We start from the raw sequence: 51,269 nt of genomic DNA, 5'->3' as shown, positions 1-51,269 counted from the left end.
ATGAATCCTATTTACTTTGGTAATCCCCAGAATTTTCTTCTAACGCCCCCGTGAGGATCACATTTGTGGTTCAGAATAAAATATGTCAAAAACTCTTGGATGTGTTGCCAAAAAAAATGTTACAGATATTCATTCCCACCTCAAAATTGTACTATTTTCTGATATAGATGGTTAATCAAGAAAATAATTGACAGATTCATTGAAAATAAGAATTATCTTTGGTTGTAGCCCTAAATGACAGAAGTATTACTAAACTTTTGGAACACACAAAAGATAGTGATATCATATCACTATCTTTTGTGTGTTCCTTTTCCAAAACTGCTGTAATAAGAGCCCTTTTCTTGGTGTTTTAGCACCATCAACATTGTGAGGACACCCAGTTTCTTACTCAAATCTAGTGATGCAACTCTTATAAAAGCTCAAAAGATATAATACATTCATGCTTCTGTCCTTGAACCTTTTAACCGTTGTGCACACATAAAACCAAGCCCCAGCCATCAAACTGCCTCTTGAATGTCCCCAATTTGCAAAAACATCTTCAATTTTGAGAATCTAAATCAGTGCTCATAAAGAGAGTACACTAACACACAAACACACACACATGCACAGTCAGGACTGCTAATAACGTGTGCACTTAAACAGCGATTTATTCAATTCCCCGATGTTATGATTATACATTTGGGTTAGTTTTGAAATGTATCTTGATTAAATATTGAGAAGGACCACTCTGGCGTTGCATGTCCTTAATGTTTCACTCTTCCTCTGAGGGTTGTGATAGTCACTCTCTGATAAGTGTGTATGTGCACGCTGTGGCAGAAATTATTTTATTTATCAAGAGGCATTGGTCTATTTTTCACTGTCATTTGCTACTTTGCTCATCATGAACACTATATTAAAACTACATTGCACTGAATAACCTCAGCTCAACTAAAGGGAATGAAGGGTGATGTATTGATAAACAAGGATTTTTCTTGAGTAAATGTCTTTTTATTCAGTTTTCTCCTTGTAATATTAAATGGCTGAACTATGAATCATGAATGATGATCACCTCTTATTGATGCAAAATGGCATGGACAAATTATTAGAAATACCCCTCATTATAATGCATAACCCCTCTTTTGTTTTATTAATTTCTCTTGATGATTGGAGTTTGCATTATTACACTCACAACTGTAAAGATATGATGATTCTGGGGCTATGAACACAACAATGTTGTGACTAATGAAGTAAACCGTTGACAATAAAGCTCTTAAACTGACGTTTGAGTTCATGTTAAAGGGGATCGCCATCAGTTTGATACATACAGTAAAGGTTAGTCATGAAGACTACTACTCAGCCTCTACAGTAGTGTTACCAGTTGTATTACGTCCTTTGAAGGATTTTGTCAAGTTTGACACAATTATCTCAACTTGAACTTGGAGATTCCAGACTTCCAAGAGAAAGCATGGTCCATAAACTGAAGGTGTAAAGTTTTAAAAGAAATGGAAATTTGCGACGCCGGGAAGATTTAATGAAAAGTTGCTATTGGTTGCATTAGGGGAAATGTAGGATTTAGGGTTGTTGGAACTTGAGTCATACTGTGGGCCAAAAAAATATCAGAGCATCTGCTGCTTTGATTTTTAACCATTTCTAAAAAGAATATCTGTCCCTTGTAATTGCCCAGTTTTATGAAAGAGTGTTAGTTATGTATCAGCATTGACCAAAACCATTGGAGCTTTTACTAACGATTATTTTTTTATCATTAATAATTTAATAATTATTTCCCAATCGATACTCATCTGATGATGTCAGAAGACACAGGAACATGCTCATCACAAATTCCAATAGTCAAAGGTGACATCTTCAAATCTTGACGAACAGTCCAGGCCTTATTTTTTGTTCACTGTCCCATAGAATGAAGACAAAGGTTCCCAGAACAGCTGGAAATACAGATGTTTGGCAATTTTGATTAATAAATACCTTTAACAAACAATCTACTATCAAAATGGTATGATCGATTAATAGTTAGAGCTCTAAACGCCAGTATTGCTTTAAAAAATGCTGGTACAGATGTTGGTGATTGTGTACAAAAAAACTTGCACAAGTTTGATACCCAACGAGTACGTGCTTTCAATTGGTGGAGTTCGATGTCACCACAAAGGCGAGAGTACAACTCCGCAAAACAATTAAAAAACCCCACAGTTTATGTGTTGTTGTCCTCCTCCTGTGTGTGTTTATATGTTTACAGTGTTTATCGTGTTACATGGAGGTGGACAGTGGTGTCTCTCCGCTGTCCGACAGTAACATCCTCACTGGCACACAGACCTGACCTAGAATTGCTACTTAGAATTCGGGCTAAACCATCACGCTGCAGCGGGGAGGGGGGGGGCAACGACAGGAAATCTTGACTGGGATGCAATGGAGTAGGACCACTGGAAAGCTCGGGCGAAAAGGGGGGAGACATATTTCTATTTTATAATGGTACCGTGATAATGTTGTGATTTAATAAGTGTGCGGTATTTATCCGTCGTCGGAGGAAAACGGAGATTAAGCTAACATTCCAGGTGAGCGTTCATTCGTCCAAAATCCAGGTGAAAAGTGTCGGTAGCACAGCTCGCCTCCTGGCAACGGGCACACGCGGGTCCTCCTCCCGGGGACATCTCACTCCGGTATCCGTTCTTCTCTGCCTCTGTCCCCGAAGGCTGGCTAGCAAACCCACCGTCGTGTCTGGCCTGGCAGACAGTGAGCACCCTTTCAACCGGCAATGCCGATTTTTCCAGCGCAACAGAAGCGGATTATTCACGATGTTTTCGGCGTGGTGTAAAACCCGCGGAGAAATATTGCTTTTTACCCCATTATACTGGAGGACCGCCCGTGCTTCGTGAAAATGAAAAAGGGATACAATGCAGCATGCATGTTCTGCATTCTTCAGGAGTACCACACCGTTGGTATTGTATTTTCTTAATTAAAAATGTGTTTGATATGAATTATAAGCGCGCAGCGAGATTATAGGCCTCGGCTGCTGATTGTGTCGGCCAGCCCTATCATCTGCCGAGCGATTTAATTGTTACATTGTTAACGGAGCTAGCACAACTTGAAAATGAACGTTTGCTTAAGGAGTGCCGAAATTGTTTTGTTAGCAGACTAAGCCCTTGAAATGAGGCTCATTTTGTACGTGTTTTGTGTGTGTGTATGTGTGTGTATGTGCTTGTGGCCGACGTCGTTGTTCTCGCTCTCGCCGCCGTCCAGTGCCTCCCTCTTCGGGGAAGACTTTGTTTGCGCTGGCCGAGGCTCCATGAATGCAAGTGCTGAAAGTCCTCCCTTCCCCCCCAGTTCTCTGGCGAAACAGGAACAACTTCTTTTAGGAAAAAGAAAAAAAAAGTTCCTGGAGTTTCAAGCGCCATGGAATTACTTTGTCCGCCAAGAGTTGTCCAGTGAGGCGCTGAGATTTCAGGGGGGGAGTCTAAGTCTCTGTAAATGTTGTGTGCTTTAAGTTTATTTGTGGAGTTTAAGGTTTGTAGATGTCTGTGTATTTTAGGACGACTTCCTCGAGTAGGCCCGTTGTGAGAAACTTGTGTGGCATTGTGCTGTGTTACCTTGGCAAGACCAGAGAGCTAAACATGGCAAAGAATGTGTTCAGTCTTTCTATTTTTACCAATTTTTTTTGTTAAACGTGTGAAGGGAAAATATCCACAGGTCGTATAGTGAAACAATGTTGGAGCAAATAACATCTTATACTTGCAGTTTTTTGGGATTTTGTGAATCCCCTCCCCTGATAGTCATTTTGGTCCCCTCTCGGGTTAATTAAGCATTTATTTTCCTTTTTATAACCTTTTGTTAGGACATTCAAATTCCCAATAATGGTGTAGATGCTAAAAATGTGTCTTAATGCTGTGTTTTCTCATAATTATAAAGAGAAAATCTCAGCAGCTTTTGTGCTTTGCTGCAGTTTAAATTTGTGTCCTTAAACTGATGCTGTGATTCAGAGTGACTCCTGAGTTTGCAGGTAGGGGGTCAGTGTCTTATCCAAGGACAGTTTCAAAGCATGCATGCCAGTCGCTTCTTGTTACAGGACTCTGGTCTCCTCAATTGCCAAGCAACACTGCTGTCCGCCATTAACATGTATCTGTTGCATCTGTTCATATTTATCCTTTCTACACTCGCTACATCTGCTCTGTTTTCTTCATTGTTGAGGTCCAACATTTTTTTCTAATTTTTGCTCCCACAAGTGTATATTTGGAGGAAGGAGGAAGTCCTCTACGATGCAAAGAAGCGAGGACACTCTTGATAGAGTATCATGCAGTGTCTTGTAGTCCCTTATGTGCACACCGGTCGATAACCAAAGTATAAATGAGTGTCTGGGTTAAAAAGGCGAGTATACACAGTGAGTGTAGCCCCTAATGACCCGAGCTTTGTGCTGCTTATGTGTTTGCTACATGTTGGCCATGTCAACATGAGTGTCTGAGTGCTTTTCCTTGCCGTTTGCTTGTTTGCGTGTCATCCGATGAGCAAAGTTCTCCTCTGTTCCAGGTGTGAATGACTTGTGGCTGTAGGGTGTCGTGAGTGGGCAAGGTTCCTGCACAGCCTCCGTGGCTGACTGGGAGGAGTCGAGTGGAGAGCAGACATCAGTGCCCAGGGGACGTGAGGCCTGGTTCTCCATATGAGGCCCGGCTGAAAGGGCAGGGGGGCTTCTGAGGTAAGCCAGCTCAACTCTCTCTCTCCTTTTTTTTGTTAGGTTTGTTTCGCACTTTGTCATACATTTTCTGTCATGCACATCTCCCTCATCTTCTTTAAAAGATACATCCAAGAGAGACTGCTATCCGCATTTCTTTCCTTGCTCCAACTCTCCATAAAAAATACCTGCAGAAATGCACAGAAGTGACACATTGGCTGTCTGAAATCACTTCCTATTTACCATATAATGCCTGATATTTATTGTCCGCCATTTTATTTAAGATTTGAGTGTCCAATTTCTGAGCGTGAAATTTATACACTCCATAGTGCCCTCAAAAAATGGTTAAGCTGACAATCCCGCAATTCAATGAGTCACATTTAATATATGCAAATACAATCAGTGATCTGACACTATTCCTGTAAATGATGACACAAAATGATGATGATTGAAGTGTCTGAAATAACAATACACTGCTCATACAGTAGAGTACAGAGTTTCTGATATCAGTAACAGTAAATGTGTGAACAAGGGAGTACATTACTTCAGACAGCCATAGTGCTGAAGTAATGTACGTATATACATATATGTATGTATGTATGGTTTTCACCGTATTTAGGAATAAGTAAAGCAGAGTGAAAAAGAATGCAACATGCTTGTTTTGCAGCTTTTCTTCATTATAATGTTGTCTGCTTTTAAACCTAATAACTTGTTGCTTTATCAAGCATGGCAGCACACGTCTTTCTTGCCCTCAAAGACTAACTGGTGCCATAACTTCATAGCTGAACACTGCTGTAAGTCAGGCTCAGGTTCTTCCTATTATCTTTCAATGTCTCTTTGACATTTATCTATGAATGTGCCTACATTGATAGTTATATTCTGATTAGAGACGCCTTGAGTCGTAGAGCAGCGATCACGTACAACCATTCTTGACGCTAAGGGAAGCGGCTTGAGGAAAAGGAGCTCAGAGCTGTGCTGCTTTGGACTATCAGTGCGATGTTTGGTCTTATTCTCTGATGTGCACATGAGGGGGACACAACACGGTCAGGCTGCTCTTCTTGAGAAGGCTGTCCACACAGTTTATTTATCCGTTATCTAATCCAACGCGTGTTAACCAAAAACCACAGTGAGGTGAAGGACACAGGGAAATGGATATTGATGGAAAGCAGCTACGGGTTTATTTTCTCTTCTGTGTATTGGCTTCTCATGTTTCCGTGCATTTGTTTGCTTCATGGGTTTTCTAATTAAAACATAGAAGGTTTTTGTGTTGTGTATGACATGGAGGGATGTGTTGGAGGGGTGATTTGTCTGACTGCCTGTGTAGTGGGTGGCAGGGGACTCCCCTACCTTTTTTTAAAATAGTAGATTAGATCCTAGTGTGTCGGTTTTTCTATTGCCTGAAATGTTATTCTCATTCTTTAGGCTCAGTCTGATCTTTTTCTGTAACAGTTAGCTACTCAAAGTAGTATTCCCCTTAAGTGAAACATTCATCAGTTTCCCATTTACCTGCTGTTTTAAGACATTCAGTCACAATTAATTAAGGGATTTAGTTAATCTGCAGAATGACTACAATAGTCAGGCCACCACAGTATTGTAATTATTCCCCAGGGAGCAGGGGGAAAAAACAATTTAGTATTTAATGTGTATTTGTACAGATTATTTTTGCCTTAATGTACCATCACAGGTCTAAAAAAGATGTTTAGAGTGCATTATGTCATACTGGGACCTTCAAGGAAATTAAAATACTTTAAAATGCAATTATGTACAGTCTATTTGGACATTTCTCAGAGCATGAAAATGTAATAGTGAAATACACTAAACATCATTAACAAATTGTATCTATAAAGACAAGTTTGCTCTTTTTTTGCAAAAATGTGCATTTGTTTCCAAATTATGGCTTGATTGAAGCTTTAGCATTCTGCTATTTGTAGCTTGAAAGTTGATGCTAGATGAGGGTTAAAATAAACGTTCGATTTCTGTGTCTATTAATATTTTTTGATAGCTGCAAATAATGCCCATTTTCTCCTTTAGCTTTCATAATCAGCTGTTATCATTTCTTCCTCGTCAGTAGAAAATAAGCACTGATCCGATATGTTTGATCAGCACGAATGTTGGTATCAACTTTATCAAACGAATCAGCCAGAGGCAAATGATCCACATTAAATACTGTGTCTGTCACTGTCTGTATTAATTGCCACAACTAAGTTTTATTAACTATCCAAACGCCCTATTGTTAAATTTGCACAAGCCTAAAAAGAATGCTGTTATACGAATGTCATTATCTACGGTTTTGAGGTGATGTGTGGTTACATCCTAATGACACTTTAGACAATCATATACACTCTATTTAAAGCTGACAAAGAAAAAATAACTAGTATTTGATTATTATTATTGTTCTGAACTGGCGAATACCCGGAATTTAGGTATGCAACTCAGTGCTGACAGAGGAAAATTGGAATCAGTTTGTCTGTAAAAATAATAACCTTTGATTTGTATATCAGTGTAGAAGTCTTGAGGTACAAAGTGTTTTACAGAAGAAAGGTAACACCAGCAAAAAATAAAGCCAAGAAAACATAACATTTGTATGTGTTTAATAATTAAGGGCTGTTGTTTTAGAAGAACCAATCCCATTCAAAAATAAAAGTAGTGTTAAGTACTTTAAGCCGATTAGTTGACAGAACTATCAATTATTTAGTCAATCATGCCACATGGTACAAAAACAAGAGCATCAGTTGCATTTTATTTATTTATTCATTTGATGAAATTCTATGCTGACCATTATGGAGCAGTCATCAGTTAAAAACACAAAGTTACATTTACATTTTTATTAATAAAGGAAATTTGTTCTCTGTGGACTGGCTCCTAGTAGTTAAGTCTTTACAGCTTAGTGTGCCTTTCCAAACAGTTAGGGTTATAAATATGAATGTGTTTCTCTAATAGCTGCACTTCATACCCTTTTAAGCGTAGGAGGTCTCTGTCTCATATTTGTGGATGGGTAGGTGGGATTGTTGGCCATGCAGGATCCTCAGGGATGTGTCTGACTGAGTCAGAATGTACCCATCAAACCTGCTTTCATGTTTCCCTGCTGTGATTGACAGTTATGACACAGACGGTCTTGTCCACCTGCCCCGAGTGGAGGGGTCCTCTCAAACAGAGCTGCTCTCAGGTGGAACCTGGGGTTTTAGGGGCCTGCATTCACTTCAGCCTATTGATGCAAAAAACTGCCAACCAGGCGGAGATCTTCTCCAGCTACCAGATTGACTGTTGTCACTTGTAAATGTGTCACAGTGACAATTTTAGTCCGGTTAAATCAAACTCTGGTTCTTTTTTCCCCTTGGTGCTATTCAAGTGGGCAGGTGTGATCAAGACCACCACAGGAGGTGGTCTTAGTCTGGTCCCAAATGAGTTTTGGAGTGGTTCATCTGTGGGGGGAATGCGATCTGACCGGAATACTAGGTGTCTACACAATTAAACGAAACGGCTCTTGTAGCCAGATGTGCTTAGCATGGTGAGATGTGGATGAGCAAATGTAACAGTTCCTGAAAGCCAGACAGTGAATCAAGGTGGAACCTGGACTAGCGCAAAGTAGTATGTTGCATTTCCTTCAGCACCTTCTTGTGCTTATGATCTTGCTCCCGCCCCAGACACATCTGACCAATGAGTGAAGGGAACACTCAAGTTGCTTATAGTGATGCATTTTGGCTCATCTATATTTTTCTCAGCTCGAAATGAAACTGAACTAAGGACAAAATGCTTAAAATTCACCAACTCCTCAACTGATTTGGACCAGACCAAACAAACAATAGGTGTGAAAATGCTTTAAGCTAGCCAGCGCAGGTGTGATAATAAAAAAGAAACCACATTGTAAAATCTGGTTTTCACACGCCTCACTACTTTATAATCCGTATGTATCCAGGAGTTAAAGTTGAGATTTTAGCCACTAAACCTCCTTCTTTTAGTGTATTTGGTCTATGTGGTGGTTAAACAGGAAGTGGATCAGATTTCTGATTTGTCAGTTTGCCACACGACATGCTGCGTATGACAAAAAGCTTGGTTTTCATTTGAAATGAGTTTGCTAAGCAGTGATAAGCATCCATCAACTGTGTCAAATGTTCATTATCAAGTTGTTTGATGACTAAACTTTCAGCCTTAATGAGAGGAAGCTATTGGTATGTTAAATCCTTTCTGTGCTTTGGTTGAGCTCCTGATTATTGAGGGTGTGTATGTGTCAGATTTGTAGAAACTGTTCGGTAATCCTTGACATAATTGACAAAAAAAGGTGAATATTGTCTGAATTAATCAAACGGTTTAGCATGGACTTAAAAAAACCCCAACAACAACAAAATACTGGAGCTCACCAACATCTTTGGAACTTTTAAACGTGAATGTGGTACTGATTAGTCCAAGAGATGTTCAGTTTTAAACTTTGGAAAAAGGTCTTTGGGTTTAATGCTGAAATCACCCAGTGTCAACAAATTGGAGGCATGGAAGAACCTCACATTATTCATTATTCCGAGATGGCTCCATTGCTAGTCTTGTTGTATATTAAAAGTCAAAATGAGCCATTTTTTGTTGTGTTACAAATTTGTAGTGGTTTGTTAACAAGAGAAACCAGCTACAAACTGTATACGAACCTTTTCAATTGGCTGAATCGAAAGAAATTTAGTAAATATTGGGTTTTATTTAGATAGGACTGCCAATGATGCTGGCTTTGCAGCCATTTTGTTGGTATTTCTGTGGTTGTTTTTGCCAAGTATGCAAGTGTAGATTGTTTTTCCCATCCTGCTGCTCATAATTATGGTCAGAATGATGTTACTTGAACACAACACAGATCACAAATAGTCTGTTTCGTGATATCAGTCCATCAATACAGGAGGGATTTGACAGGGACAGAAAAAGGAGTATTTGATTTGATTTCTTGAAGTGCCAATGTGACATTTCCTGGGAGTATTGCAATTCTGTAATGTTAATATTTTATTTAGATGTTTTCTGGTTGCTTTAATCCTGGATTTCAATGTCCGGTTGACGTTTCAGTGTTTTTTTCATATTAAAAAATAGATGTTAATGGTTAGATGAATATAGGCATTGTGTCTTTAAAGGTTTATAAGTACAGAACTGGCATGTGTCTGGAGTCTGTTGGACAGGCAAATCAACAGGCTCCCCCTTTCTACTTCTACTGTACTTCTGGATGGTGTCAACATGATGCACCCACATGTTGGTTGTTTTAAACTCTTCTGCTATTATCCAGAATAATGTAATTGTTTAAATTGTAGCATCTAAAATAGTGCCACACCTCAGATTAAAATTGTTTGCATTTGTTGTTGTATTTGTTTTTACCCCATTTTCTCATGCTCATAAACAACAAAAGTGATTTTTTTAACCAATTTGAACACAATGAAAAAAACGTTTGTGCATAAGATATACAGTAAAAATGTAATTTCTAGAGTAATAATGTAAATATAACAACTGTCATATAAAAATTACGAATATTAGAGGTTTTGGAGGTGGAGGTTTTGAGATTAGTAACTAGCATCATGTAACCGTGCTGGTTAGTGACAATGAGAATAGAGTGTGTAAATTGGTATCAGGTTTAATTGGCAGATTGAGTATTTAATACAGATGTTATTTAATACAGTACATTATAGGAAATAAACAGTATATCTTCGACACATTAGCCTGTGGGTAGTTAGAGAGGAACCCTAAAGGCGGCTTTGAGAGAGTAGCATACAAATAAGCACTCTGACTCACAACAGTTGACGCTTGTAATGCAGTTTTCAGTGTGTCTCAGAAATTATTAGGACAACTAAGTAATGCCGCATGTGGGTGTTTTTATGTGTAATGGATGTGAGTATGCATGTGTATATTGCTCTGTGCCTGTATATTTAATTGGGCAAGTCTTGTGTTTAAAATTCCAGGAGAGTGACACTGGTGCAGACCGGGGTAACTGTAATCTAGGGACACAGACTGGCTCATAAGCCTTGTTCACACCTGGCATTAAAATACATGGATGATCCGATCACAAGGTGACAGCTCTTAGTACAGTGTGAACGCACACAAGATGCACCGAGGACGTGCTGAGGACGCATTGACATCTGATTGCTCAGACTACATTTGAAAGTGGTCTAAGCTAAGGACCGCCTACTCAACTGATGTCTTCTGCGTAAGTGAAAGCACGTACTCGTATGTTTCAATGGCGTCGTATAAAAGTTTGAAACAAGAAGAAGCTACAACAACAGGCAAAATCGATTCTCGTGGATGGAGTACACACGAAACATGTAGACACATGTTAATGCCAGGTGTGAACTGGGTGAGTCTCTCTAAAGTGCTAATTTTGCTGCAGCAAATGTATTGTATTAGTGGAGTATGTCTTGTTTATTATCTGTTTGGAAACTTCTTTTGTGTCTATGGCAGTTGTCAGACAAATGAAATGACAACAAAGGGACATCACAATAAAAGACAGACATCAAACAGCATAGTGCCCCACCACCATAGCATCAGCAATCAAAAATCAAGAACAACAAAATGAATTATTTATTTAATGGAGCAACACTGGAAGGCCTGAAAGATAGGGAAAGGTCTGGTCTGGGGTACCGATGTATATGTTTTCAGTAAAATGTGATTTTTGCTTGTTTGTTGTCATGCCAGGTCAGTAGAGATGCCTGAACTGCGTCACATGTTCTGAAGGGTAGAGAAGTCATTTTTAATGTACAGAAAAAAGCTTTAGAAAACATTTAGTGGGCATCTCGACTTAGAACATACAAAATTGAATTCCCTCTCTGCTCAGTGCTCGTAGCGCTACAGTTTTCGGTCTTGCATAGTGTGGGTTTTACTGATTGCTGCTTCAAATGCTGATATTTGATGTTTCTATACTATTTGTTGTACGGTTCAGTATAGAAACATTGATGACACTCATGTACTTGTGGGTAAAAAAAAAAAAAAGAGTCTTTTGACCAATTGAGGAATGTAAGTCTAGTTACAGTTTACCTCAACGGTCTGCACGGCTTCTGCAGCGCCTGGCTGTTGGGATTTCCCACAATGTTTTTAGCCACAGGGAGACGTCCTCTCAGCATGAGCAGGGGAGGAATGTGGCCAGAGTGTGGGAGCGATTGTCGGGATGGAGGGGAGGGAGTCACGGACCAGAGAGCATGGTCAAGGGAAGAGAGGAAAGAAGGGGTCTGCAGAGATGGCAAATGGAGTTTCTGTTTGAATTATCATTTGAGCTACAAATAGTTTCTGTTTGAATTATCATTTGAGCTACAAATGCCCTTCATGAGAGAAACTTACTGCTGGGAATGTTGGTGAATTTGCATATGTGCTTTGTTGCCATGGCTCGCTACGCTAACGTTGACTACTGAGGTGTGAGCAGGTTGTGGGTGCGGAGGTGGGACATTAAGCAAGAGAGAACATGATTTTTATGAATGACAAAGAAATCTGGCTGCCTCCAAAATTGCGCAAATTGTGTAGGTGTTTTATCTCACTGGTCAGCTTCAGCTCTGCTTGAACATCCCCAACTGACGAAGGAAAATGAAACCAAAAATATGTTTGTTGCATTTTCTGTACTGGTTACTGCCCAAAAGATATATGAAGATGTTTAAGCATGAATGGATGTGTACAATGTAAAGGACATTTTTATAACCCATGTTTTTTATACATACAATTTGCTGTTTTTAAGTATCCTAGAAAATTTGCAACATTTTAAATGGGGATGCAATGTCCATTAATTTTAATGGTACAATTTTAGTCGGAGGAAACATCATAGATGGACTATAGATGGATGAAATTAGGTCAGTATTTTTAATTTGAGGTTTTATGTATTTTTCCCCCCATTTTTAAAAAAGAGTTGCTTATGATTAATATAAGATGAACTTTATTGATCCCTCAGGGGAAAATATTACAATGTATGTTTGGGTGACAGTATATCAACTGTCCATGCCTGAATTGTTTAACTTTCATTTTCCTAATTAGTATAATTTTACATGTTGCCTAATAAAATCCTGTCTGTGGCATTTCTTTTTTTTGTTGCAGTTTCAGTAAAAATGCAAGAAGGAAATGGAGAACATCTTTCGCAGGTGCTATTAATCACTGAATACAGTTAATTAGATCCCTTGCTACAGTGCTGTAAGATCTACAGGATCCTAATGTTAAGTTAGTGTTTTTCACCTGGCATATTTACCTACCATACCCAGTGTTTACTCAACACAGATGGGAGGAACAGGATGTAAATGATCGCACTGAAGCCCTTGAGGGGATTACATGCCGTTTTGGTGAGTGTTAATTTATAAACGGTGCAATGCTTCTTTTCCTGCTTTGTGGCTGTCGGTTTACGTTGCACTGAAAGCCCAACTCTTAACTCACTGCTCTTTGTTGATTGTAAGTGACACTTTTCTATTTAACTCCCTACCAACTCAGTGTTTCGTTAAGTAACTTGCCACTAAAGTAATTGTTTTTTTAAATTTGGCTATTACTTAGTGTATTAACTTCACTTGAGCATGTATAGCTGGATGATGATCCTGAAGATGTTGCATTAAGTCAGTTGTTGGATCCTTTAGCGGTGACTTTTCTTTGGTATCGTTTTACAAATTGGAGATGTGTTTGCTTGAAAAACCCCCTGGCCATTCTTTACGTATCCAAAAAAATACTCCCACACTGATGATTTAAGGTGTTCTGGTGAATACAACGCTACAATGTTGGGTCACTCAGCCATTGGCAGAACACTTGTCCTCTCCTTTAGCTAGTGAAGCCCCTCCAAGATAAATAAGAGGGAGTCACTCTCGTGACAGAATGTGGAAATGTGTACCTGAGCTTGTTGCAGCATGGTTTTTTAACTTGGTGAACCAGGTTCCTCCTGCAGTCTGCTGTTTTACACAATTATATGTTTTTGTTTAATTTTCCTCACAGTACCAGTTGTTCATAGAAAAGTAAGGTACTATAATGTCCCTTTTTTGAGGAGTGAGAACAGAAACACTGTGAAGCTGAGCCTTTACAGTTACGAGACTGACGTTTAAAGCGTGGTTAATAGTCAAATCAGTTATTCACTGCATCCCTAGCATTGAGCTAATAATAGTATTTCAGGAAAGTGTGATGAATACCCTGATAATACTGTTTCTCTTTTTCACTTAATATTGTTTATATTGACTCTTTTGGTCATAATAATATAAAAATGTGATGCCTCTAATTTTCACCCATGCCTGGTATCAGCACCAGTTAACCAGTTCTTTGTCTTGTATTGAGTAGAAAGGTGAACATGTGTAAGTTAGACACACCCACTCAGCCATAGATGCAGAGGCAGAAACAGAGGGCAGATGGGCAGAGATGGAGGTGCAGGGTGAAGTGTGTGAGACGGAGATCAGAGCAGGCCGTAGTGCCGAGTGCCAGTCCTACTGCTGGAGCTGGCCGCCACACATGGCACCGTGCCCAGGCTACGCCAGCAGATGTGTCACTAGTGAGTCAGCTGTGTGTGTGTGTGTGTGCGTGTGCATGTCTGAGATCCAGACACCCACTCGGGCTCTCTGTGAAGAGAATGACTTGTGTAATAACCCCTCTCCTCCTAAGGGTAAATTAGTATCACACCCCTTTCCCATCCTCCCGTTTTCATTGCCGCTTCCATCATTGTGATGGACGTGCCAAGGCTTCTGTCACGATGATATGATATGACGAAATGTGACATTACACACATGTCGCCTCCCTGGAGATGGAAGGACATCGGCTGCCAACCAGAGGAAGGGAGAAACAGAGGATTGGGGCTTGATTTGTTGTACAGATGCCGGACAGGCAAACTAAGACAGAGACAGATGAGACTGAGACAACATAATGAGTGTTAGGAAAAGAAAACACAGAGGTGAGCGGAAAAGAGGTCCTCGGTGAAAAGGGATGGAAATATGTAACCATTTTACTCAGGGAGCAGTTCAGAGTTTGGAGAATGTGTACAAGTTTTAAAGGTCATTGTAAATATTTTGCCGGCTTCATTTCATGAGAAACAGGAGCGCAGTCATACTTGTGTGAGCGCTGCTCATGTATGAGCGTCCTTGTTCCTGTCACGGCAGATGTATTATGTCAGATGTTACATCAGTGGCGTCACAGATCTATCTTTAGTGACACTCCGCATTCCTGACATTCTGTGTGTGCCACGCGTGAGCCATGAATCCAGTCTGCAGGGTGTGGCATGTTGTGGGATAGTTGTCTCAGGGAGTCACCTCAACAGGTGAACTCCCAGGTGTTTCCTCAGCCAGTGATGTCCAGAGATATCTTTGTTAGAAAGTATTGCTCTTTATACTTTAAGTAGAGTTAATGCTGTTTGTTTCACTAGCAGCCTGGCAGGTACTGTATGTGTTGGAAGGAAGCTGGTTGTGTACAAGGATGTTTTTACTTATTTTTAGATAACAGGATAAATACCTCATTGATATCTTCACATTAGCCTTTCACTAATCTTTTTTAGTCAAATATAAGAAATTGTTCCACATTCTAAGGTTTCACTAATGGTTTAATGGTTATTCATTTAATGCTAGCCTTTGTAACGTCTGAAATAAATCACCGTTTCATAAAAATAAAGTTTAATTTGTAGTCATTGAAACACACCCAATTAAAGTTTTTTGCTTCGGTCTTTGAGTTCTTTGAGTTTGATTACAAGTTTGCTAACTTGAGCTTAATGTTGCTGTGTAACTGATATTATTGAGTTTGTCTACTGACTCTCTGCTTTCTGCCTGTCTGTGCTGCAGATAAACATTTCAATGGTTTATTATAACAAGAGTAACAAATACTACAAAGGTTTGGCACACCAGAAAGATTTATAGACAGATGTAGATGCATAGTGTTGATCACTTGTACTCACATTATTCACAATGTTTGGTCCTTGGACCTTCACCAGGCCGACTAAACGGAGAAGTTGCTTCCTGTATGTTTTCCATGACTCTTTCCCAATGAAAAAGAGTGTGGAAATATGAAAGGTTCAATAAAAGACTCTGGTGTCTGAGCTTAACAAAGCCATGTATTTTGCAGAACAGGATAGAACCGGCCACCAGAACCCACCATAAGCTGCTTTTCAATAACACTTTAAGATTTGCATTTAGTCAGACATATCAGATACTAAAATTGTCTTTCAGGCTTTTATTTTAGTCTTCATACATGGTCATTTGATTTGAATTAATATTGGTTACTTACTAGTTTTGTGCCCTTTTTGTAAGGACATGGAAAGGCTTTTCTGTTTGAGACAGCTGGCTGCTGCTTTAGACTACCTCACTGATGGCTTTGAGTCATCGTATATTCTTGCAGAAAACTGTGAGGAGAGGTGGAAATAATGTTTTTGATATTGCCCTAAACAAATAATGGGCTAAAGAAATTCTTGAGATGGAGGCCGAGCAGACGGAGAGCAGGTTGGGGAGCTGGAGAGCGAGAAAGAGAGCAATACTCCATTGTGACTGAACTGCAAAATGGGATTTGCATAAATAAGGCTGAAACATCAGCAGGCCCTTTTGAGAGAGAGAGAGAGAGAGAGAGAGAGAGGAGAGAGAGAGAGAGAGAGAGAGAGAGAGAGAGAGAGAGAGAGAGAGAGAGAGAGAGAGAGAGAGAGAGAGAGAGAGAGGAGAGAGAGAGAGAGAGAGAGAGAGAGAGAGAGAGAGAGAGAGAGAGAGAGAGAGAGAGAGAGAGAGAGAGAGAGAGAGAGAGAGAGAGAGAGAGAGAGAGAGAGAGAGAGAGAGAGAGAGAGAGAGAGAGAGAGAGAGAGAGAGAGAGAGAGAGAGAGAGAGAGAGAGACTCTGGTATAAAGCCTCCCATCTCCCCTTCAGAGGAATTTGGGTGACGTAGCTGGGAAGGGTCTACTCTCTACACTGTGCTCAGCCAGCTTACGATGACTGTTACATAAGCATGAAATTAAATGCCCCCTTTTAGTGCCACCTGCATAGGAAAACCCCAATCTAATTGAATTGAACTATTTTCTGCCCTCTTTTCATGTGGATCCTCCTATTTATATCATAGGCAAAAAGCTCATTTTTAGAGCCTCATTATACTGTTTTCCCCATTAACTTGCGCGCACTGCAGCTCCTTGTGTGTGCTATGATAGACAGTTCAGCGTCTTTGCTGGAGATATAGGAAGGGAAATGTCTGTGATTACCTCTCTGCTGCTTTATTGTGTGTGTGTGCGCGCGTGCGGCTGGCTGGCTACAGCGTGCATGCTTGCATGTGTGTGTCAGTGCATTCATTATGACAGTCATGTCAGTAAGCTCCCCAATTAGTGTCTTGTTAGCGTGGGATTGGAGGTAACGTGTGATTGACAGGTCCTGCTGTTGGTGTCTGCGTGCATGTGCGTACCAACATTACACATGTTTGTGTATGATTGGGGTTTAGGTTTGGATAACACCCCTCGAGGGCGTGCATGCTAGTTAGGGCTGAATGAGGTAGGAAGCTGGTTTTGATAGAAATAAGTTAGATCTCCTTCATCAGACTGAATTTGGAAGAGATTCTGTCCAGATGATTGGCTGCCCGTCACTCTCTAGGCTCATGTGGTCACTCATATCAATCCAGGCTCCTCTCTGTCCTCGTCCCACAGTGAAGAAATGAAGTCTTCACTGAAGTCAGGGTTTGAATAAACATTTTCCACTGTCAGTCACAGCCAGGGACCCACCTTTTCAGACAAAGTGCTTGTCAGAAGGTCAAACTGTCATAAACTCCCTCATCCGACAATTTCTGTAACTTTATTAAATAGTCAATCTGACAGTGAGGCCCACTTCATTCAGTGATTGACCAGATGTGCAGAGATGAGACTTCCCTCTTAAGCTCTTTTAATTTTGTCATTTGAACAAACTAATACAAAACCGCATTCAAACAATAACTGTCTGGAAGAGTTTTTGTTGTATTGTGTCTCGCCCCTCCCTATGACGGCAAGTGTTTCACCCCATCTTCGAGCCTGCCAGCTTTGAACAGCTATGAACACTTTTGCCCTCAGTGTGGATGACATGTTTGTTTAAAGTATTAACAAACACTTAACACTAAGGCTGCAATAATTAGTCAGTTAATTCAGTAGTTGCCAACTATTACATTTATCCCCAACAAGTTTTGATAATTGATAAATCATCTGTAGTTTTTTCTTTAAGGAAAAAAATATTGAAACTCTCTTTTTCCAGCTCCTCACATGTGAACATTTTCTTGCGTCTTGTCCACCCTTGCACATTGTCTTCCCTCCATTAATCCAGACTCTGCACTAACAAACCTCAAACCTAGAAAAACAACACAAAGGGTGTAACTGGTAGAGAATTAACTCTGAATATCTGTAATTATTTAGACGCAAAATTTCAGCTGTGAACGTTTCTATCCAATTCATAGTTTTAGCAGAAGCGCTTGTGGGAAATTTCAGTTCATATCTGTGTGCTGCATATCAGGGCTGCACTATCATTCATATATAATTGTGTGTTGAAGTCTTGTTTCCACAGTTTTCTATCAAAGCATGTTGTGTCGCATCATAGAAACCTGTAATTTAATTTAAAATGGATTTCTTTCATACACTTCTGTTGATCACTAGTTCAGCAATCAATAATGAGCCCACTACTTCTCTGAGGAGCCTCCACTCCTGTGTCACATGGTGTAGTTTTATATTGAAAGGTCAGTCTAATCAGTATAATTTGGATACACAAGGCTCCTCTGTCCCTGTGGAGAATCCAGCTTCTGCTCATCTACAGTTGTGATCTGTAGGCCTGATAGTAGTAAATCACTTCTCCTGTAAAGCTGGGAGAGATGAGTGTTGCTGCTGTAGCAGGAGTTTGTGTTTTTCTGGTTCCCAGTGACACCCTCCCCCATCACCCCCCACCCGCCTGCCAAACCCCACAAACACCCCACCTCCTTCTCCCCAGGGGAACTCTGGAGCCAGTTACAATGTTGAGTGTTTTGGAAGAGCTCCTAAATATTTTCACGATGACAATGTAATCTGCCTGACTGACTGGGCCGCTCTCTCAAACCGGATTCTCATGCAATTCTCTTGCTCACTCACTCACCAGCGCACACACACACACACACACACACAAAGGTTGGTTCGGACCGCAATAATACCTCTCCTCCTCCACCAAAACACATCCCTGTCTACCAGAGTTATAATGTTGTGCTGGTACTTATTCAGTTCAAGTAATACCTCACACAAAATCTTTATAGTATCAAAAACTGCCCTGACTGATATTTGTTTTCAGATGATACCAGTACTGATATTTGAGAGGTTAAAAATCTGATTTGTAGCCAAAAAGTGTTTAACGTGACTTAACATAAGTCCATTACATGTTTTTGATTAGGATCCCTCATTTTATTTTTCTTTTTTAAAGAATTGCAAGTGAATGGGGCCTTTTGTGCTTGAAAAATAAACATGAGAGTGCTCTCTGCTGGAAAAACTATACAATGTTGACAGCGTTTCTAGTGGATTTCAAACATTATCTTTGTCTTTTGCAGTAAGCTGTAATATCAATTATCAGTAGAGCTCGATCAAATATGGACTGTGTAATTGAAAGGTCGCTGTTGGAAGTTCATATCTTTGCCAAAATATAGTTCAATACACTGCTTCAGTTTGTAGTTCATGCCATTAGCTGTTGATGTAGGTCACTTGTTGCATACTGAGCACAGAGATGAACAGTGTGGGATGTTGGGTTATGCTTCAGGGAATTTCTGTGAACATCTTGATAGTTTATAAAGACAATGAAAACTTGTCACTATACACTTTTTCTCTGTCCTCTGCAAAACAGACATGACCACAGCCACTGTGAAAGAGTAAATGACTGATTTCAACAGCCACGTCTCAAGCCCACAGGGGGAGATTGATTGATTGATTGATTGCAAAAGATTTTGATACAGTTAGAGTTTCACTTTAATTTGGTGCGACTGTGGTCCCCTTTTCCACTTTCGCTAACAGCCTTTCTTCCTCTCTTCTCTCTCAACAGTGTGCCCAAGGGCCGTTGAAAGCCCCCTTGGGGGAGTTTCATAAATACACGGAACAAGAAAACACTACTGGACTATTGTTATTGTTTTTACACACTTTCTCTCTCTCTCACACACACACACACACACACACACACACACATACATACATACATACATACATACATACATACATACATACATACATACATACATACATACATACATACATACATACATACATACATACATACATACATACATACATACACACAGACACACAGACAAGGACATAGAGAGAAATGTTGGAGGTCCAAGAGGAGAGGCCAGCAGCGGCAGGTACAGCAGCGACACATTTTAACAAGAAGGAGCGAGGGAAGAAAGAGCGAGACGAGGCCAAGGACGGTCGGGGAAACCTCTCGAACATTGGGAATCCCGTTCCAGGCTCTAGGAACGTGCGTGCAAAAGCGCCACTCACGCACACAGGCAGTCCTCACCAGCTCATCACTTCACCCTGTTCTGTAGTCCTGGGAGCTCCTTCAATGCACTCCAATAGGCTGAAGAACTCCCCGTCCACCAACACACAGAGGTGAGTGGACTCGCATCCTGAGTGTGCCCTCTAGTTGATCTTTTCTTATATACGTATTATTTTATATTGTCTGATTTTCTTTTGCACTGTTTTAGATTGGGAGGAACAGCATTTCTTTTTATGCATGTAGTATACAAAAAAAGGATAACATTTTACTCAGTTTTATGTTTAATCTTCTATCCAGTTTATTTGTTTCTTTTTATACAAGGGGAGGAAGGGGCACAGTGGGAACACTTCACTGCCATTATCCTGATGTGTATCTGATGTGTATAAGTAAACCTTGAACTTTAAAAGTTTAGTGCGTTGATATATACTTTTACAATGTGGTAATGATGATAATAAGCAAACACTGGTGTTCATTTGTCTGTGAGATTTTGATGATGTTAACAGTCAGCCAAACACTGATCTGACTGTTGATTAAAATCATGCATCTCATTCAGAAATTATGAACAACAGCACAGCAAGTCAAACTGCACATCATGCAGAGGAACTAAAATTTCAGTTGCCTAATATTAAACAGATTGTCCTTGGTATATGACACTAAATCAAGTTTTTAGTCTGGGAAATTGTTATGTACTGAAAAAAAAGCTGATTATTGAAGTACTTAGTTACGTCTTACCACATCAGTAGCGTATTGGCTGATATGATTTGTTGCTGAATAATCAGTGTCTCCCTCATACCAGTGTTTGTTATGTTGTGAAACTCATATTTTAGCAGTTGTGAGGTGCATTATGTGCTGAGTTTTGAAAGTTTTTGAAAAAAACGGATGATATTTTTTTTCTTAAGCCTTATTTGACATTTTTTTCTGTTATATTTTATTAATCCGCGTGTGGAAATTTGACCCATGCCAACTATTTAACGTTTAGTGAGCAACTATTTCTAAGAGCAGAGGCTTGTTCAGTGGCAGAAAGCTTCATAATACTTAACATATAAATCTTTTTAACATGACAGGAAATCAGATGACCTGGAGGACAATGTGCAGTCTCTACAGAAAAAAGGGCCATGGCTGAAACCTCCATGTTTTAGGAAGCCTGTATTTAACATAGAGCCATCATGCTGCCATGGCAGTTCATTATGAAGTGTGTGTACATTGCTCATGATCAAGAGTGGAATTGAATCCAGTCCGCGGGCACAGACCTAAGCACGTTGCAGGAAGGAAGTGTAGGTTAAGTGTAAAAGCAGATCTAAGATCAGCCTCTCTGCTCCAGCCTTTAAGCTGAAAGGTCTTCATGTGTGATCCGGAGCTGTCCTGAGGTCAGGGAGTACACTTTGCTTGGAAGTTTCCCTGCTGACTCATGGTTGTGGAGCCTCTGGAAACGGTTGTCTGGACTGCCAAAATTCTGGCTTTGCCCTCTTTTTCTACTAGCTGTTAGTCTGTGTACATACAGTGTGCAAGGCTGCGGCTGTGCTTTTTGGACATGTTGGCATTTGTTTCATACTACTTGTACAAGTGTGTGTGTGTGTGAGAGAGAGAGAGAGAGACAGGGAGAAAGAGATTAGGGTGTGGTAAGGGAGTTCTCTGCCAGTTGGATGTATCCTGCTTGCCTGTACTGAGCTGCTCTCATAACTAGTAAGCAGCATTTATTTCTAGATGGCCGATGTCTTTGCTGTATGTTCTTTGAGGTTAAACCGTGTGCATTGGATTGCCAGCACCAGTAACCTCATCTTGTGTTCATACCGTACTTTGATGTCATAATGACATTGTGTTAAGCATCTGCAAATGGAAAAAACGAGGGCAAAAAGAGCAAACAAATTTTCTTGTATGTGTTTTCCACCACTTCGTCTCACAGAGGATCAGGGTTACATGAAACACAGAAAAGTTGGTGTCATAGCACAATATCATGCCGAGTTATGGGATGTCAGACCTCATGGATAGCCAGCTGCATGAGTATGTAACCCTCCCCTCATCTGGTTTGTGCCAAGTTCGAGCATGATTACTAAGTAACTTGAAGCCACAGGCCTGTTGTCTTTTTGGGTGATATGCCCCATTTTCCCCTGTGTTTCATAAGGTGAAAACAAGGACACAAATACATGCAGGAAGAAAAGACATAACATTTTGGAAGTCCTCAGTATGTCATTAGAGCTGAGGAGGGTTTAAATGGTTAATCTTGATTAGAATTTCTAATACATGAGTCATTTGGCACTGTTTTGTTGAAGCTATATTAAAAAGTAATCAGACTGTATAATTAATTAATCTGTGCGATACTTTTGTCTTTCCTTTGTCAATCAGCCCTAAACCTAAGACGGAGGTCATGGTACGCTCACCTCCCGTCATGTCCCCCTCCACTGCCGCCCAGATGGACTCTAAAATGCCCAATCAGGGTAAACCAGGGAGCACTGGCAGCCAATCACAGCCCTCGCCCTGCGACCCAAAGACCCTGGGTGCCAAAGGGGCTCAGAGTGTGGCAGGGGGCATGGGGCTGAAGAATGGCCAGGGCCTGACCTCTGGCTCAAGCTCAAAGGTTAAAGTCAAAAGGGAGAGAAGCACCTCAGTGGAGTCGTTTGAACAGCCAGAGAGTGGCACACCCACCAGTGAAGAAAAAGGTAAGGCAGCACAGCCAGTACTGATACCCAGTAGGTAGCTGTGGTCACAACTTGTCAAATAGTACCTTGTAATGTGCTCTAAATCTCTGAGACTATTTCAAATATTTTTTATTCTCACCAGACTGGTAAAATGGTTGAACTGAGGTAGGTTGAGAAGGTACACGAGTGTCTTTAATGTTTTAAGAAGGTACACAAGTGTCTTTGATGTTTTTGGGAGAGTAATTGGTAACTGTGCTTTTCTACTTTGTTACCCAAGTTATATCAGTTTGTAATGCAGTTTCTCAAATGTTGTCAGCACTGATTAGTGGAGGAAAAAAAACACATTTTTCCTAATTAGAACCCATGGTTAGTTTGTTATACTGTACTACTTTATAACTTTATCCAGAAATGTGCCATGTATAGTTATTTATTTTCTCTTGGGTATACAACACAATCTGCCTACAGCAGTTGGAGATCTTGAAAAAACACTTCGCTGTCCCTCACTGTCACACGTTGATAATCCTAAACCCACTAATGGTTGTATGTGTGTGTGTGTCTGTACAGACAGTAGCAGGGTGAAGAGGATGTGTGTGGCAGAAAGGAGGCAGCCCTACAGTGGAGCTGACTGGTGCTCTGGGGGGGAAAGTGACGAAGATGACAAAGGATTCTTCAGTAAGTGTGTTAACGTGTGCATCCAAGCATGTATAGCAGTCCCTCTGCTGATCAACTTGACTTATGACAGCTCCACAGTAGAACTACAGTACATTTCCCATAAGCCTGTGCTGTTCCTAAAGCCACGGTCTTCCCGGTTGTCTCCCTGTAGACTGTAACTCCAGTGACGTGAAGCCCCAGGACTCTGTCACCCATTCTACCTCCAATGCTGGACTCAGTCGCTCCTCCACACCCTCCCACAATATACTGGGAGGCCAGGGCTCCACAACAGAACCTGCTAGTGTCCAGAAGCCAGGCTCAAAACTCGTTTATGTCTTCACCACAGAGATGGCCAACAAGTAAGAAACCTGAGTTAGCATTTGTAACTGTTGTGGCTAGTATCTTACATATTCTTTTAGCCATAATTTGATCCACATCTTATATTTCTGTCTTTCCTTTTTTTCATTATGATTTCTTATATTTGATTAATGATGTATTTACAGTTGAAGCTTATCTCTACACATTTAAAATATTCATGATTTTAGACTGGCTAATTAAATTTTTGTTTTCTTCTACGGAAGCAGAACATACACCCAGAGCGAAACCCTTTGTCAAATTGCAGTTCAAAATAAAATTGAATTACTAACAATGTCAATTGCCTAAGGTATAGCTCTGTGCCCCTGTCATCAGTGGTTGTTGTCTTTGATGTTTGTTGCAGCTGTTTGCGTGTATGGCACTAAGATGCTTGCTTACCGCCCCTTCTCCTCCTCCAAACTTTCCCAGTTATAGCCCAAATCCATTGTGGTATCTGCACAAGCATGTGTGTTTCGCAGTGGGACATACAGCTTAGATAAACTCTCTCACTCTCTCTCTGTTGGGAATTAGAGATCAAAGATGTGGATGCTCAGTGGAAGGTGTTTGTTTGTGTGTATTATAGTTTCTTAGTCTATTAACCTTGGCATTACCTTCATGGTCCCATAAAAACCCATTCACTGTCTCAAATCCACACACACACACACACACACACACACACACACACACACACACACACACACACACACACACACACACACACACACACACACACACACACACACACACACACACCACACACACACACACACACACACAAACACCACACACACATATATACTTATTGTGTCTGATGACTGATATCTGGCTGTCTGCCTTCTTGTCCTCAGGGCAGCTGATGCAGTTCTAACTGGCCATACAGAAAACATCATTGCCTTCCACATGAAAAACATCTCCAACAGCAAGGACAAAGCTCACCTCCTCCTGGTAAACACACAGACACACATACACACAGAGATACGCTTACATACACCAACATTTTGCATGAGTGTCATAATGTAATCCTATTTCTGTCCCTTTCTGTAAAAGAACAATGCAGCAAGCGCCCTCCGAAATGACTCCAAGCCTCCCCAGCAACCCCCGTCCCATGCCCCGGATCAGAGCCACCAGCCTGGATCCAAGCCGTCCTTAACGGGCATGGCAGAGCCAGCCCCACCCCAGCCTTCAAACCAAGGGGGCCAATCTGTTGTTCTTCCACAGGAAGGGCCGTCCTCTACAGGCATGGAATCCAAAAATCTTCCTGGCAGTAGCCCCAGTAACACTACAGCCCCGGTTGACCAAGCCCCTATCACCCAACCTGAGGCAGGCCTCAACGCTCCAACAGCAGGTGAAGGAGGGCAAGGTGGAGGCTCTGGTGGATCAGGTCTGACACCCCAGCAGCAGCAACAGCAGCAACAGCTTGCTCAGGAGCTGTTGAATATGGAAGCCAACACAGAGGGTCTGTCCCAAGAGCAGTTGGAGCATCGCCAGCGCTCTCTCCAGACATTGAGAGATATCCAGCGTATGCTGTTCCCTGATGACCGTGATGCCCCACAAACTGGGCCACCACAGTCCCATGGTGGACCCCATGATGGAGGCCCTGATGGTGCACCCCGGAGGTCTGAGCAGGGCCCCCTTCAGGCTATGATGGCACAGTCTCAGAGCCTTGGACCACCCGGTGGGCCAGGAGGACCTCGCCCACAAGGTCCACCCTTTGGGCCACCCCATGGTCCCAGGGACATGCCCCCGTTTCCACAAGATGAAATGGGTCCACACATGGGAGGTCCAGGGGGCTGTGGAGAAGGAGATCAGATGACTCCAGAACAGGTGGCTTGGTTGAAGCTGCAGCAGGAGTTTTATGAAGAGAAAAGGAAGAAACAGGAAATGCAACACCGGCCACTTCCTCCAGATATGATGATGCACCCCCATGGTCCACGTGGCATGATACGAGGGCCTCCGCCTCCCTACCAGATGGGCCCAGGAGAGATGTGGGGAGGACCAGGTGGTCCACCAGAGCACTACCAGGAGCGCATGGGCATGGGCCCTGGCCCCGGCCCCGGCCCCGGTCCCAGGGGTATGCCTGCACACATGCAGAGGATGCCAGGCTTCTCTGGTATGATGAATCCCGAGATGGAGGGACCTCCAAGACCTGGAATGGGCTGGCCTGACGACATGCCTCCACGGATGGGAGATGCACGAGGCTTCCCTGGAGGACCTGGTGCAATGTTCGCTGGTCCAGGGGGTCGGGGTGAGCGTTTCCCAAATCCTCAGGCAGTCCAAGAAGCAATGTTCCACCAGGGTATGGGTGGAGAGAAGGGCCTCCCCTCTGGGATGATGATGGACATGCAAAGGATGATGGGGCACCAAAGAGGTGGAATGGAACCTGGTAATGGCATGGGTATGTTTCCCAGAATGCCTGGTGATGGTCCTATGAGCCCATCCTCTAGGCTCCAGGGAATGGGGGGCCGAGAAATGGGACCGGAGTTTGGCATGGGGCCTGGCCCTGGACCTCATATGCACCCAGCCAAGCTACGAGATCCTCCAATGAATATGAGTCCAGATGAGATGATGAGAATGAGAGGAGGGGGAGGACCTCCAATGGAGAACATGGGTCCACAAGGCAGGCCCATGCAGGGGCCACCCTTCTCTGAGCAGCCACAGCCAGGAGACTATCCAATGGGGCCTGGGCGACCCTTCCCAGGGGGTCCTGGAGGAATGAGGGGTCCACATGGAGACCCAGCATTTGGTCCAGATCCAAGATCTACACCAACAGGAGGCAATGGCCGTATTAACCACCTCTCCTCTGCTGCTGGCCCTTCACAGGGTCAGAGGGGCCGTAAGCCGGCAGATCTGAATGTACAGGCAGGAGGTGGGAACTCTCCTAGTGTCAACCCCCTCAAGTCCCCTCCTCTGAGGCAGGTGCAGTCTCCCATGATGGGTTCACCCTCTGGAAACCTCAAATCTCCCCAGACACCGTCCCAGCTGGCTGGCATGCTCACGGGCCCGACAGGTCCCAATGCCCCTCCAGCTCCTCCATCATCGGCACCAATGAAGTCCCCCCACTCCATGATGGGATCAGCAGGTGCTTCTCCTGTTCATATGAGGTCTCCTTCTCTTCCTAACCCCTCTCCAGGATGGGCCTCTTCACCAAAACCACCAATGCAGAGTCCTGGAGTACCACCTCAGGGTGGAAAACCCCCCCTCAGTATCACCTCACCAAACATGATGGGGAACATGGAGCAAGGTACACCAATCTCTTCCATTTTGTGTTAAACTGCACCCATGAATGTTCTTCATTCAGTATTTAATCATCCATCTTTTTTCAGTGCTTTAAAAAAAAAAAAAACTAAAATGAATGAATATTGTGATTTCTTTTGTTGTTGATTTGTGTTGAGTTTTTAGCTATTGGTTATAAGTTTAGTTTTCAATTTCTATTCACTAGTCTCAGGGATTGTAAATAGCACTATTTTGGTACTAAGAAATCAGAATTGGTTTGCAAAACTGAAAATCAGATGGATATGGGAGCTATATGGAACTATTAAGGTGCATCACTCCACTTAACACATTTGTATGAGGGGTGGGGTAAGTGAAGGTCCAGTGTCTCCCTCTTGTGGCCATACAAGTTGTTTCTTACTTTGCCTTAAGTACCTCATACTGAGAGGGGTGTAATTATTTCTAATAACATCACATATAAAAACAATCTGCCAGAGAATGAAAATGTATCATCTCTGTCATCTCATCTCTTTCTCATCACATCGTCCTGTAGGTGGTAATGGCCCTCCTTCTGCCCCGCCTTCATCAGGGGCTCCATCTGGCTCCATGTCCCTCCCAGGCAACGTGCCGTCTGGCAGTCCATACACCATCCCCCCTGAGCCAACACTATCCCAGAACCCTCTTTCCATCATGATGTCACGGATGTCCAAGTTTGCAATGCCCAGTTCCACCCCACTTTACCATGATGCCATAAAGACTGTTGCCAGTTCTGATGACGATTCGCCCCCGGCTCGCTCCCCTAACCTGCCTTCGGTGAACAACAATGGTAAACACTGAAATATTTTAGTGTGTAGTTTCAGTGCCACCCACATTGAGCCATAACTATACTAATCTGTTATACAAGTTCTTGTACTGAATACTCATCACTTCTTTTTGTCTCGGACATACAGGTATGCCGATGAATCACCAAGGCAATCCACGCATGATGGGACCTGGAAACTCTGGACCCATGCCTGCCCTCAGCCCTCTTGGTATGAATCCAATGGGATCCCAGCCTCTGTCCCATGGCATGCCCCCACAGATGCCCTCTCCCAATGCCCCTAATATGGGCCCAGGTATGATGCCTCATGGCATGATGATACCACCAAATCCACAAGACCCTGGTATGGCAAACCCTCAAATGATGCCCCAGGGACGCCTAGGTTACCCTCACCGAGGCCAGGCCTACCCCCTTACACAGTCGCCTTCTCAACAGGGCCCTTTCTCCCCGCACAATGGTCCTGGTCCCCAAGGTTTCCCTGGCCATCCAATGGGCTTCCAGGGAGAGGGAGGACCCATGGGAGGACGGATGAGTGGCATGCCTCATGGGGGAGGGCCTGATGGGATCATGTGCAAGCCCAATACTCCTGGAGGACCGGAGTTCAACAACATGCAAGGTGGATTCAGTGATGCAGACCTTCATGAAGTGATGCGGCCAGGAGCGTCTGGCATTCCTGAGTTCGACCTATCCAGGATAATCCCATCAGAGAAGCCCAGCCAGACTCTGTCTTACTTCCCCCGTGGTGGAGGAGACAATCCTGGGGGCAAACCACCACACCCCTCTGGCTTCCCCATGCAGGGCATGATGGGTGATGGTCCACCAAGGATGGGGATGTCCATGCAGGGGATGGGGGGGATGCCAGGGGGGCCAGGTGGGGGAATGGGCCCCCAAGACATGCCAATGGGGAACCCTGGCCACAACTCGATGCGGCCACCAGGATTCATGGGCCAAGGCATGATGGGCCCCCAGCACCGGATGATGTCCCCTGGGGGTCCGGGAGGGATGATGCAGGGGAGACAAATGGCCCACCCAGGCCCTGGCGGCTCACCTAACATGATGATGTCACTGCAGGGCATGGGCGGTCCCCCACAGCAGACAATGATGATGGGGAGGCCACGTGACATGGACATGGGGTTCAGTCCAGGCCCTGGAATGTTCTAATCCATCAGAAACTTTGTATCTAGAATGTTCTTGGACAATACACGAGGATGGCGTATAGGTCATGGTGTGTTGAGGGTGTTGAGAAAAATTTTGATGGACTCAAATAAAGGAAGTATAATACAAGTGAGGATGTACCCCAAAATGAACAAAATGGAGCAAACCAGTCACCTAATAATGTCCTGTGGGAACTATTCCAATGGAGACTTGGACAGGCCCAGATTGGAGTACTTTTGCCACAAGAACATTTAATTTTGACTCATGAACTTCAGAATGTATGGGATTGTTGTGCATCAATTTCGCAAAACTGTTCTTGTGTTTTTTTGATTATCTGACTATAAAGATGACTTCAACATCAAAGAGGAATCAACCTAACTAAAAGTCAGCGTGGAGATGCCACAGTATATGTCTACTTTTTCAAATAAAAAAAAAACAAATTTGTCATGAAAGTGGTATGGAACAAGAGAAAGGATTAAGAAGAATTTGTGCTTTGTGAAGACTTTAGTGGAACTCCATCTTGTCTCTGGCTCCATTGTTTTGACTGTTCTGTACAGTATATACGTGTGAGAGTGTGTGTGCGTGCTTGACAGACTGTATGTTTGTGTGGTATGTATGTATGTGTCTGTATGTATAGGCATTCTATCAGTGACCTCTCAACTCCTCTTACCCAACTTTCATTGGGGGAGGAATGCCCCCTAAAAATACTGTACTGTTTACCATTGGTGGGCTATTCGAATTTTAGTCTATTTTAATTTCCTTTGTAACTCCAGTGTATAACAAACCAAACTATGACCTCATTAAGATAATAGTATTATTAAAAAAAGCACAAACATGGACCGTCTGCAGAAAGCGTCTTCTTTCTCTATTTTTACCATTGAGAGCAACACATGAAGTGTGAGGATCCTGGCAGCTTTGCAGCACATTGTGTGACACAAAAATTTGTGGATGACATTTGACTTGGTGCTCCAAAACTTTCAGGACTCAACTTTCGCCAGCGTGAATAATATCGCTAATACCCAGATGTGCTATGTGTGTTCTTCTTGTTCCTGTTGTGTTCCTGTTTTGTTTTGACTCTCTTGTTGACTCTGGGTAATAATCATTCCCACAGCAATAATCCCCCAATGTTCAGAAGAATGGAGTGTGGCTGAATGCCACAGCAGGTATGCCAGGTATTATAGAACTAGAGCTAGCTAGATCTGGTAAAAATTTAGTCAGGCAGGTGTGGCGTCCGGAGTGAGACACAGAAATGTAAACACGCACTGCTTACCATCCAGTTGACTTCCTCTCTTTTCTCTATTGTATAAGCTTGTCATGTGTTTCTCCGTTGGCTTTGGTGCAGAATAGCCTACCAGGGCTGTGGTGATGGACTACAAATAAAAGATATTGTTTTGGTATATACATGTTGTCTATGGAGTGTGTGTGCGTGCGTGCATGTATCCACGTAGCTCTCAACTATTTACATCTAATTAGTTATGTGGACCAGGTGGTGTTTTTGTTGTTCTACACGTCAAACCAGCTTTACCAACATCCAGAAGAGCAAGCTTTTCATTGCCAAGTTGACATTTTATTGTGACGTTTTTCAGGAGACACCACATTTCAAAAGTAGTTGCAAGCATGTTGATGGATTTGAACCTTACTTTAACACTGACCTGTTTTTAAGTTGTACTTCCTTTACATGACATGAGCAAAAAAAAAAAAAGACATGCACAGTATTGATCGAAATCATTATTTATGCCTCAGCAATCCAAACCTCTTAATATTTGACATTTGAAGCAGCAGGTCAAGAGAAACTCCCACTGATGACGTACAGTGTGTGTTATTGTAACACATTAAAACGCATGTCTGTATCGTGGTACTCGTGCATACATTGTAATGTGGTCTATACCACAAACATATCCTCACAAGAAAGCAACCTAATGTTTCACTCTTAAAAGATAATATAGCAGGGTAATTCCTTTTTAGCAGATTCTATGTGGTTATGAAGACATTAACATTACTGTGCAATTTACTACAGATTTGTGCACCCTCTGTTAATAAACACATACAGTACATATGCTTATTATTCCCCTGAGGAACAAAATGATTGAATATGAAATATTTGGTTGTAAACACAACAAAATTGACAGAATTGCCTCAGCAATTAGATACAAGCATTAACAATTTTACTTTGTCCAACATTAAAGATGTTAATATTTTAATATTTCATTGGTTTGAACTTATTAGGCTGATAATATTCTATATTTTGTGTCAGTGATTCTCATAAAAACACCAAAACCAACTATTGTTTTTAATACTATGAAAAGTATGTGTAGCCAAAGCCTGATATAGTTAAGTTAAGTTCTCGGTGCCATAGACCTCGTTTAATTTTTAAAAACTAATAACTCATACTGTTTGCACTGGGTGAAATGTTCTTTAATATGATGAACACAGGTATGTTGTTTTAAAAAAAAGTCAATCTCACACAGGACACAGTTCTGCTGCCATAAATACTCACTAGCACATGTAATGTGTACTAATCCACAGCTGAAAGAAGATGTATAGTTTCAGTAGGAATGAATGGGCTTAGAACTGAGTACCACAGAAGTTACAGTCGAAGCACGATTCTGGTCCTTGTGTACATCTATAAAGCAATATGACTGTTAATGTATGCTTTATTTGTATTTTGAGAACTCTTGCATTGCCTGTATGCAACACATTGTTGGTTTTGGTCTTTTTATGGAATTAAGAGACAGTACAAAAAATTAAAATAACAGTTTTAATTATCAAGCCAAACAGATTTAGTGCATGCAGACAGACAACTATGCACTTAGCATCTGATATCAGGTATCCTGTGCATAGCAAAATCATTCTGCACATGCACTTGTCAATATACCATAAAATTAACTCATTTATCTAAACGGAACATCCATCTGCCACGGTTACATGGATGATGAATTGCAAAATTGAAAGACTGATGTAAACTACAAGATTGCTAAAAAAATGGTTTTAATCCAGTGTTAAAAAAAGTTTCTGCCAGTGCAGTCTGCTGGATGGAGTGATTACTGAAGGTGCTGAATTCATGATGCGTGGTGACAGAGTTTATGCCATGAGTTGCACTGTGTTCACAGGTGAAGGCTTGTTGAAGGTTCAGGGCTCGGTCACACCCTCTGTGTTACATAGTGACTGGTAGAGTTCAGAGCTGAGGGAGTAGGCTGACAGGGCCTGCTTGAACTCCTGCAGGGGGCAGTAGACTCCACTACAGCCTGGAAGAAGATGATCCTACGGACAGAAGGGAACCTTCAGTAAAACACAGGAGAAAAATGTAACAGTTTGTCATATAAACAGGGACACATTCTCAGCCCCTACCTGGCCTAAGTATGACACTTTAATGAAGGCCTCGTTGGTCTGCCGGTGTTGGTGCAGCTCCAGAGTGATATCAGCTGCATACGGAGGCCATCTCATATCAAAAATCCCCATAGCCATCAAACAGGGTATCAGAGTGGTGTCGTGTGCGGAATACAAGAACAACTTCCTGTTTGAGAGAGGATTTCAATATTGGACCTTTAAATACAATCACATTTGAAATGAGCGTTTCTATCCTGAGGTGTCTAACCTGTTTGGCTCTGATGTCGTGCCCTGTAGTTTGTCCTCAATGTTGAATAACAACATGTGCAGGAGGGGTCCCACACACAGCTGCAAGTTCTCCCTGTCACAGACACAGCAAAAAAGTTAAAGATGGCCTTTTGAACTCAATACAAAACAGTCAGGTAAAATGTTCCTTATTGACACTGTTAAGAGGAATATTGATAAAACTCAAATCTGCTCTTTTTTAAAAGCCCGCCCTCTGCTGACTTTGTTTAATCAAACCTCTTGCTGGGTTCATAGATGTGGCACATCATGTCCACGGCTCTCTGTTCCACTGTGTTTCTCCAGGTGTCCAGCACTGGTGGGCAGGGGAGGCCGTGTGTCTGTGCAGAAACTTGTTACAGTCAGTATCAGCTCTGCTGTTGCGCAATACAAACATCACAAATAAATAGAACGTTTTTGCTCTCTGTTTGCTTTCATCACATCATACATTATAGATATTTGCCATCTTACTCTTAACCATGAAAATAAAATCTACCTGTAGCTTTATAAAGTTAAAAAGTTAAAGTTGACCATGTCCGAGGTGTTTTTGTTGTTGTTTTTTAAAGATTTATTTTGGGCTTTTTGCCTTCATTTAGATAGTATCTGGCAGAGATGCCGACAGGAAATGGAGAGAGAGAGAGGGGAATGACCTGCAGCATAGGTCCCTGGCTGGATTCGAACCAGGGGCGCTGTGATTATGTTTCTAACCACTCGACCACCATGATGCTTCAAGTCAGACATGTGTTACTCTATTTTGTCTCAAGTTTCAATGGGCTGTAAATGTTAACAGGTGGATCCTAAATCAGAGAGGGTATGAGCAAGGATGAACAGTACGTCAAGACGTCTCTCCTGTCATGTTCTCGCCGTGTGAATAATAAGGTTGTTATTTGAACCTTTATTAAATACCCTCTACAATCTGATATTATCCTAATGATTCAACTTTGAAAAAAAAACAACAATTTCAGTGTCTCACCCAGTGATTAATTACTTTTTCATATTAATCTATGCAATAATTTTTTTAATTGGAGTAAATTAGTTATTGATTTTTAAATGATATTCAATTGTGGCTTTTAAGTGTAAATACTGTCAATATAAAAGCTCACATCTCATTGTAACAGTGTTGTTTTTTTTAATGGCTAAAATCTCCCACAACTTAATGAATTCCATTGTTTAGTTTTGTCTTACATAACTAGCAGCTTGTGTGCTTGTAGCTTCGGGCCAGACAAGCCTTAATAATAGTTGTATATATTATGATGGCTTGTGGTGAGACCTAATAAAAGTCATATGAATAATGATGTGGCAGTGTCACCTCTCTGGCAACCATGTCGTCCCTAATGAGGATGAAGTCTACGTGCTGGTGAGCAGCGATGCCCAGTGCATTCTGGATGCTCTGCAGGTCCGCTGCAATGTCTGGCAGAGTGGATGACTCTACCCAACGGTGGCTGCACAGAACACACACCGTGTCAGCCAAAAAACACAGATACATTATGACAACCTGTCACAGGGATCTCAGCTCTGCTTATAATTTTGCACAACACATTCAAAATTCCAGTTTTGAGTGACGAGTCCATGGGACGCTTGAAGCTTGGCGTGACTGGTATTAAAATATATTCCACATACCTGCCAAGGATTTTGAGCAGCTTGCATCCATGGTAGTTAGGATACAGGATTTCAGATTCCGCCTCCGTTGTTACTATAGGTACAATTTCTTCATGCAAAGTGGAACAGAAAGTTACAAAAAACAGATGAGATCCAGAATAGAATAAATAACATAATGCACATATGGATTCCTACCCAACCTTTTTGTTTTTGCTGGAAGAGTCCTGCGACTAGGCACTTGGCAGATTCAATGGTCCTCACAATGTTAGTGGAGCGCACACTAAAAATGGAAAAAAAATAGGTCATGGAAGGCAGCCAACTTGAAAATAGTAATAAATTTAGGCTGATACCCTCTGCACTACACTCACCATCCTAATCTATCAAAACTGTATCGTACAGACAAGTGTTTGTGCTCATGCTGCCTATCATGATGTGCAACACTTACTAGACCTCAGATGGACTGAAGGTGGGGTTGAGGTAGCCAGTCTCCTCAATGTATCTCCTCCTCAGCCTCTTGCCCAGCTCATACAGCTGCTGCATGCCCACTGTTGTCAGCTGACCGGGGAATGTACCACCCTGCCAAGTTTGACAAACAGGATCAAGGTATACTCACAGACTTGGCGCAACAGACACACACCTGCGTGCAGGATTTTAAACTCAATGTGGTGCAAGGATGGCAGGAACCCATATTGTGGGATTTAGTCTTCTAAGCTAAATCCAGTGCAGTAAACCTCTTTAGTGAAGCAGCTAACTAAGCACAGGATTCTAACATTTCCATGGACACAGTATTTGGCAGATGGGACGCAATATCCCACTGGGAAGCTCTACAAACAGTTCAGCAGTATTATACAGAGGAGGTGAGTGAATGAAGTACCCGGTTCAGTGTTGTATGTAGGCTTTGTCGTGCCCCTTAATGTCCACTAGAGGGAGCGAGGCTTACAATGAATATGAGGTACTTCATCAATACATAAGGTGCTTCACATCTGTATGAAAGCAAGAACACCCAAATATATACTCTATGAAAAGTATTGAATCCAAAATCATTTCATATATCTGTAATATATGTGGATCCGTTTGTACTGAGATCTCCTGGGCTTCTGATTTTCAAGGAGCATTTACACATTAACCTCAAGTTTTGGAACATACCAGTATATAAACAACAGAAAATTACAAAAAGCATCATTTATCCATTTTAAAGATTCCTCTGTAACACATTAAAGATTTTTTTTAACATGTGTTTATCATGCGTTTGATTATGTTCCCACAAAGTCTCTTACCAGAAACCAACTGCACATGCTGGTGCACCGTAATATGTCTTTAGCTCTTTTCTTGTCTAAATGAATTCAACACCACAAAACACACCTACTCACGGTCAATATGTTTCTCCGGTAGCTGTCTTCTACAGGAGCTGGGGGCCTGGGGCCACCATGAAGATCTGTCACTACATGGTTGATGTGGGTGTGCGCTGGAGGCTCCAACAGGGTTGGCACCCATTGGGCCTTTAATAAAGCAAACGGCCCAGGCAAAGAAGTTATTATGTGACAAAATGCCTCTTTAAAGACAAGTTTTAGCAGAAGAAAACTGTTTTACCTCTATCACATCAGGTATTGATTTAAGCGGAGTACGAGCACCATGTCGGAACAGGACTTGGACAAGTTTCAGTTCATAGGGAGAAGTGACATTTGTGTCAGCAGAGGAGCAACTGGAAAAGACCTGGTCTGACTCAGTCTTCTTCTGTGACCACAGCAATGAGCCAAAAGCCATGGACATCGAACCAAACACACCTACCTTGGTCCAAAGAGTCCTCATGGCTGTGCTGTGAACAAAATAGTTTTTGACATTCAGGTTATTATCAAGAGGAAGATAAAGGACTTTCATCATAATGAAAACATTAACAGAAATATTAATTTTGCTTGTGGCATTAAGAAAGGCTGCAACTACAATTAGTTTTCATGATCAGTCAATCATCATTTGTCTAAAGACATTCATTTTACCAGACGACCAAAAAAACAAAAAACTAATTTGAAACAGTGAAATTTCCTAAACGATTATTAAAACGGTTAATTAATGTTGGGTCAGTCATTGTCATCTATTAAACCATTTGGCTGTAACGTTACTGTGTAGTAACTATATACTAACCTACTCAAACTGATAAAAAATGCAACTTGATGCTGAGTCCAATGATGACAGTGATGTTGATGGTGTAGTAGCAGTGACGCACAGTAAGTACCCAACACAAATTAGATCGAAAATAAAATTCATAGTCTGACATAAAGGCTATAAAGATGAAGGTTATAAAGGTAAAGGCTAAAAAACGAGAAGCACAGCTGTATGAGCAAACGGTGAAACACTCGATGGTGCAATGAACTCCTCAGGGGGCGTAACGTCTTATCTACTCAATATTCCCCCATATATTTATATCTCTCAGATAAATTAAGTAAAAGTAAACTAGTTTGCGACATCAACCTCCCAAATATTGCAAGAAAATGTCTATTCATACTACAGATAACACGACATACCCAACCAACATTGCTTAACCCTTTCCAGCCGAAGCACGTTAGGGAAACACTACTCGGCTCACAGCTAACGTTAGCGTTAACTCTTTCACATCTAGCAACTACAACGATATGAGTTTACATGAAGTCTAAACTACATGTAGCCATGACAACACAGGTAGCAGCTACTTACTTTCTTAACCAACAGGAGCTGAAATTAAGTTATTTTGCCACTCTCGATTAGAAAACACAGCGTTCAGTAAATTCACTTGTCATTCGGCAACTCTTTTCACCGGTTCACGCCGAACGGTATGTCGGGAGTTGTAGACTAGCGGACAATGATGTACAATAGAGGTAAAGCTGAAAGCCACGAGATAAAAACTCCATTTCCCGACATCCATACTATAGCGTCATGCTGCGTTCGTGTCATATCGGAGTTATCATAACTATGAGGTTCTTGTAAAAACGTCGAATTTGACCATAAAGACAATAACTTCTACTGGTAAAGTTTAATTTTTTTTTGCTGTGAAAATAAAGAATTTGCACAGTGAGTGTTTGGCGTGTGGCCAATCAAATTAAAAGATTTGTAATATAGCTGGTAATTCAATTATCGTCTAGTATTGCCAACAGTACAACAGTTTCCAAAATAATATAAAATGTTCATCAGTGTGTTGATAAAAATACACGTTGACAGAGTTGGGAAGGTTACTTTGGAAAGGTAATAGTTTACAGATTACTAATTACCCTATTTAAAATGTAATAAGTAGTTTCAATTACTTAATCAAAATAATGTAACTTTTGATTACTTTTTGATTACTTTTTGATTACTTTTCTAATGTTCTAACGAATGTTTTTAACTGTCAGGGTAAGTGTACCCATCAAGCCACTAAAATCTAAGTTCAGGTTTTTTTTATGGATACTGACATGATGTATAAGGGAGATAATTTATTATAAAACAAGATTTATCTCTCATTTGAAAATGTATTCATTAGTTTGTGTACATTTTAGAATATAAAATCAAGATATTTTGTGAAAAAAGTCAAAAGTCTGGCATGGACTTAATTGTGACACCATTTAAGCCCATGTGTGCTGCAAATAAAGTTCACACCTTGATTTATTTACAAAATATTTAAAAAGGCTGTTCTTCCTCTGGAAGCTTTGCTCATTTGATGTCAGCAGGTCACTCTTGAATGTGTTTTATCAAAGTATTTTAGCTAGTGTGCTTTTTTATGCTGTTGTCTGCTGGGAGTGTGGGTTAAAGTCAGAGGACAGAAATAGGATCAACAAGTTAATAAAAAAGGCAGGATCCATTATTGGTTTGCCTCCTGACTCACTAGAGGTGGTCATGGAGAAAAGACTAGACAGGAAACTCAGTAGCATCCTGCACAATATGGACCACCCATTGTACAGTGTGTTTAGTGAACTGAAGAGCTCCTTTAGTGCCAGACTAGTGATGCCAAGGTGCTCTTCAGAATGATTTAGAAGGTCCTTTATACCTGGTGCAGTGAGGTTTTTTAATGAACATTGCTGTTGACTGCTGAGTGTTGTGGATTTTTTAATGGATGTTGATGTGATGCTTTGCACTTATCTTGTACTGCCTGAGTCTGTATGTTTTACTTGCTATATGTTGTCTGTCTTTGTGTGAAGGTGACATTCAATTTACCCTCAAAGGGATTAATAAAGCACTTCTTATCTTATCTTATCTAGTTACTGCCCAACACTGCATGTTGTTCCCTAGAGTCTCACAAAAGTAAAATAACAGCAGGCTTGGCTACAACAAAATGTACAACTCTTATCAACATTTTTTCTTAAAAAAAAAAAAATCTTAGCTGGGCAAAATCTGTGAATAAGTTTGAAAAAACTTCCTATATTTTGTTGGTTATCAAATACTTACAGGTGGTATAATCTCTTATTTCTTTTTTTTAAACAGCTTTATTGAAAGAAGCGAACCTCAAATTTACACCCAGTGTAGGTATACAACATGAGTCAACTATCAGAAACACACCAGGGCCTCTAAAAATTGCAACAAACAAACAAACACAAATAAATAAATATTCTGTAAAGCTTACAGTTGCAATACGTTTAACAGCTTTTTTGTTCGTACAATCAGATATTGAAGAAATGTATGCTACTGTTTGATTTGGACAATCGGCTCTTTTTGTATAAAAATCTGAATCTGTGAATATATGTAGGAGCTAATGGTCCCATCTCTACCATAAAACTTGAACGCACCTTTTTCTTCCTCTGCTTAAAGATTGACGGTGGAAGAGATGCAAGGGAGTGTTTTGCTGCCCTCCACCTTTAATGGTCCAGTACTACAACTCCACAGTGAGGAACTGTTCACCTGGCTTCTGTAAACTTGTCATTAAAAGTCTGAACCTGCCAAAGCAGAAGATCTTTAAAAATAACCCTATATATGCTTCCCCATCCATTGATGTTAACTCACAGACACATTCTCTTCCATTTTAATTAAAAAACAAACACACAAACAAACAAACAAACAAACAAACAAACAAACAAACAAACATACATACATACATACATACATACATACAAACAAACAAACAAACAAACAAACACACACACACACACACACACACACACACACACACACACACACACACACACACACACACACATTATATTAAAGAAACAACACGATGAGTTATACATTTCATATTTAAGACTAAATGGATGAAGAAAAAAAACCTAATTCAGTTTTGGAATGAATAATTTCATTTTCCCCACATAGGTGTTTTTAATTCCTTTTTCAATAGTAACTACAGCACAGTACAGTAATACTAAACACAACTTTGCTCCACATAAGTGCATTGTATGGAACAACAAGGATATTTGATATAAAGATTAAAAGATAATTATTATTATTATATTTTCTGATCAATGGTTTAATAGCAATTCAATTTTGCTATATTAGTTTCTTAATAGAGGACTTTAATTATGAGGTGTTTATTTCTCATTACAACATACCTGTGGGCTGTGACTACAAAAGTCTCGGCCATCCATGCAACTCCTAATCATTTATTGATGCTCTTCAAAGGATTTAATCTTTCTTCTTCTTTCTGCAGACACACCTGTTGACAATGCCTTTCTATTTTCTGTAATGTTAAAAGAAAGATCCTCTTACTCTCTCAGAGAAAAGTTGTTTCTGTACTTGATGTAACTTACTATAAGAACAGATTTGTGAAATGTTTGGGAACATGTTTTGTTGTTGATAAAGTTAAAGAAGTCTCATACAGATTAGTTCATAAATGTTATCCCTCTAAACAGGTCACTATATGGAAACTTTGCAGATACAAACTGTACCTTTTTTATAACGTGGACAATGTTTCTCATTGGTTATGACATTGTGAAGTAAGTGATAAACACTGGAAAGATGTATAGACTTTTATCAATGCATACTTACTGCTGAACACTCTTGAATTTGAATTGAATTATTTTTGGTATCACATATTACAGTAACTTAAATGCTGGACACTTCCAGTCCAAATTCTCAGAAGTCAAACCATGTTTACCTGTTTCTATTTGATTATATGAATATTTACAGAGATGATATTTCTTTTTCTCATTAGAAGTCCAGTCTATACAGTCTTGAACTGTTAGATCTGGTATTAAAACAGTTAGTCAATTAAGATTTATTTATTTACAGAAATCTGATGGGAAATCATTTTGATAATGGATTTATCATCAAAGTTATTCATAATGTAAATAACACCTACTATTTGCAGGTTCCAGTAGCTTAAATTTGATGTTTTTCCTCTGTTTTACATCACTCTAAATTAAATATATAAAATCACCATCTTTGCTACAATCTGAAATACAATAAATAAACAAAATAGCTTAAAATACTTCAGCTTCCACCCTATTTCTGCTTGTGACGGATCAAACTGGATACTCGTGCTCAACTTCCTGGCAGAGATGGTAAAGCAGTCTTTGTTTGTGTAAATACTGTCCATCTTCCCCAATCTGTCTCCTGCTGGGCCTTTTTGGCGACCACAGGCTGTCAGATACAAGCCTTGATGTGATGCTGATGTGGAAATTCAAGAAAATCTTCATCTATGTATATATTTCTTCTGGATGACTAAAAGTACTTTGATTGGTGTCAGAGATTGGTTGGTACTATCATGCTTCATCAGCATGCAGCTGGTAATAACATATCATCTTGAATTTTGCTAGATTAGTTTGATTTTGGTATTCAACAAACAATTGGGTATGGTGCAAGTTGGTCTACATGTAAATTCTCTCTGATTTCTCCCTTTCATATGTTGCCATACAAAAATGCCAGATGATATGAAGAACAAGAAATAATTAAAGCCGCAAGCGGCGATGGCGGGCCCTCACTCACCCATGCCACCGCGGGGCCTGAGGCATGGCGGGGCTGTGGCGTGAAGCAGAAAGTGAGAAAAAACCTGGAAGGAGGCCAAAAATGCAATGTTTCGTTCATCCAGTAGGGGGCAGTCACAGGTAGTTACACATATGGTCTGGTGTGGTCTGGTGTGTTCAGGGCGGCCACTCATCAGTCATGTGAAGTTTGGAGTGAATTGGACAAAGCATGAAGGAGTTATGAGAGGTTGATGGTTCATCCACCAGGGGGCAGTAGAGTGTAACAAAACACAAGCGGTTGCATTCAGGGTGGGACAGTGATTACACATGTGAAGTTTTGTGGAAATCGCACAATGATGATGTAAAATATGGCACTTCCTGTTTCCACTAGGGGGCGACACGAGTGAGATCGCCTATGAGCGAATGGAGACGTTGAGGTCGGCACCCTGGACCTGTGTACCAATTTTCATGACGATACGAGTTCAATAAAGCCATCAAAAAGCCAAATGTATTTTCATGGCGAGGAATTGATGGTCGCCGCGTCGCCACACGGACGCCATTACTCGTAGCTTCACAGTCTTCATAATGTAGCTTCTAATGTAGCTTCACCAACTGGTTCTGAATGAAGTTGATGGGGCAAAGTATGTAATTTTAATGAATCTTAGTTAACTTCCTGTTACCACCGGGGGGCGCTATGAGTTACGCTCATGTAAAATGTCGGAATAATAATAATAATAATAATAATAATAATAATAATAATAATAATAATAAACATTACAATTTCAATAGGGCTTTCGCCAGGCGACTTGCAGTCGCCGCTCGGGCCCTAATAATAAACATTACAATTTCAATAGGGCTTTCGCCAGGCTACTTGCAGTCGCCGCTCGGGCCCTAATAAACATTACAATTTCAATATAGCATTTTTCCCCGGGGGTCTTCCATACCACATGATTACTTGATTACTTGATTACTTTGGGGTCACTTGCACTTTGGGGTCACTTGCACGTTGGGGCATGAACGAATTTCAATAGGGCTTTCGCCAGGCGACTTGCAGTCGCTGCTCGGGCCCTAATTGCAGGCCATGACAACAACACAGGTGATGGAACAGTTGATCATTTATTGATTAGTGATGGGTAAGTGATGACATTTATTGCATAAAGGTATGTGTGAGAGAACCAAAATTGCAGTGAATACATAGTAGGCTGAACAAGATTTCTATTTCTATAAAAATTGATGTTTTCTGTATTATATATCTAGGATGACACCTGAAAAGGATGTTCATTCACAAACTGTGGTTATAAACAATCTGTACGATTATTCTGCGTAAAGTAAGAGGAAGAAAATAGAAATTACATCAAATACATTCAAAGACATCAATTGAAACACACATTGCATCAGGACAAATTCACTATTTACACAATGGCTCCAGGAGAGAAACTGAATAAAATAAGTGCAATGTTGCCACCCAGTGGCCGGATCTCCTTGTAACCAGCATTCAACCAGGACTTCCTTTTTTTGTTTTCTTTGAAACCCCTTTTGAAAGGAAACTCCTCAAAAACAGGCTACATTAACCTATCACCTGATATGACAAATGAAAACAATTTTACTAACACTTTCTTAGATTGCAAATTGCTTTGCTTTGCATTTGTGGAGCTCAGAGTTGCTGATTATGTTTATTATGTTTATTGACCTGCAGTTGTAGTGCAATAAAGTTAGTCTGCAGATGATTTCATTTTAAGTTGCAATCTTTTTCCATGGCTTTTGGAAATACATGTATCAATATATATTTTATCACACCATTCTTGTTAAGGCACATTGATTGATTGCAAAAGTGCTGTATATAAACATCCGATTTATACCATGGCAAGCTTCACAGTTTATCGCATATCAAGTTCATGTTTTTTCCTAATGCACCTTTTATTGTTTTGCAGTGGGAGAAAAAAACTGGTATTTAAAGCCCCAATATATTTGACAACTGATTAAAGATTTATTTGAGATGTGTGTCATATTTTGCTTTACAGTGAAATGATTCCCTAAGTCATCTCGAGTCAAGCACAAAGCATCAAGTCTTTCTCACATCATAGTCTCCCTCTCTCTCTCTCTCTCTCTCTCTCTCTCTCTCTCTCTCTCTCTCTCTCTCTCTCTCTCTCTCTCTCTCTCTCTCTCTCTCTCTCTCTCTCTCTCTCTCTCTCTCTCTCTCTCTCTCTCTCTCTCTCTCTCTCTCTCTCTCTCTCTCTCTCATGTGCACTTCGTTTTTGGCTTGAACTGGTTTAACTAAAACATAAAATGTGCAATTGCCAGGTATCACACCTGTTACCCTGTTCTGATTTCAAAATTGTTTTTCTTTTGCAGTTCAGTTGTCAGTTTTTCGAGCTTTGGAACAACTTTTTGGTCACAGAGCTCTCACATGTCAAGTTTTCATGGTCTATCACAAATCTTAGTCTTTCTAATCTTCTTTCTAATCTGGACGTTTAGTCTGTCCTCTACAGTTGAGTGTCAGGCTTCAGTTGCAGAGTTTACATGGCCAGCCTGTTCTCACTTTCTGACTCCTTCATTGAGATAAAAACACTCAGACTATTTTCCTAAACAGATCCTTCTGTCCCTTTTGTTTAGTTCTGAAGGTTCAGTTCTCCTCCCTCTCCCCGCCGTCAGCCACTCTCTCTGGTTGTGAGCCTAAACTGCCAGGTCATCTTGGCGAACCCGGCTACTGCTTCCACTAGTCTTGCTCAGGCGGCGTTTGTCCTTCATGAAGCCAGAATGCAGCAGAGGTGATGGGGAGCAGCTGTTGGGCAGCTCGGAAGCTGCCTGCTCGTATCTCATCCGCAGGAAATCTTCCTCATCCTCCATGTTATCACCACTGTGATGCCGCTCGGTGGCCAAGTTGGCTGAGTTCTGCTGCAGCGCCAGCCTGTTGTTGAAGGGGTGAGAGGCCACAGAGGTCATGGGGTTCATGGAGTTTGGGGCTGCCAGGCACTGGCTGAAGTCTGGAGGGGGAGTGCAGGAAGCGGAGGGCAGCGGTGGGCTGTTGGGCTCCAAGGCTGCAGACATGGCCACTGTCACAGCTCTGTGGTTGTTCCTCTGTGCCTTCTTTTTGCGTACGCACTTCCTCATGCTCTTCCAGCCCAGGTGGTAGAGCTCCAACACAGAGAGCAGCAGAGACACACCGGCCACCACCAGCATGAAGATGATGAAGACGTTCTTCTCTGTGGGACGGGACATGTAGCAGTTGACGGGGTTGGGGCAGGGCCATGCCTTGCAAAGGTACAACGCCCTGAGGAACACCCCATAAATCATGTACTGCACCACAATGAACGTCACTTCCATTGCTGTTCGGATCAAAATGCTCAGGACATAAGTCTGCAGCAGTGCACCTTTCAGGGCAATACGGCCACTCCCATCAGATTTCAGCACCCCCCCACTCTCCTTCTGCTGCAGGTACTCCTTCTCTCCCTCCAGGTCTCCCCCGCCCTCCCCTCTCGCCTCCCTTTCCTCCTGTTCTTTCCTCCGGAGCTTCTCCTCCCTGCGTACCGTGTGCATAGCATGGCCCATGTAGATCAGGGATGGCGTGGAGACAAAGACAATCTGCAGCACCCAGTAGCGAATGTGGGCGATGGGGAAGGCGCTGTCATAACACACGTTAGTGCAACCGGGCTGTTGTGTGTCGCACAGGAAATCACTCTGCTCGTCCCCCCAGGAGGACTCAGCTGCTGTGCCTAGCACCAGGATGCGAAAGATGAAGAGGACGGTGAGCCACACCTTCCCGACTGAGGTGGAATGTTCCTGGACTTCCTCTAGGAAATTCCCCAGGAGACTCCAGTCACCCATCACTGCTCACAGTCCGAATACACCCACACCTGAGATACAAAGACGAAAGGGAAGGTACGGTAGAGGTGAAAAGGTGATGACACTGAGGTGGAGAGTAGAAGGATGGACAGAGCAAGAGAGAGGGGTGAAAAGGGGGAAAGAGAAATTCAGATGATCAGTCATAATGAAACAGTAGAACTGGTAATGAAATGACCTGGGCGTGTGTTCATGTGGCATCATATGCATAAAAATAGCTTCTCTGCCTGTGAATTGCTTGAGGACTGGAAGCTGTGGCCTGAGAACAACGATTTTCCCATGAGAGAGAGATACACAGAACTCTATCTCAGAGGAAGTTCAGGAGTCATGTTAAAGTAAATACTGAGGTTGTTTCAAGAAAAATGATTAAATATTATATGTGTTTACATTCCCCAATCCATTTCCAAATCATGCTTGACAAACAGTCAGACAGAGAGGGTAACAAGACACCATGGGGCAAGTCAAAGCTAGGAGACTCTGTCCTTTTAGTGCTGTGACCTGGCCAGAGCTGCACACAACCATCTTGCCTGTGGCACATCACCAGCAGACTTCACTCACAAAGACAGAAACAGCTTTGATGTTCACTGTCCCCTCTGCAGTGATGAAAACCTCCTCCACTTTGTTATCTGGATCTATCAGGGAGCGTTAATCAGATTTCACCATATCTACTCTGTGTGTGTGTGTGTGTGTGTGTGTGTGTGTGTGTGTGTGTGTGTGTGTGTGTGTGTGTGTGTGTGTGTGTGTGTGTGTGTGTGTGTGTGTGTGTGTGTGTGTGCTCCCACCCCTTGCCTCTAGCATTAATGACACTTTGGGTGAGCCCCAAACATAGCAGTGACAGGCTGGCATGTCTCAGCTGAGAATGACCCTATAAGGCGGCCGGCCAGACAGTTTTGTGAATGCCACAAAATGACCCCCATCATTGAGAGGTTAAGAAAACCCATCAAAGTCCATTCAGGGTTGACCTCTGACATCTGTACGTTCTGTGTGTGTATATGTCTACTTCCAGCTTTTACTATGCGATTAGAGATCAGATGAGTCAGATGAGTTACAACTTAAGGAAAGAGGTCTGAAAGTAACAGTTTGGCAGGTTTTTCCGACACATCATACATCTGAGGTTACTGCCCTACTTGGCAAGGTTTTAGAAAACATATACATTGCTAAAAAGCTATGTTAGAACTTAAAACACTTCTAACACAAATATTTTAATGGTGTGCCAGGTTGGAAAAGGATATACAGCATAGTCACTACAATCACAGAGTGTAAGAAGCCAAAAAGGGAGTCAATATTCCCTCTTACCACCCGTCATCTTTCTCCATGAGTGCTTGCTTCCACTCCCCAATAGAGTCACTCCTACTGTCCACCGTACAAGGCTTTGAATTGCCTGGCTGACACTGGTTATGTGTGTGAGAGAGATGGTTTAAATGATCATGACCATCCGTCCTGCTGTCTGTCTCTTCCCCTCCCTCTGTCTCTGTAAGAGGTGTATATATGGCAATAAGATGGAAAATCAGAGTGTTGTGCTCTTCATCTATGATGTGCGTGGCACGTGGAGAGTCGGGGAAAAAAAACACCCCCATGAGAGCATGTGGGAGAGGAAACTGTTCGACCTCTATCCATGCCCAAGGCTTGATTTGCCAATGCATAGCACAGGAGAGTTTGTGGACTGACACTTGTTTTCCAGCAACTAGCTAATATCCACTAACGTCAGACTGGAAAACAGGTTGGATCATCAGCTAGCGTAGCAGGTTAGGGAACTGGCTCAAAGACTTCTTGGGATAAAGCTGATGATCTTTACTGGAAGTAAATCACAAACAGGCTGAGAGTTGGAGGAAGGGAGTGAGAGGCCAGCACAATAGCAGGAGGTTGCACAATCAGACGACCATGTTCTTATCAGCTAATGGTGACGAAAGGCTTACCTCACCTGTGAAGAGCCTTGTAACAATACATCTCCCCCTGTACTAAATTAAAGTTAATCTATGATCATTTACATTAGCATAAAGAGTCATATGATTCTAGATGTAATACAGTATTTTTTATATCAGAGGTTTTTAGGAAGCGCCCCCCCAGGGGGCCTCCATACAGCTTCAGGGGAGACTCAGTGAATGGAAATGAAAAAACATTAGTTATTACATTAGTTATTGGGAGGCAAGGATCTCCAAGCTGTGTTTGAGGGGACGCCCAGAGTCTCATACTTACGGTTATTATATTATATTACAGATGCATCAAAATGTACCCAACAATTTAAAGCTTAACAAATTGTTATGTTTTAGAAGCAGATATTTTATATGAATATATATGTCCTAGAAGCCTGCACTTTAATATTAATGTACTTTAATTACTTTCCATTAAATGTGCACTTGCATGCCGTACACTACAATACACACACACGTTTTCCTGCTCTGAGAAAGGCTGCAGCCTGTCTCCTTCCCTCAACTACCTCTTCCTGTTCTCAGAGGAAGCAATCTCAAACAATATGATTTCCGAAGGACAAAAGGAGCAAGGTATTAAATAGGAGTGGGAGGGAAGGAACAACAGAGCAGAGCCATTCCTGTGAGCTTGACTAAAAGCACCTTTTTGCTGTTGGCTGTCTATCATAGATGCTGCTCTTTGGAAGCCTGGCAATAACCAGGGATTTAATGTGACACATTGTGCCCATTGCTGAGCTGCTTAGTTCGCCTGTGGACCATCACGGCTGTCATATTTGTTTATAATCTCTGTGGCAGAGTAATGGAGAAGTAATGGACAATCTGGTTATCTGGCTGTTCTGAAGAAATTCAGAACAGTGAACTGCACAAACGAGGTATTATGCACCCCTGAGTTATTTCTCTTTGACGTTGACCAAAGCGTCAGGGGTGAGGAGGAGTGTTTGTTATATGGAAACAAAGTCTAGAATAAGTGTTGGAGAGTTATTATGATAAACTAAGAGAGAAAGTAGACTCTGTATGAACTGTAGCCAGGAACTACAGTCATTTCACCACTTTACTGTCAAACTGGGCTGCACGTGGCTGTATTTGGATTTCCACTCAGATGTGCATGTGCTGACTCTGATCTGGACTCGATAGCAGCCAGGCAGCTCCGAGAGGTGAAAAGAGAAAAAAAAGCTATTAGACTACATTGCTGTGAGAAGTGGCGGCTGCTACACTGACTTGCTGGAAAGCAGAGCAGAGCATAGCTAACAGACTACCATGAATAAATGCTTTCTGTTTTTCTCTGCGCAACACAACAATAAATCATCTGATGTACTGGATCAGGCCCAGTGTTGCCTTAGAGGGCAGTGAGGCTCAGGGTGAAGAAATCCCCTCTGTAATGTTTTATAGGACCATCAAGCCATATTTTTATTGCTTCACAGTGGTGCATGGAGGAGTGGTTTCAGATTTAAGCCTGATTGTAATTTCTAGATGTGTCAAAACATAACGTTCCATATTAGACACTGTTTTTAACTCTCACAAACATGTTCAGAACAGGTAAAAAACTGCTGATAATTAAATTGAAATTTCTATTGCTGTTGAGCTTCGGAACTCTTTCCCCAGCCCTCTGCCAATCTTTTTTTCCATTGTCTCGCGGACCTAGCCTGCAGTGTATCCACTGGCCAGGAACAACAGGGGGCAGGGTTGATTTAAACATTCCTCCTATGATCTGCACCTTTCAGCACTAAGCCCTGTTTGACAGAGTCCGGATCCTCATAGAGTACCAGGATACACTGCCTGCTCTGCAATGTCCCCATAAACACGCAGGCAATTAGCCTGCGGATATACATTATCTTGGTCTGATTCCCTTTAATGGGGCATGTTTAAACTAGCATCAGTGGAGGGAAAAGTATTTACACGGTGTTGTGCATTAAGTACAACTGTGTTATTATGTGCGTCTGAGAGGATTTTCCAGTGGTAGGGCAAAAACTTTTAACAATCTCACATAGAATCTCAACACACAGGCTTAAAACTGCAATACATGACAAACTAATGTATAATTTTCATTGGAAAGTAAAACAGTCATTTATTTTCTAGAAACATCTTTACATTATTTGACAAATCTGACAACCTAGACTTACATTGGTGGGGCCCTAAGTTAGATTCTAAAAATACTGTGGAGAGACAGTTGTTTGCTGGCCTCAGGATATACACACCAGCAGGACTCTGTTATTGCCTCTAGATGAGAAAAATCTCATATTTGGACTGAATTCCTGTATTTTAGATGAATATACGCCATTTGATGATTACCACAACAAATTCTGATACATTTTTATGTTACTTGTGTTGAGGAGTGTTTTTTAACTGTTGCTAAGGTTACAAAAGTGTGATCCTTGGTGATCTTCTGGGTTGTTTTTTTTAGGTTGTTGTTGTTTTTTTGTTTTTAAAATGAAATCAAATCCCTCATCAAGGCTTTACAGCATCTCTGCTGAATTTTCCTTTCAAGAGAAAGACTCAATGCTTATACAACTGCACTAAAAAGACTAAAGAAATTAATCTATTGATATTTTGGCACCCCAATAACAAGCGCTGACAGTGATTATACATTACTGGTATATATTTTTCAATACATCTCATTGCTTTTAACCTGAACCTGAAAAATCTTTTAGTGAATGGTTAAATATCTGGAAAAAACACAAAGGTCCAGTCCATCACAGCGCGTTACATTTAATGTAATATTTATAAATCTCTGCTCTTTAATCCTTTAAACTGCCTTGCATCTCTTCTTTCATTAAAATGTTGTACAGTACACAATCTCATAACTACTTACATACAATGAACCTTTTACATGGAATAAACTGCAAACTGCCCTCAAGCTAAACCTTTATTCATTTTGGAGACATCAACATTTTTATCAGATGTTTTTTATGACAATTTTTATCTTTCTGATTCATTCTATATGTCACGTGATTGTTAGTTTTCTATGATATGAAATAACCGCCAAGCAAAAAGCCGCTGCCAAGAGCTCTATAACCCAAATATCTTTGCCTGTAACTGTTCACTTTGCAGGCGCGGTGTTGTGACAGCTCAGCAATGTTTCAGTAGAACAGCCGCAGCGGAGCACGAGGAAAATTTCAGACCAACTGCCTTGTGCTGCTACATTTATACACGAATTTCATCCGTCTCAACTGGAATCAACAGACCTGCATACAAGATGACATACATATGTAGATTATCAGCTCGGTGATGGCTATTTTTAATAACTTGGTGATTTAAGTGGTTTGAGTTGGTTTATGAGGTTACAGAGGTATTATGGAGAGATTTATGGAAATACATGAGGTTGGTTGTTTTATTAGAAAAACTTGCCGCTCATGTGTCAAAATACAAGCTTCAAAGACATGCATTATATATATGTGTATGTATGTGTATATATATATATATATATATATATATATATATATATATATATAAATGTATGTGTATAAATATATATATGAAGCATGGCTTTTGAACTTGAACTTAAACACGTACCAGGAGTCAATTCCAGTATGAACTGCAGCAGCTGTTTAAGTACAGGGCCGCAAGGGTGGCGTGTGCGTATCTCTCCCACGAGTGCCGGGATTACGATCAAGGATGAGCATGTTTAAGTTTAGCTGTATTTGCTTGGCAGAAGGGGTGAGTTAGGGATAGTGTGACTTTACAAAGAGGATCTGATGCAGGATGAGGGGGAGAGTATTTCCCACTCAAATGAGTCACCTGTTGCCACAACTTACAGGCCAGCATAGATCTAGGCTGCCATATATCAGTCACACCAGTAAAACCCTGTCGGCCGATGTGCTGCCTGCTACCTTACATGGCTGTCTGGCTTCATCTGCCCACTACTGTACACAGACCCACAGCCCTGTTATGATCTATTGTTTCGTTGCGTATGGCAGTACACTGGAACCCTCAAGCCAGACAAGGTGTTTCATGAGGGAAAATTCAGACAAACACACTCCTAAATTTATTTAATCGTCGTGTCTATTTTGAGGCAATGTTAGATAAAATGTTTGGCTTGTTTTCCTCTTTTTTGTTGATTCTTTGAAGTCTATTTCCAAGGTTAGTCACTTAAATTCTCCATCAGTATCGCTGAACCAGTGAGCCTGCCTGTCTGTCTTTTATCTCTTGCTCTTACTATTTTGTTTATTTTATGCCAATGAAATATAAAGTCATTTCTATAACTTTGTTGGACATTGGGATTTACACTGACGATGGTGGTTATTTTTCAGTTTTGTCTTCAGTGTCAAACACAGGTTAAATAACTTGATGATGCTTTGTCTTAGGATGTGTGTAAACATATCCTACTGTTAATCATCTCAATTGTGTGATAGGATTTTATTTAGATACCTCTCACATTATTATTATCTAACATCTTGCTTTAAACATGTAAATGCGCAGCTTTCCCCTTCTTTGTCTGGGCTATGTACCAGCACCTCACTAGAATGGATGTGCTTTTATATTAAGTTTTTCTTAATCTTCTGTCTTCTAACTTTCATATAAACTTTGGTTGATTAGTTGATAGATTTTTGTTAATGCCCAGTCTAAGATTTCTTCATAACACACTTACAATGTAAATGATGGGAAGTCAATTTATCTGAAGCTA

General features: G+C 41.3%; 3 protein-coding genes across 4 annotated transcripts; 1 reads left to right on the top strand and 2 right to left on the bottom strand.

Moving 5' to 3' along the window:
* Positions 1-2,434: 2,434 nt before the first annotated feature.
* On the top strand, positions 2,435-30,237 carry bcl9 (BCL9 transcription coactivator). Of its 2 annotated transcripts, none has more exons than XM_062432094.1 (10): positions 2,435-2,543; positions 4,510-4,675; positions 19,558-20,123; positions 22,354-22,667; positions 23,211-23,318; positions 23,470-23,656; positions 24,500-24,596; positions 24,699-26,892; positions 27,415-27,687; positions 27,812-30,237. In XM_062432094.1, exons 3-10 carry the CDS (start codon positions 19,837-19,839, stop codon positions 28,840-28,842), a joined length of 4,491 nt encoding a protein of 1,496 aa, XP_062288078.1. In that variant the 5' UTR covers positions 2,435-2,543; positions 4,510-4,675; positions 19,558-19,836; the 3' UTR covers positions 28,843-30,237. The 2 variants fall into 2 exon arrangements, with proteins under 2 accessions (XP_062288078.1, XP_062288077.1); XM_062432093.1 differs by lacking the exon at positions 2,435-2,543 and adding an exon at positions 2,637-2,927.
* A 182-nt stretch (positions 30,238-30,419) lies between these two features.
* Positions 30,420-36,814, bottom strand: acp6 (acid phosphatase 6, lysophosphatidic). Its single transcript, XM_062432109.1, has 11 exons — positions 36,733-36,814; positions 35,635-35,860; positions 35,415-35,543; positions 34,490-34,620; positions 34,245-34,324; positions 34,066-34,153; positions 33,755-33,887; positions 32,686-32,786; positions 32,432-32,524; positions 32,185-32,350; positions 30,420-32,097 (listed from the first exon to the last, which is right to left on the bottom strand). The coding sequence occupies exons 2-11, from the start codon at positions 35,851-35,853 to the stop codon at positions 31,966-31,968; spliced, it is 1,272 nt and encodes a 423-aa protein (XP_062288093.1). The 5' UTR covers positions 35,854-35,860; positions 36,733-36,814; the 3' UTR covers positions 30,420-31,965.
* A 6,728-nt stretch (positions 36,815-43,542) lies between these two features.
* gja5a (gap junction protein, alpha 5a) lies at positions 43,543-44,705 on the bottom strand. Its single transcript, XM_062432116.1, has one exon. It carries the CDS (start codon positions 44,703-44,705, stop codon positions 43,554-43,556), a length of 1,152 nt encoding a protein of 383 aa, XP_062288100.1. The 3' UTR covers positions 43,543-43,553.
* Positions 44,706-51,269: the final 6,564 nt, after the last annotated feature.

This window comes from Scomber scombrus, chromosome 13 (genome assembly GCF_963691925.1).
Source record: "Scomber scombrus chromosome 13, fScoSco1.1, whole genome shotgun sequence".
In the NCBI taxonomy this organism is placed as follows: Eukaryota; Metazoa; Chordata; class Actinopteri; order Scombriformes; family Scombridae; genus Scomber; species Scomber scombrus.
The sequence above is the reverse complement of the archived record's forward strand: the minus strand, read 5'-3'. Positions and strand labels throughout refer to the sequence as shown.

Coding starts and splice junctions, on each gene's coding strand:
- bcl9 (XM_062432094.1), top strand. CDS start 19,837: ATGTTGGAGGTCCAAGAGGAGAGGCCAGCAGCGGCAGGTACAGCAGCG. Junction 20,124..22,353: donor CCGTCCACCAACACACAGAG/GTGAGTGGACTC, acceptor TTTGTCAATCAG/CCCTAAACCTAAGACGGAGG. Junction 23,319..23,469: donor AGATGACAAAGGATTCTTCA/GTAAGTGTGTTA, acceptor GTCTCCCTGTAG/ACTGTAACTCCAGTGACGTG.
- gja5a (XM_062432116.1), bottom strand. CDS start 44,705: ATGGGTGACTGGAGTCTCCTGGGGAATTTCCTAGAGGAAGTCCAGGAA.
- acp6 (XM_062432109.1), bottom strand. CDS start 35,853: ATGAGGACTCTTTGGACCAAGGTAGGTGTGTTTGGTTCGATGTCCATG. Junction 34,154..34,244: donor CTTCCAGCAAAAACAAAAAG/GTTGGGTAGGAA, acceptor CTTTGCATGAAG/AAATTGTACCTATAGTAACA. Junction 33,888..34,065: donor CTGCTCAAAATCCTTGGCAG/GTATGTGGAATA, acceptor TGTTCTGTGCAG/CCACCGTTGGGTAGAGTCAT.